This window comes from Kogia breviceps, chromosome 3, assembly GCF_026419965.1.
Source record: "Kogia breviceps isolate mKogBre1 chromosome 3, mKogBre1 haplotype 1, whole genome shotgun sequence".
NCBI lineage: Eukaryota > Metazoa > Chordata > Mammalia > Artiodactyla > Physeteridae > Kogia > Kogia breviceps.
In genome coordinates, this window is record NC_081312.1 from 43,774,539 (window position 1) to 43,846,627 (window position 72,089).

General features: G+C 39.9%; 1 protein-coding gene across 1 annotated transcript; it reads left to right on the top strand.

The window, feature by feature from the left end:
* The first annotated feature begins 24,776 nt into the window (after positions 1 to 24,776).
* Positions 24,777 to 55,230, top strand: CCDC198 (coiled-coil domain containing 198). Its single transcript, XM_059059504.2, has 6 exons — positions 24,777 to 24,999; positions 27,370 to 27,452; positions 45,851 to 45,937; positions 47,082 to 47,183; positions 47,961 to 48,120; positions 54,992 to 55,230. Exons 1-6 carry the CDS (start codon positions 24,777 to 24,779, stop codon positions 55,228 to 55,230), a joined length of 894 nt encoding a protein of 297 aa, XP_058915487.1.
* The last annotated feature ends 16,859 nt before the right edge of the window (positions 55,231 to 72,089 follow it).

The following is a 72,089-nucleotide window of genomic DNA, read 5'->3' on the forward strand; positions in this document are numbered from 1 at the left end:
TGGATAAGTGACCTGGAAGATAAAATAGTGGAAATAACTACAACAGAGCAGAATAAAGAAAAAAGAATGAAAAGAACTGAGGACAGTCTCAGAGACCTCTGGGACAACATTAAATGCACCAACATTCGAATTATAGGGGTCCCAGAAGAAGAAGAGAAAAAGAAAGGGACTGAGAAAATATTTGAAGAGATTATAGTAGAAAACTTCCCTAATATGGGAAAGGAAATAGTCAATGAAGTCCAGGAAGCACAGAGAGTCCCACACAGGATAAATCCAAGGAGAAACACTCCAAGACACATAATAATCAAACTGTCAAAAATTAAATACGAAGAAAACATATGAAAAGCAGCAAGGGAAAAACAACAAATAACACACAAGGGAATCCCCATAAGGTTAACAGCTGATCTTTAAGCAGAAACTCTGCAAGCCAGAAGGGAGTGGCAGGACATGTTTAAAGTGATGAAGGAGAAAAACCTACAACCAAGATTACTCTACCCAAAAAGGATCTCATTCAGATTTGATGGTGAAATTAGAACCTTTACAAACAAGCAAAAGCTGAAAGAGTTCAGCACCACCAAACCAGCTTCACAACAAATGCTAAACGAACTTCTCTAAGCAAGAAACACAAGAGAAGGAAAAGACCTACAAGAACAAACCCGTAACAATTAAGTAAATGATAATAGGAACATACATATCGATAATTACCTTAAATGTAAATGGATTAAATGTTCCCACCATAAGACACAGACTGGCTGAATGGATACAAAAACAAGACCCATACATATGCTGTCTACAAGAGACCCACTTCAGACCTAGGGACACATACAGACTGAAAGTGAGGGGATGGAAAAAGATATTCCATGCAAATGGAAATCAAAAGAAAGCTGGAGTAGCAATTCTCATATCAGACAAAATAGACTTTAAAATAAAAACTATTACAAGAGACAAAGAAGGACACTACATAATGATCAAGGGATCGATCCATGAAGAAGATATAACAATTATAAATATTTATGCACCCAACATAGGAGCACCTCAATACATAAGGCAGATACTAACAGCCATAAAAGGGGAAATCAACAGTAACACAATCATAGTAGGGGACTTTAACACCCCACTTTCACCAATGGACAGATCATCCAAAATGAAAATAAATAAGGAAACACAAGCTTTAAATGATACATTAAACAAGATGGACTTAATTTATATTTATAGGGCATTCCATCCCAAAACAACAGAATACACATTTTTCTCAAGTGCTCAAGGAACATTCTCCAGGATAGATCATATCTTGGGTCACAAATCAAGGCTTGGTAAATTTAAGAATATTAAAATCATATCAACTATCTTTTCCAACCACAACGCTGTGAGAATAGATATCAATTACAGGAAAAGGTCTGTAAATAATACAAACACATAGAGGCTAAATAATACACTACTTAATAACGAAGTGATCACTGAAGAAATCAAAGAGGAAATCAAAAAATACCTAGAAACAAATGACAATGGAGACATGACGACCCAAAACTTATGGGATGCAGCAAAAGCAGCTCTAAGAAGGAAGTTTATAGCAATACAATCGTACCCTAAGAAACAGGAAACATCTCAAATAAACAACCTAACCTTGCACCTAAAGCAATTAGAAAAAGAAGAAGAAAAAAACCACCAAATTTAGCAGAAGGAAAGAAATCACAAAGATCAGATCAGAAATAAATGAAAAAGAAATGAAGGAAATGATAGCAAAGATCAATAAAACTAAAAGCTAGTTCTTTGAGAAGATAAACAAAATTGATAAACCATTAGCCAGACTCATCAAGAACAAAAGGGAGAAGACTCAAATCAACAGAATTAGAAATGAAAAAGAAGTAACAATGGACACTGCAGAAATACAAAAGATTATGAGAGATTACTACAAGCAACTCTGTGCCAATAAAATGGACAACCTGGAAGAAATGGACAAATTCTTAGAAATGCACAAGCTGCTGAGACTGAACCAGGAAGAAATAGAAAATATGAACAGACCAATCACAAGCACTGAAATTGAAACTGTGATTAAAAATCTTCCAACAAACAAAAGCCCAGGACCAGATGGCTTCACAGGCAAATTCTATCGAACATTTAGAGAAGAGCTAACACCTATCCTTCTCAAACTCTTCCAAAAGATAACAGATGGGGAAACACTCCCAAACTCATTCTATGAGGCCACCATCACCCTGATACCAAAACGAGACAAAGACGTTACAAAGAAAGAAAACCACAGGCCAATATCACTGATGAACACAGGTGCAAAAATCCTCAACAAAATACTAGCAAACAGAATCCAAGAGCACATTAAAAAGATCATACACCATGATCAAGTGGGGTTTATCCCAGGAATGCAAGGATTCTTCAATATACTCAAATCAATCAACGTGATACACCATATCAACAAACTGAAGAAGAAAAACCATATGATCATCTCAATAGATGCAGAGAAAGCTTCTGACAAAATTCAACACCCATTTATGATAAAAACTCTGCAGAAAGTAGGCATAGAGGGAACTTTCCTCAACATAATAAAGGCCATATATGACAAACCCACAGCCAACATCATCCTCAATGGTGAAAAACTGAAACCATTTCCACTAAGATCAGGAACAAGACAAGGTTGCCCACTCTCACCACTCTTATTCAACATAGTTTTGGAAGTTCTAGCCACAGCAATCATAGAATAAAAAGAAATAAAAGGAATCGAAATCAGAAAAGAAGTAAAGCTGTCACTGTTTTCAGATGACATGATACTACACATAGACAATCCTAAGGATGCTACCAGAAAACTACTAGAGCTAAACATGAATTTGGTAAAGTAGCAGGATACAAAATTAATGCACAGAAATCTCTGGCATTCTTATACACTAATGAATAATATGAGAGTGAAATTAAGAAACCACTCCCATTTACCATTGCAACAAAAAGAATAAAATATCTAGGAATAAACCTACCCAAGGAGACAAAAGACCTGTTTGCAGAAAATTATAAGACACTGATGAAAGAAATTAAAGATGATATTAAACAAATGGAGAGATATACCATGTTCTTGGATTGGAAGAATCAACATTGTGAAAATGACTCTACTACCCAAAGCAATCTACAGATTCAATGCAATCCCTATCAAATTACCACTGGCATTTTTCACAGAAGTAGAACAAAAAATTTCACAATTTGTATGGAAACACAAAAGACCCCAAATAGCCAAAGCAATCTTGAGAACGAAAAATGGAGCTGGAGGAATCAGGCTCCCTGACTTCAGACTATACTACAAAGCTACAGTAATCAAGACAGTATGGTACTGGCACAAAAACAGAAATATAGATCAATGGAACAGGATAGAAAGCCCAAAGATAAACCCACACACATATGGTCACCTTATCTTTGATAAAGGAGGCAAGAATATACAGTGGAGAAAAGACAGTCTCTTCAATGAGTGGTGCTGGGAAAACTGGACAGCTACATGTAAAAGTATGAAATTAGAACACTCCCTAACACCATACACAAAAATAAACTCAAAATGGGTTAAAGACCTAAATGTAAGGCCAAACACTATCAAACTCTTAGAGGAAAACATAGGTTGAACACTCTGTGACATAAATCACAGCAAGACCCTTTTTGACCCACCTCCTAGAGAAATGGAAATAAAACCAAAAATAAACAAATGGGACCTAATGAAACTTAAAAGCTTTTGCACAGCAAAGGATAGATACCATAAACAAACCAAAAGACAACCCTCAGAATGGGAGAAAATAGTTGCAAATGAAGCAACTGACAAAGGATTAATCTCCAAAATTTATAAGCAACTCATGCAGCTCAATAACAGAAAAACAAACAACCCAATCCAAAAATGGGCAGAAGACCTAGTAGACATTTCTCCAAGGAAGATATACAGATTGCCAAGAAGCACATGAAAGAATGCTCAACATCATTAATCATTAGAGAAATGCAAATCAAAACTACCATGAGATATCATCTCACATCGGTCAGATTGGCCATCATCAAAAACTCTAGAAACAGGGCTTCCCTGGTGGCGCAGTGGTTGAGAGTCCGACTGCCGATGCAGGGCACACGGGTTCGTGCCTCGGTCCGGGAGGATTCCACATGCCGCGGAGTGGCTGGGCCTGTGAGCCATGGCCGCTGAGCCTGCGCGTCCGGAGCCTGTGCTCCGCAATGGGAGAGGCCACAACAGTGAGAGGCCCACGTACCGCAAAAAAAAAAAAAAAAAAATTCTAGAAACAATAAATGCTGGAGAGGGTGTGGAGAAAAGGGAACACTCTTGCACTGCTGGTGGGAATGTAAATTGATACAGCCACTATGGAAACAGTATGGAGGTTCCTTAAAAAACTGCAAATAGAACTACCATATGACCCCCCAATCCCACTACTAGGTATATACCCTGAGAAAACCATAATTCAAAAAGAGTCATGTACCAAAATGTTTATTACAGCTCTATTTACGATAGCCAGGACATGGAAGCAACCTAAGTGTGCATCAACAGGTGAATGGATAAAGAAGATGTGGCACACATATACAATGGAATATTACTCAGCCATAAAAAGAAATGAAACTGAGTTATTTGTAATGAGGTGGATAGACCTGGAGTCTGTCATACAGAGTGAAGTAAGTCAGAAGGAGAAAAACAAATACCGTATGCTAACACATATATATTGAATCTAAGAAAGAAAAAATGTCATGAAGAGACTAGGGGTAGGACGGGAATAAAACACAGACCTACTAGAGCATGGACTTGAGGATATTGGGAGGGGGAAGGGTAAGCTGTGATGAAGTGAGAGAGTGGCATGGACACATATACACTACCAAATGTAGGGTGGATAGCTAGTGGGAAGTAGCCGCATGGCACAGGGAGATCAGCTAGGTGGTTTGTGACCACCTAGAGGGGTGGGATAGGGAGGGTGGGAGGGAGGGAGACGCAAGAGGGAGGAGATATGGGAACATATGTATATGTATAACTGATTCACTCTTGTAAAGCAGAAACTAACACACCATTGTAAAGCAATTATACTCCAATAAAGATGTTAAAAAAAAAATTAATGGGCAAATAAAGATTGTAGGTGGGCAAAAGATAACAGATACTTCAACAATGAGGATAGATGGATGTAAAATATGCAAATGGACATCCAAGTTAAAATTACAAGGAGATACCACTACATACTCACTAGGATAGTCAAAATTTAAATGGCTGAAAATACCAAATGTTGGCAAGAATGTGGAACAGCTATAGCTGTCATCTATTTTTGGTGGGAATGTAAAATGGTACAACCACTTTGAAAAACAAGTTGGCAGTTTCTTAAAAAGTTAAATATACATTTAACATATGACTCAGCAATTTTACTTTTATGCATTTACCCAAGGGAAATGAAACTTGGGTGCACTCAAAGACTTGTACACAAATGTTCACAGCAACTCTAGGCATAATAGCCAACAACTGGAAACAAACCAAAACAATTGATCAAGAGGTGAAGGGATAAACAAATTGTGGTATATTCATACAATGGAATGCCACATAACATCAAAAAGGAATAAACTGCACATAAACAACATGGATGGATCTCAAAATCGTTACACTGAGTTATAGAAGATGGACACAAAAGAACATGTACTGTGTGATTCTATTTACGTGAAACTGTAGAAAGAACAAATCTAATCTACAGTGACAAAAGCAGATCAGCAGTTGCCTGAGGCTAAGGGTATAAGGAATGGAGAGAAGAATGACTGGGATGGGGCACAAGAGAACTCTTTGGGGAGATAGAAATATTCTACACACTGACTGAGGTGGTAGTTACACAGGTGTATAAATCTGTCTAAACTTGTTGAAATGTACACCTAAAGTTTATGGATTTTATTGTTTGTAAACTGTTCTTCAGTAAAGCTGATCAGAAAAAAAAAAGAAAAAAAAAAAGCAGCAGCACAAATTGTTGTGATCCCAGCATGCTCAAACACTTCTCTTCACAAATCATTTGTGGATTGCAATCACAGCTGTTCTGTGGTAGCCTGTGGAACTGGATTACAGCCAGCAAACATGCTCCCAGATGCTGGAACATCAGTCATGTTGGAGAGGTCATATTTCAGGTCTTTGGGGGATTTGATATAGTCCCTGACCTTAAACAGACCAGTACCACCTACAATGGAATACTGCATTCTACAGATAAAGAACTAGAGACTGATCTATTATCTTACTCTCTTATACAGTTTAACATCAATACTTTTTCTTCTGTTATCAGACAAAATACAAGGCTATAGGAAAGCTATGCAAGATAAAGATTACAAATGAGGAAGTGTACCCAGATTAAAGGTGGCTGATTACCTCCAAGACAAGTCATGCCAAAGAGACAATCTCCAAATTCCAGTAAAAACAGCTATAACTCAAGCTCCGTGGCTAACCGAGGTTCACCAACGCACACAAGAAAAAACTTAGCAGTTCTCGAGACAAATCTGTTCCAAGAACTCCCTACTTTCTCCTTGCTACACTCAGCAAACAAGCATAGTCCAGAGTCAACAATTTGTCTTTGACTAAATAGGCTTTATTCTTTAGTTATTACCATTTTATCCTCTCAAGGTTGAAGTGATGAAGCAAAAATCTCTGCTAAATAGACCATAAAGTTTGTCACTAGTCCAAGGATTAGACACATCAGCAACCTAGACAACATTACCTAGGTTTTTTTTTTTTAACTTACATGAGATTTGATCTGGGGCCAAGAAAATGTTATTAAATTGGCACAGCATTAGGCCATGGGAGGATGGCATTTGAGAAGAGGGTTGGCAGAGAGGTTGATTAAATGCTTAGTGTAGGCTTACTTCCCTAGAATCCAAATACCTGAAAATTCACATAACAGAATTTTTTGCTCTATTATTCAAAGATATCTGATGTTCATACTACAAAGGCAAAGGTATTTCGAGAGAGTAAAGTGGTGTCTGAATCAAAGGAAAGCTTAGATTTGGTATAATTTAACACTGAATATATTTACGGTGCTCTAATTCTTTGAAAAACTCATGGTTTATGATAGTAACTCTCCACAAACCAGAATATTCAATTGATTAATCTAGGAGCTCCTTACAAGCAGGAACTATATAACTCTTATTTCATCCCAATACCTAGCACAGTGCCAAGCACAAAATGTGCATTCAGTGAATTTTAATTGAAATAAAATGAAAACATGCAATATGGTTCAATCTTTTTAAAAAAGAAAAGAACTCCATATATATGTTCATATATTCATATAAACATAAAAGAAATATGGCAAGATGCATGCCAAACTTTTATGAAAAACTACCTCATGGATTTGGGGCAATAGGGAGAGAATTTAACATTTCCTTTAAAACATAGCACAGTAGTCAAGATCATAGGCTTAGTAGTCAGACTAGGTTCAAATCCCAACCCTACCACTTTTTGTGTGTGTCACTGGGCAAGTTCTTAACCTCTGTGTGCCTTATTCCCTCAACTGTGAGTGGAGATCATAAGGCTTCCAACCTCACAGGGCTGGGATGAAGATTATCTCAATCTTCAGATAATATAATACACTTCAGAGTGCTTCACACTTAGCAACTACTTGATTAACGTTAGCTATCATTAGTATTTTGTTTGATCTCTTACAGTGATCAAGGAGTACTTTGGAAATAAAGGGAAAATATTTCACAGCAAAAATAATTTTAAAGGAACCAAAGTACAATACAAGAAGAAGAAGGGGGCTTCCCTGGTGGCGCAGTGGTTGAGAATCCGCCTGCCAATGCAGGGGACACGGGTTCGTGCCCCGGTCCGGGAAGATCCCACATGCCGCACAGCGGCTAGGCCCGTGAGCCATGGCCACTGAGCCTGTGCATCCGGAGCCTGTTCTCTGCAATGGGAGAGGCCACAACAGTGAGAGGCCCGCATACCACAAAAAAAAAAAAAAGAAGAAGAAGAAGGAAGAAGAGAAGGAAGGAAGCAAAGGAGGCAAATGGGGAGGAGGAGAAAAACAGCCATTGGTTTCATCCTGAAGAAATTTAATTTTGCCTTGAGCCCTCCGACTTGCTCCAAGGATGGGCTGGTTGCTCCACGCTTCCCACACAGCTGTCGTCTTGGATTTTGCTTTCACCTTCATCTTTAGGATTTCTTTTGTCTATCACTTATGTCGAATCACATTTTCCTGGGTCCCAGGTTTTCACTTCTCTTCATACCTTCTTCTTATTTTGGTAAGTCATATTTACCATTACCCTCTTAAGAAGGGGTGCGTGGCAGTTAAGTTTTTTGAGATACAGCATGCCTGAAAAGGTCTTTATTATATACTCATGCTAAATTTTGTTTGCGTAATTAGGTGTAAAATTCTTCAGTGGAAATAATATTCCTTCAGAATTTTAAGACATTGCTCCATTGTCTTTTAGCTTCCCACAGTCCTATAGAGAAGTTTGATACCATTTTATTCATATTCTTTGTTTCAAACTTGAGTTTTCTCTCTGAAAGCTTTTAGGATCTTCTCTTTGTCCTATGTGCTCTGAAAGTTCACAGTGGCTGGAGTTGGTGCTTTCATCCCTTGTGTTAGGCACTTAGTGGACCTTTTGGTCTGGCAACTCATGCTCTTCAATTCTAGTAGATTTTCATAAATTCTTTGATCACTTCCTCCTTCCTCCTCTCTGTTTTTGCTACTCTTTCTTTGGAATGTTGTTTGTTTCTGTTGTTCTCCACTGTTGCCTATTTTCCATCTCCTTATCTTTTTCCTTTATATTTTGCAGAAATTTAAACCTTATTTTCCAAAATTTCTTTACTGTTTAAAAAAATAGCTTCTATAATACTTTGAATTTCTAAGAGCTCTTTTTTTTGTTCTCTGTATGTTCTTTTTTACATGGTATCTGTAGGCTTGCTTCACAGATGTAAAATATTCTCCTAGATCTTGAGAATATTAATAGAAGGTAGTTGTTTTTTCTCCGGTTTCCTTCTCCCTGTATCTTCTGTTTCCTCCAATTAATATTTTTGTTTTAGGTTCTTTCATATTAAAGGGTTTCCTCAAACATCTGGCAATCCTTCTATGTCTGTTCATATTTAAAAGTGGGGCACTAAAAAGTGGATTAGATGGGTCTGTTGATTGTTGGTTTTCCTGGAAGATGATATGGCCAGACTGTGTCACTGGGGACTCACTGGTGTTAGTATCTCTAGGTCTTTTCTCTTGAGCCGGCTAGAGTTTCCAGAAAAGTACCCTCCCTTTCCTGCCTCAAAGAAGCTTGAGCTCTGGGGGCTAGCTGGGAAAGAGAACCAATACTCTCAGAACTCAGCATATAAACTTTTAGTTGATACAGCACTAACCTACAACAGTTACTGGTGTTCCCAGGCCAGAAATCCATTGTTCCAAAGAATAAATCTCTAGCCTTCTTTGGGATGGGGATGATCAGGAAAGGCAACGAGGGTTCTAACTGCCTTAAAAAGACTTACAAATTTTCCTTCTCTTTAATCCTGCCTTCACCCACACTTTTTGATGTATCTTGTGCTTCCAACTTTTTGGGCCATTGAGTTGCTTGGAGATAAAAAAAAAAAAATGTTAGACGCTCTTAAGATCTCTTTTGCTCTTGGTTTATAGTTTAGCTTTTTCAGGGATGTGCTAAATAAGTTATCATTTATCATGTACAGTCCAACTTGTAGTTTTCTCCTTTTCCTGTCTTGCATGGGGTTTTACCTTTTAAAACATACCTTGGCTGCCATTTTAGTGGCATTTCAGAAAAGAGATAAATGCATGTACCCAATCCACTTTTCATTCAGAAGTCACCCACAAAATTATTTTCAAAGGAAAAACTTCAGCAGGATTCAGTGTTGGATTGTCTATAAGAGGTGAAGAAATAAAGAAATCAGATATAAGTCCAAGATTTCTAGTCTGGGTGATCAAGAAAATGTGATATCATTTACAGAGACAGAGAAAACTGGAAAGGGAACAGATGGGGTAAAATTGTAGCAGATGATTCTGTTGGGTTTAGACATATTGAAGTTGAAGTGATGGGAAGCATTCAAATGGAGATGTTATGTAGACAATTGGAAATGCACTCATGGAGCATGGGGAAGGGTGAAGGCTGGATATGTATGTTTGGGAATAAACTGTATTTAAGTCTGTTAAGGTAAGTAAGAGTAGGAAAATATTGAAGACGTAAGTGCTTAGAAAGAATAGCAGAACAAAGACCTAGCCTTGAAGAATATCAAACAACAGGGAAAAGAAAAAGAAAGGAAGTTTCTCACTGGTGAAAAAAACAGAGATATGGTTAGAAATAGAAAATAATCAGTATTGTGGGGTAATGTGAAACCCAATAACACTGTGCAAGCTTAGACAGCCACCAGGCCAGGAAGTAGCAGAGTCCAGGATAGAGTAAGAGGCCAAAAAGGGGGTCTTTAAGGTATTAATATCATAACTAAAGCCAAAGAATATGGACTGTAATGGGTCCTGTAGCACTAGTAGAATAGACTAAGGGAAAATGACAGATGAGATCAGAATCCCACAAGTCGGTCAGCGTAGAGGCCAAGAACTGATGAGTTCATCCAAGCCAGTGTGCTGGGGAGGAGAGAAGAGCAGTAACTGGTGAAGATTCCATCAGATAGGTGCTGAGTGTATCAGAGATACAGGTACAGTGTTCAGAGACTCAGGCATAGGGAAAATCAGTGCAAGTCGCTGAGACAGAGAAGGAAACACAAAAACAGGAGCTCAGACGATAAGTTACCATGGTCAGAGGTGGGGCAGCGGCAGAGTCAGCTTAGGTGAATCTTAAACTGCTGAAGTAGGATCTCTGAATAGCCTCCCTACTAGGAACATGCCTTGATCCTGGATTTGAGCTGAGCTGAGCTAAAAGGTGACAGCTAAAATAAAGACAACTAATCTATTAAAATTTAATATCCTATAACCCAGCAAATCCATCTTGGCATTTACCCTAGAAAAATACTCACACCTCTGTCCAAAGAAGCATATTCAAGGATGATCATTAAAACATGTTTGCAATAGCCAAGACACAGAAGCAACCTAAGTGTCCACTGACAGATGAATAGATAAAGAAGAGGTGGTCCCGTGCTGCAGGACAACTAAACCCACGTGCCACAACTACTGAGCTTGTGCACCTCAACGAGAGAGCCCCTGCACCACAACTACAGAGCCCATGCATCCTGGAGCCTGTGCGGCACAACTAGTGAGAGAAAACCACACGCCACAACTAGCAAGAAGCCCGCGCCACAATGAAGATCCCACGTGCTGCAACTAAGACCCAACACAGCCAAAAATAATAAAGAAAGAAAGAAGAGGTGGTACATATATACAATGGAATATTGCTCAGCCATAAAAAAGAATGAAGTAATGCCATTTGCAGCAACATGAGTGGACCTAGAGATTATCATACTAAGTGAAGTAAACCAACAAAGATAAATATCATATGATATCACTTATATGTGGAATCTAAAACAAAAAAAGATACAAATGAACTTATTTCCAAAACAGAAAGAGACTCACAGTCAGAGAAAACAAACCTATGGTTACCAAAGGGAAAAGGTGGGGGAGGGATAAATTGGGAGATTGGGATTGACATATGCACACTACTATATATAAAATAGATAACCAACAAGGACCTACTATATAGCACAAGGAACTACTCTACTCAATATTTTGTAATAACCTATAAGGGAAAAGAATCTGAAAAAGAAAAAACATATATATATATATATATATATCTGAATCACTGTGCCATATACCTGAAACATGACATTGTAAATCCATTATACTTCAATTTTTAAAATTAATTAATTACTTAAAGGGAAATGGAGCTAAATTAGAGGACAAAAAAAACCATTGTTTGCGATCAAAGAACACATCCATCAATAAAGGCATAATTAAATATGTGTATCCATACTGAAATAATAGACAGCAATCAAAAATAATGAGGTAGTTCCTAGTGACTGACATGGGACAACCTCAATACATAATGTTGAGTTGCAGGGGTAAAAATGTGGCACAATATTATGAAATATCTGAAACTGTTCATGTTTTTGAGAGACAGAAAGAGGTCTGACAAATGTAGAGGGTCCTTCAGGGATGACACCTGCCACTGTAGATCATTACATGTTGACATAGTCCATACTGCAGAGATGCTGAGTCAGGGAAGAAGTAAGGAAAGGTGAATGGGTTTGGGTAGAAGGAAGTCATCACCAACCTTCATGACAGCACTACAAGCTGAGCAGTAGAGGTGAGAAAAAGACTGAAGAGGGAGGGAGATGATGGGTGATTAATGGGAGTGGTCTCTACACCTTCTAACTTTAAGGACAGGAGAGAAATACTGAAGCTGGCACAGACAGAAAGGTGCAATGAAGAATTTTTAGACTAAGGGCACTCTGGGCATATTTGAAGTTGGAAGGGGAAAGCCCTTGGAAAGAGGGAAACTGCAGATGTTGTCGAGAGCACAGAACCAGAGGGCAGTGGGTTTGTCAAATGTTAGGGTCTGAAAGGAACCTCAGAGCCGCCTTGCCCCCTTATTTTGTAGTTGAGGAAACTGGGTCTAGGGAGGTGTTGTAGGTAAGACCATGGTTTGGAATCCAGACTATCTCTTAGTAGCTTAGAAACTGCTTTGAGCCTCCAATTCCTTATCTTTGAACTAGAAATAAAAGCTGCCTATTTCATAGAGTTGTAAAGCTTTATTTCCATCATCATCATCATTATTACTGTTATTATTACTTAACAAATAAAGATTTACCATGCCTGTCACTCTTCTAGTGCTTCACACGTATTAACCTTCTTAATAACACTGTGAAATAAGAAGCATTTTTATTCCCTTTTTACAACACCGAACTGAGGCATGAAGAGCCATGAAGTTACACAGCTAGAAAGTGATAGAACCAGGATTCAAAGCAGGCAGCTGGCTTCTCAGTCTAAGCTCTCAATTATTCAGCTCCTGCCTCTCAATCAGGTCATGTGACAAGAAGAAACGGCCGCTGTTCCCACAGAGGAAGCCAGGACCCAAATGACTCAGAATGAGAAATTCTCAAGCATAGGGTCCTCATGGCCCATAGGTCAAACCCTGTCTCAAGGGATATTCCAAGCTCTTTTGTTCTATTGGAATGGGCTGAGTCAAGTATTGCTTAATACATGGGGATCATGACCATTCGGTAGTCTTTCCAGGTGTGTGGAGATTTTTTACTCAGTTTGATAGTTGTAACACAATTGAGTTTATATCTTCCATTATGGTACCTCATCATGAGTGTTCAAACACATGACAGAGTAGCTCCAGACCATGCTGGCTTCCAGCAGGCCGGTCCACCAACTCAGTGGCAGCTGGAAATAACCTCCATTTAAAGTGGCATGGACATATATACACACTACCAAATGTAAAATAGATAGCTAGTGGGAAGCAGCCGAAGATCAACTCTGTGTTTTGTGTCCACCTAGTAGGGTGGGATAGGGAGGGTGGGAGGGAGACGCAAGAGGGAGGGGATATGGGGATATATGTATACGTATAGCTGATTCACTTTGTTATACAGCTGAAACTAACACAACATTGTAAAGCAATTATACTCCGATAAAGATGTTAAAAAAATAAAATAAAATAAAATAAAGGCTGCAAAGTGTACTGGAACACTCCTTCCCCTTCTAAGTGAGGAAGGCTCCCCCTTGACATAACGGGTGTCCTCGTCAGCAGACTTGGTGAAAGGGCCGGAGATGGGAGTAAAGGTTGCAGCTGAGACCTGGATGCAGCAATGGATGCGGCACGGACCACACACGGGAAGGGAGTGGTCCTTCAGCTTTCTGGGTGGGGGCATGCCCCAGTCCTTATGGTACATTCCCTCCAACACGCATCTTGGCTTTTAAAAAGCAGCTTCTGGGGGCTTCCCTGGTGGCGCAGTGGTTGAGAATCCGCCTGCCGATGCAGGGGACACGGGTTCGTGCCCTGGTCCGGGAGGATCCCACATGCCGCGGAGCAACTGAGCCCGTGAGCCATGGCCGCTGAGCCTGTGCGTCCGGAGCCTGTGCTCCGCAACGGGAGAGGCCACAACAGTGAGAGGCCCGCATACCGCAAAAAAAAAAAAAATAAAAAAATAAAAAGCAGCTTCTGCATCCAAGATTTTCTTCAAATGGAGGGGCTCAAAATGCTTCACTGGAGTCTTCACGATGCACATGACAATAGGTAGAATTATAGATCAATAGCTGCAAGACCTAAAATGGTCACTGCTGTCTTCTTTGTGCCTATAATAAAGCTCATTAGGAGCTTAATGAGAATTTGAGGATTTTTTTTTCTTTATGTTAATTTGAAGACCTAGCACTAATTAAAAACCCAGAATTCTTTCCCCAGAGCCTAGTGCAGAAGAGAGGGAAAGTCCGGTAATATATCCATTCTTCCAATAAACACTTACACGGGCCTGCTATATAGAAGGTTCTGGATTAAGTATGTAGACGGTGGAGGTGAGAGATGGTACAAAGATGAGGGTAGGGTAGAGTTGCTCCTCTTCATGGATTTATGATTTATTACACAATAGGAGACAGATAGAGCTAGGGTTCTAGACTAGTCACAGTGGTTGAATTCATATCCCAGTGAATCCACGCCGTGGGACTCTGGATGAGTGACTTGGTCTCTCCAGGCTTCCATTTCCTCACAGGTAAAACAGGGACAGTGATAGGACCATCGTTGTCAGGTTGTTGTAAGAAATAAAATAATGCATAAAAGAAGTTTTGTAGAAAACACAAATAGAGTTACAGATGTGGAAAATAAACTTATGGTTAGTGGGGGGTAAGGAGGGGAAGGATAAATTGGAAGATCAGGATTGACATATACACACTACTCTATATAAAAGAGATAACTAATAAGGACCTACTGTACAGCACTCAATACTCTGCAATGGCCTAAATGGGAAAAGAAGCTAAAAAAGAGTGGGTATATGTATATGTATAACTGATTCAGTTTGTTGTACACCTGAAACTAACACACCATTGTGAATCAACTATACCAATAAAAACTAAAAAACAAAAAAATTTTAAAAAGAAGTTTTGTAGAGTCTCTAGTATATAATTGAAGCTCATTATATGCTAGTTATTATTATTATAAATAACAAAAAGCAGATAAGAATCACGTTAATCATGATATCCATAAAGATGACATTCAGGGTTTTGAATAGGAATATACTTTGAAGGGTTTGGTCCCCTTATAAGAATAGAAGTTTCAGAAAACATTTGACAAGAACGAAAGCTAGAAGTCCTCCCAAAATAAGGATTACCCATCTCTTCAACGCTACCTAAAGTGCAGCCCATCTCTAGACTGCTACATGTGCTAACCCCACTGTGTCTTGCAGCTGGCCACTCTCTGTTCTGGATCTGACTTCTTGGGTTTGTTTTCTAGGGCCCTGTCCCTTCAAATGCAAAAGCAGTCCTCCTGGATCTTAGTCTTCTAAACACCAACTTCCCTGCTCCCCTGCCCACACGGCTGCCTATGCCAGTTTTCCACTGTTCACACTGCATCCTCATTTAGCCTTAAAATCTTTTTCTCTTCCTTAAAAACTTGCTTCTTTCATGCAAACTCTTTTCCTGCCCTCCAGGAACAAAATAAGATCAGAAATGTGACCAAAAGTCTCGACAACTACTCTTCTCTCTTAAAGATCTTTCCACGTGTCTTTTGCTGACCTAGCAAGATTTGGGGGTGAGGGAAAGTTTGTTAGGAGTCCCTTCCAGGTGGGGTAGCCCAGCACTCACATGCTCCAAACCCATGCGCTTGCCCTTTAGGGCAAACCACATTATTACTGATTGCATCTCACTTTTTCAGAGTGGAGGGGTCCGTGAACTTTTTCCCTGGATGCAGATGTCAAGCGATCGTGTGGGGGACGGGTGAGAGGCCCTGCCAGAGGGGACTGCCTCAGGGGCCCCAGGGGAGTAGCAGCAGCAACTCAGCCTTGGGCTCTCCCTGTAGAGTTCCAGACCCCAGGACACATCTGGATGTTGTAGGGCAGCTCACCAGGCCAGGCAGAGTGTTAATGAGAGCCAAGTGTGTGGGAATGTCATCGAATCACTTGGTGCTCGGGCTTCCCTGGTGGCGCAGTGGTTGAGAGTCCACCTGCCGATGCAGGGGACACGGGTTCGTGCCCCGGTCCGGGAGGATCCCACGTGCCGCGGAGCGGCTGGGCCAGTGAGCCATGGCCGCTGAGCCTGCGCGTCCGGAGCCTGTGCTCCACAACGGGAGGGGCCACAGCAGTGAGAGGCCCACGTACCACAACAACAACAACAAAAAGTCGCTTGGTGCTTTGGGGTTTATTCTGGTGCTCAATCAGATCTGATTGCATTAATAGGCCCATTTAACATAATTGGAAGTGGAAGCTGGCAGTTTCTTGGCTTGTTTGGGACCTGTGGTGGCTGGCATGAGAGACAAAGAGGGGCCCGGTATCACCTGGAATGAATCTGGGCAAGTGCAGGAAAGCGGGGGGGGGGGGGGGCGCTGCTCCTACTACTCGGCAGGCCCTGGAATGACGGCAAGAGGCACGCTGGTATCCTTGGCCCCAAGCCAGCCCCTCCTGTCCTGACCTCCTGGGGCTCAACCTCTGCAGCCCTCGAGGGTCTCATTGTTATCTACACCTGAAACCTGAAAAGATCAGGTCTAGAGAAGTGAAGAGGGGACAGCCTGCCTCTTCTCCATTTGTTTTCAAACAAAGGCCAAGGCTGTCTGAAGTCTGAGACTCCTCTGTCAGTTCAGGCTGGCACCTTGGAGCCATCAGATTTGGCATCACCATATCTAATTTGAAACTTTGGGGTTGAGATAGTTCTATTATACTATGGTTAAGAGCAAAGGCATTGAAAGTATCACCCACAGATGACTCACTGATTGTAAGGGGGGGAAGCATCTTTGCAATGGAGGGATCCACTGTCACATCCTGAACCCACTGATTAACCTTAGCTCCCAGCCTCCCCATGGATGCAGTATGCTGTGTACCAGACCAGCTAGAATCGGGGTCACTAAATGATGGAACCTGCATCTAACGAGCCTTTAGACCTAACTCCCGGTTTACAGAAAATCCGGGGACCGGAGGGACATGCTAAATGACCCCAGGAAGAAACAATCAGATCCAGGATATGCACATGCCACAGGACAACTAATTTTTTTCAGCAAGTTAGTGGCCTGTAAAAGGTGGGGGGATTCCTTTAGATGAAAAGATTTGACATTTTAGAACCAGGAAACATATAACAACCAGGAAACAAACAAAAACAACAACAACAAAGAAAAAAACAGAACAATACAAAGGGCTGTGGAGTCAGACCAGCAGGGCTTACTTACATCTGGTCTTTGCCACGTATAGGCATGTGGCCTCAGACAAGTTACTGAACTTCTCTGAGCCCTATTTCCTTACCTGCGAAAAGGGAATAATGCATTCTACTTCACAGGGCTGCTGTGAAGATTAACTGAGAAAATGCACGAAAGCCTTTAGCATGGTGCATGGGCATACCACATACTCCAAAGCAGCAGCTATTAGTATCATAGCAGAGATCCGCGTATGAACTGAACTGATCCTGTGGCCTATGCGCTGCCGCCTGATGCTACTAGGCCTCCCTACTTACCGCTTAGCAGCTGCTTTACTTAATGATGCCTGACCCACCCTACTGGAAGTATCACCTCCCAAACACAAAGCCCCCTCATATACTACCTGTTCCTGAGTTGAGGCTGGAAAAGGCGCCAGAGGGCTGCTTGTGCAGGAATATACAAGAGAGTGTGGAACAGACGGTGCCCCACCCCAGTTCCTGGGCCTTGACCATTTCAGGGCATGCTGCCAGAACTCATCACTTGGTCCCAGGGCTTGCTTTCTTTCTTTCTTTTCTTTTCCCCCCAGGGCTTTCTTCGACTGCTAGAACCCGCCCTGACCTGAGGCCAGCTGGAAGAGGCAGGGAAAGAACAACCGGCCCTGCCCTCCCCTCAGCAGTTCTCCATCAGAGACGGACAGGAGTGGAGGTATAGATATCCCACCTCCCTTGCCTCTCTGCTGGGATATCTCTGAAGTATGTGTTCAACACTGTTTCCCAGAAATCCACAGCAGGGCTAAGGTGTACTCAGCACAGTGGAACAAGCTAAATTATACAGCCCCTCTTATTAGCTTTTTTCTCTCCCTGAATTGCTCCCCACACATGACCTGTGAGTTTTAGGACCACTCCCAAATAAACCGCTTATGCTGGAAGCTTTGTCCGAAGGAACCCAAACTAAGACACCATATAAATGAGTTTGGATTTTACCCTAAGGGCAGCAGGAAGCTGTTGAAATACTCACTAAACTGCAAATATGCGTATGGTTCTAGAGACCCAAGCTCTGCCCCAGTCCTTGACTTTTCACTACCAGTGCTAGATGTTTTATCCAGTTAAACTAACAAGGGCTGTGTCTCATTCACGTGGGATACTCCCCATGTAGTCAGTGCCCATCACAGCGGACTGCCTCCATCTTCTCCTCCTCAACAACATCCTCCCCGTTCTGCTTCTCCACAGGGGCAACAGACATGGAAGCTGGAGATAACCCGGGGATCCTGTTACGCAGAGCTTATGCACTGTAGACACCATGGCTGCAAAGAGGCACATAGAAATTAACTGCTGCCTTCCGCTTGGAGATGTCTGAAGTTTAACAGTAAAGTCCTGGGGGCTTCCCTGGTGGCGCAGTGGTTGAGGGTCTGCCTGCCGATGCAGGGGACACGGGTTCGTGCCCCGGTCCGGGAGGATCCCACATGCCGCGGAGCGGCTAGGCCCGTGAGCCATGGCCGCTGAGCCTGCGCGTCCGGAGCCTATGCTCCGCAACGGGAGGGGCCACAGCAGTGAGAGACCCGCGTACCGCACACACAAAAAAAGAGTAAAGTCCTGCAGAAGACATCACGCCAGTTTGCAGCAAGAAACATCTAGAAAGGACGCCAGGTCTGAGGAAGTATCTGGCTGCCTTTGAATCCGGCGCCCGGGGACCTACCTTCCTCGGGATAACAGAGAGAGCCCTGGAAAGATCGTGGGAAACTGCACTGCTCTAATAAAGAGACTCCTAAGCCCGCTGTCCTGCTTCGACAGCAGCGCCCACAGGCATGCTGATGAGACCAGAATAAGCCATAAGCAATATGATCAGGCAGCTGGCCAGCATGCTGGCAAGGCTTGTATACAGCTTTTGGAACTACTTCAGAAAGAGTTTGGGTACAAGTGGATATTACGATGGAAAATCCTTGCAAAAATCTTTCCAGTGGAACCTAAGATCATCCCCCCAACACTTCTGGGTAATAATTTTTCCCTTCTCGTGAGAAGCAGATGTGGAATAAACAGATTGAGTTTATTGTTCCATTATTCTATTGTTGTAAAGCAAGACACTCCATGATCTGTATCTCGGCTACAAACTGGTAGCAAGGAAGTAAATTTAAGATTAGGAAATCCGGGGCTTCCCTGGTGGCGCAGTGGTTGAGAGTCTGCCTGCCGATGCAGAGGTCATGGCTTCGTGCCCGGGTCCTGGGGGAATCCCACATGCCGCGGAGCGGCTGGGCCCGTGAGCCATGGCCGCTGAGCCTACGCTCCGCAGGGGAGAGGCCACAACAGTGAGAGGCCCTCGTACCACAAAAAAAAAAAAAAAAAAGATTAGGAAATCCTTTGCCTCTATCCCTTTGTTTAACAATCATGCCGATTTGTTTTCTGTTTGTATTTTCAAAACAGAAAGAAAGAAAAGAAAAGAAAGGCTGAAACATGCCTTACAAGAGTCCTTAAAGAGATCAGAGTTAAGACTGGGTGGCATCATGGACATATAATTTCTGCCCCAAGGAAAGTAATAAAGGAGGTCAGGATGGTCACTGGACTGCATTGGCAGGGGCTCAGCCCCAGGTAACAGGAAGCCCTCTGTCCTCACTGCACTGCCCAGTGACCTAAGGCAGATCGGGGTTCCTGGGACACCTGGACAGGTAAAGAGTCTGTCCAGAGAAGTGAGGGTGCCTCTCAGGATTGCTGGGTATCACATTTATTAAAAGTAACAAAAGGGGGAATGAGGGAAAGGGAAATCTTTAGGGAAGGTCTCTTTATTTGGTGTCCCCTAAATTTCATCTCATTGCAGTTAAAAAAAAAAAATCAAGGTACAGAGTTTCCCAGGACAGGGAGACATCCCTGATTTGGGAATACCCCAGAGTAAATGCACCTTAAAACACCTGGCTGACAACTGAGATTTCTGAGCTGGGCCACTACTCTGGCCGGATAGCATTTAGTTTGATGACACCAGCTGAAGTGACACTTGGGACCACTTTGGCCCACCCTGAACTTTGGGACATCTGTTTGACCATGCTCCTCTCTACCCTGTTCTTATGCACCTTGAAAGATAGAAAGAATCCCACGTCTTCACCTCTGGGTCCACAATTTAAATTTCTCAAAAAAAGAGGAACTCTATAATTTGTTTTTAGTAGACATCTACAAAAGTAGGCTTTTTGCCTTAAGGGGAGAAAAAAAATGCATGTTAATCAATTTAGGCCTATATCCTGAGTGACTCTATCTGGTTTAGACCAGATAGAGACCATGTATTAAAGGTGAAATTTCAATGTAAATTCTTGAGACAAACATCTATGGATTAACAGTTAAAATGTAATCTTATTTCAAAGAAGGAAGAAGAGAAAAAAGATTTTCTAAAGATGTCTTAAAAAGGATTATTATAACCAAAAGCTGATATTCTCCCAGTGAGAGATAAAATATACAAAAATTCTTTGACCTAAGTTAAATCCACTAGCAATGCATTTTAAGAAACTCATACACTGGCTGTCTTCAGAGCAGCAGGTATGTGATGGTTTGGTTTTAGCATTTAATTCAGTGATGCACTTGCAGATTGCATTTAAAGTGTAGAGATATAAATTTGATTCAACTGATCTCATTTAACAGTTTATACAAGAAGCCTCAATTCACATTTTTTCCATTTGCTTTGCTTTAGCATTTCCAAACCAAATAGGTCTGGTTGGATTGTCACCCTCACACCAAATGTATGGATAAATATAGAGGGAAATAATCACTGGGAGGAAAACTAAGGTTTGGATCATACATCAGCTCTGCTTAGCTGGCATCCAAACACATAATTCACATGGCTGAAAAGCCTCTTGTGATTGCTTATTCATTACAGATCAATTGCAGGAAAGACTATAACTTTATTAAATGCATAATTTAGGAATCCTGTAAACATTTAGGATTTAAATCCCACTTACTGAATGGCCAATGCATAGTAATTAACCCATGTGTGAAATTAAATCCAATCCTAAGGAATATTTATGTACACATTGTTTTTAATCCTGTCGGAAACCTTTCCAAGAAAATACTACGCTGAAGGATCAAAAGGCAATTTAACCAACCTGACTCCAGATCACCACCGTCCTATTCCAGGGAATATCACCTTCGCATTCACCATCTGCTTAATATAAAACATCCAAATGGATATGCCCATAGCCCATTAAAAAAAGAAATTCATTTGTCCAACATTAGGTTGTATAAATTTTAAAATTTACTACAGATTACTATAAACAGCCACTGAGCATTTGTATGGTTTTCTATTTGTCTGTAGCTGCTTAGAGCCTATTGCTACTGCAGTCACCACTTGCTGCTTGATTCACATAGTACCTGGTGAGCTACCTGCGGGAAATCTACCTTTCTTCATGGCAGCCTCTTAATCTCCAAGAGCTGGGGGGACAAGAGAGTGTGAATGACCCTGGGAAGTCCATCAAAACTATGGCAAGAGCTATCAAATCACAATCCTATGAACAAGGTAGGTAATGTCTCCACACAAGAAAACAATGCTCTAGTCTTGCTGCCTCTGAGGAGATACTGTCATGTGAATCGGGCTGGAAAAGGTTGTAAGGAAAGTTAGAGGGCACCTAACCTGCTCTCTGTTGCCCAACTCAGCCCTCTGCATTCACATGCAAAACTTTCTCTTATTAGAGAATGGGAAAATCCACCTATCTCCTATGAATGTGCATTGAGTTTCTATAGAATTTAAATTCACTAAACAAGATTCCTTAACAGTTTTGCTCAAGTTAAGACTGAACCAAGAACAAAAGCAGAGATTTCTGGCTGCAGAAAGCAGCTTTGTATTATAGCATTTGCCTCTCCTTCCTGCCTTTGGATCTAAAGGCTGAAGAGGAGGTGAGGGGCAGGGTTAGTAAGTTCATGGGAACTGTGTGGTCAGGTTGCCTATGGAGCCACCCAAAGTTGGGGCTTCCATAACCTCACATGTGGAAATGGCACCCCTGGCTATGGGTCCCTGCTCCTCTCCATCTCCTCCAGCACCTCACCACCTTCTCTGTTCTCTGTGCCCTCTGTCTTAATAAAGTTCTCTCTGGGCATCATCTTCAGCTTTAGAAAAGATTAATCCCTTCTCTGCCTCATCTTAATAGATATATATACTTATATTCTCATTTCCTATTCAAGAATTCTGAGTATTACAAATAACATATTTAATCATCTTTACACACTATCTTGCATATTCATAATCAGTCTTGAACTGGGGAAGAATCATTATAAAGCATCACTGATAGTCTGAGGAGTGGGCAAGGTTTTGTGAATGAGAGCTTTTTAATGTTTTCCAACTCTTTTGTTAAGAAATTGTATCTTATATATAACTCCATAAGTGAAATTAACGTCTCCTTTTCCTCTTTTAATGAAATTGAAATTATTTTTCTCTATCACGCTTAAAAACCCCTTTTAGCACATGATGACTTTTTAAATAATAGATCTTAAGCATTGTTTGTTTTCCCAGCTAAATAGGCCCAATTAATTTACCCTTCCCTCACTGGTCTTTTCCATACTTAGGTATAAACTTTTTTAGACAGGAATATGTCTATTTTAATGGACTCTGACCAATGGGTGATAAGGACTATCCTATTACATGTAGCAGTACTTCCTCAGGAGGACAAGTGTATTGGCTAATGTTTACTTCAAGATTGCTGTATGTCAGGTACTATTCTAAGAGCTATAAGTGAAATTAATTGATTCATTCCTCATTAAGTATTTTTATTAACCCCATTTTACAGATGAGAAAATTCAGGCATGGAATGGTCAAGTAATCTGCACAAGTTTCAAAGCTTGGAAGTGGCTAGTGATAAATGGAAACAAATGTGGTATAAATCTTCATTTCTTTCATCATTTCCTCAACAACGAACCAACTTCCTCTACAGAAGTTCATATTCTCTACAGATACGTCTCTTGAAATTAAATAATAATAAGGCAAAAAATGAGAACTGAATTTTTCTCACTGGTCCAGATTCATGAAGTCCAGTTTCCAGTATAATTTCTAGTTCATTTGTCAGTTTGCAATACTTTCGCCTACCCTTAGAAATACTTAAACTAATTGTATCCAAAAATAAACCTGACTAGATATTGTTCAAGTATTTTAATCTTTATAATTAAACTAGTCTCTAGTTACCAGAGGTAGTTTTTTTTGCAGATACTTTTAATATATGATTATTTCTTACAAGTCTTTCTGCCACAGAGAAAATTGTGTGTAAAATGCAAAGGGAATATGTAGGAGAAAATTAAACTCAGGCTTCTTTTTAGAAGACCTCTATTGGCTTACAAGAATTTCCAAACCCATAATAGCATCTTAGAAAATGAATTTTACAAACGTGAAAAATAAATTTCTTTGAACTTCTCTCTATCCCTGTATGGATATGATGAAAACATAAGCAATCTGTGGTCATGAACAATTAGAACTTGAAAGTGAGTTCTGTTTCTAAGTATCAATATGAAGAATAAAATAAAAATCACCTATAATCCCAACATTCAAAAATCACTGCTCGGGCTTCCCTGGTGGCGCAGTGGTTGAGAATCCGCCTGCGGATGCAGGGGACACGGGTTCGTGCCCCAGTCCGGGAAGATCCCACATGCCGTGGAGCGGCGGGGCCATGAGCTATGGCCGCTGAGCCTGCGCGTCCGGAGCCTGTGCTCCGCAAAGGGAGAGGCCACAACAGTGAGAGGCCCGCGTACCACCAAAAAAAAAAAAAAAAAAAAATCACTGCTCAACATTTCAGCACATTGCTTTTCAGTCTTCTTTTTTTTTCAATTTTTTTAAACATAGTAAATAGGCTATCTTTGAATAGGCTATCTTTGAGTTTTACTTGAACTATTTATTCAAGAAGTTTGTCCCCTCATCCCCAGGAAAAAAGTGCTATTGTCTCCCTGCCCTCCTGTAATGTATTCATCTCCTTCAAAGGTAATTCAAATTATTGACAGAAAAATTATTTTAGCTACTCTGCTGTTTCCTATTTGGAAGATAAATTCTTCAATTAAGATTAAAGATTAACAAAGCCCCAGATGATTAGTTCCTGTCATTTCCAAAGGTGACTTAGCTCTTCTCTGTTGGTAATTCTTACAGATGATGTTTAAAGGTACTCACAATGAAGGGGTCCAATTTAAGACCAATGAAAGGGTCAAATTTAAGACCTCTGAACCCCTGCTCTCCATCTCAGTTAAAGGCCTTCCTGGTGTTAGAGATTTGTTTAATGATCAATAGTGGTTTCTCTTCCTACCACTGAGTCTTTCAGAAAGTAACATAACCAAGTCAATGTTTAACTGGATTCTTTGGGTCTGAAATGGCAAAGTAGGAGTTGAAGGGCAGTCTCCATGGAAACCAGCCTCCCAGGAAGTGGCCAAAGTGTTAGTGTGTAGTGAAATAAAGCTACACAGATGTTATGAAGGAAACGACTGCTTTAGAGCTGGGTTAACTTTGGAAATCCCTTGATTAAAACAAGCTGTATTAAAGGCCCCAAACCACTTACCTCATGGTTTTACACTGAGCGTCTTTAATGTGAAATGGGCCTGAGTCACTCTAAGGCTCACCCAAGGGTGACCAAGGTAGCACCTTTGCAAAACAAAGAGGAAGAGACTCCCTCAGCCGGCCCTGTGGATTTTGTATTCACTGAGAATCCAGAAGAAAAGAGTTCATATTCATTTGCAAGACTGCAGGAACGGAATAAAGCTTTGGAAGGGCAGTTGCCACCTCTAAGAGAGACCTGGTATGGAAGATATTCTGCAGGTAAATGTAAAACCCAGCATGAGATTTGTGGATTTGGGCCGAGGAGTTATTGATAGATTTACCTGACTGTCTATCTCTATAATCTCTGAAAGTTTCTAAATTACTGAAATATAAGAGAACATCCTTCAAAGGGAGACAATGTTTGTCAGTTGTAAGTATTCTGGGCACATTAGAATAGGTGTGTAAACTGTGTACTAAGGGCTTTTTACCATTCCACATGAGAAGAAAAATATCATTTTGTATCAGCTTGGTTTATAGTGCTTTGGATGTTTATACCTAGCTTTACCAGGCAATTAAAATTCTATAGATAAAAATGTGATAATTAGGACAATCATATGTTTCAGTTAGATTCTAAATTTAAATCATTCTCTTCAGTACTGTTTCTTGCATCAGGCTTTTGTTTTGAAAGCAGTACTTTAGGAGTGAATCCATTGTGATGTGAATTTGGAAACCACCCCAAACTGAATTGATTTATTGCAGTACAGATGAGTAGATGGCCACCCTCTCCCCAGCCCCTTAGTTTTGCGTATGACCATGAAGAATAAGAGAATTTTTCCTATTATGATTGGAAGCTCTGAGCCAGAAGTGGCTATAAATTCTCCTGGGATATTTTACAAGACATAGAATGTTTTATGACAACCATGATGATACGTAAACAGATGATACTTAAACTGACGTTCTAACTTGGGAAGAGATACATGCATATATATATATGTATATATTATATATATACATATATATACACACACACACATATATATGCATGTTGTTTTTTTTCTTCACATTCTGGATTATTAACACAAATAAGTTCCCATTATTGGCCATAAAGCCATATATTCCCTTTCAGCACCTAGTAGATCTTACCTAGAATGATTTTCATGGCTACTTTCTACAGAACTGACAAGCTTTGACTGGTTCTATATGGCCTTTTTTTTTTTTTTTTAATGTTTTCAACTTCCTAAGCATGCAAGTAGGAATATTCCTCTTAGTTTCATTGAATAATTCCTTTTTTACCCAAACCTTCCATCTAGAGTTTTAAGATTTTGGTAACTGACAGGTAAAAGCTGATTCTAACGTGTTAAGAGTCCCAACTGGGAAATGTTCTTATTTTTGAAATTGCAAAATCTCATTAAAAATAAATAACAACAGATGGTAAGCATTCTGAACACTATTTTCAAGGGGCCCATATTCTAACCCAAGCTCCACCAAATACCAAATAGTATGACTTTGGGCAAGTTACTTCATCAATTTTCTTCACCTATAAATCAAGGGTAAAAGTAACACAGCCTATGCCATTTCAGCAGTATCAAATTAAATAACGGGGTGATATTACTCAAATCATGGCATAAAAATAAGTAGTGACATTGCTGAAAAAAATTTTGCTGAAAATATTTACATTTTAAAATCCAACATGTTTTTTGGTCTTGCTCAATATACTGGCATCTCTCAAAAGAAAATAAGGACATAGAGAAGTTCTTAAGGTGATCATTCAAATATCTTAAGGATAGAAACACATAATTACCCATGGATTTTTCCATTTAAAATGCAAAGTGGCACTGTAGGATAGTCTACACAATAATCTAGAAATCAGAATGCTTCCAGATTCTTAAGAGGAAAGGACAAGAACGTCATTCATGGAGCATTGGTCATGGTCATAGTCCCAAGGGCCCAGGATAATCAAACTGAAAAATGAAATCCATATGGATCTCTTGAGCTTCTCTGTTTCCTAATGGGGCTTAACTCTGTAGCCCTGGGTTATTTTACCAGGAAAGAATACTGATATGTTGTATTATAGTAGCAACTTGCGGGAATTCATTTCCCTAGTTGGGGGGACTATTTAATTGGGAACATTCAATGCTAAACGTTGCATACTCCTAGTACCCACTCAAGCTCCATTTCTTTATCATCTCTCTGTCTAATACCTATCCATCTATTTATCTATTTTATCTGAAAAGAGAACTTATTTTCATTTCTTAAAGCTATATGTTTTCGGATTTCCTATTTATTTGGGGGAGATTTTATGAAATTAAAACAAATCAGTAAGTTTCTATTTTCCAAGCTAAATTCTATGTCTGAATAACGCTTGCACTCAATACGTTGTTAATTGTGCAGCTCTTCTTCTAAATATTAATCTGGGGAGGAAATTATGAAAGCAGAAATTAAGTCCTGTGTCTAGGCTAATATTTTATCATTTGCAGTTATGTAGGGCCCCTGCTTTATGTGTTTCATTTCCACATTCAACCTATCGGTTAGACATACAGAACTGAAGATACAAAATTGTGTTAACAAAGTCTAATAACTAATGACCAGTCTAATTTAATAGTAAATTGTTTTTAATGGTTTGTTTTTGTTTCTCTCCAACCCTTCGAGGACCGAGGGCCATGTATTTTGACATCCCACTGGAACAGGGAGAAACAAGTATTATTAAAAGGCATCCACCCCGAAGACTTCAAGTAAGATGCATTTAAAAGGCTTCATAAGGAATTTCTTGGATTTAATGGTAACATCCCTTTTTAACTATAATCGTAGAAGAGGGATATTGACAATGACTAAGCTAATGAGAATGACAGTGTTGTTAAAGAAAATGTTGTCAACGCAAAAGCCATACTTCTTTAGGATTTCCTTTTGTCATGATTTCACTTTTAAGACCACCACCAAAAGAAAGAAGTATAGTACTAAAGACATAAACATAATGGGGCACAGAGGACCTGAATCTTGCACTTATTAGTCGGATGACTGTAGGGAAATCACTGTAATAAATAACAACAGTAACAACCACTACTACTATTCAATTACCACCTATTACAAGTCTGATACACTCTAAGCAACAATGATCTACATCATTCATTTGATCCTCATACCCCTCTATGAGAAAGGAAGTATTATCTTTGTTTTATACATGTGCTTCAGAGATTAAGTAACTTGCCCAAGGACAACAGGGGCCACATACCAACCAGGCCTCCAAAGCCTATGCTCTTAACCATCGGCATAGATGATCTCAACAACCCTTCTATCCCTAACTTTTCATCGTTCTAAATGTTAACTAGTTGTCTAAATTGAGGACATTGGATTTCAAGGCAGCAAAGCAAGAGCTTTAAATACATTCACCTTAATAAATACTTAATGAATTCCCTGTAAAGAACTATAAATTTTAAGAACTCTCATCCTAGAAGGGGAAAGAGATCTGAGTGGGTCCTTAAAACTAAGCACCAGCTAAAAGGAAGGTTTGGGGCTCTCCTGTGAGCAGGATCTATCACTGACATTTGAAAAAGGATATTGGAACTAAACCCCACCTGCTACACAACTCACCCAGGTGTCTGGACTAATTCCAGGGGTATTTGAGCTCATTTGTTGGGGATTATTTCTTTTAACGTTGGTTTTTATTTACCTGTCTTCTCCAGAAGTTCACGATCATTATTTGAAGTGATTATATTTTTTGGTCACCCAGAAAAAGTATCTTTTCCCAAAATATTAGAAACCTCAAAATATTGCTTAGTTACTGGAAAATAAAGTGTAATTCTATCAAACTGATATCTAATTTTTAAATTTTTGAGCATATCTCTAGCTAAAGTGGCAATTTTTTAAACTTACCTTTTATTCCTAAATCAAAGGTATCCTTTCAAAGGGGCTCATTTAATATATATTCCTGTGAAGACTCCAAGCTGAATAACTCAAATGGAAGATATTACTATAACCAGTGAAAAATATTCGTGTACCAGCCTATAGTTCACAAAGTACTTTTTAATATCTATCAACCCTAAATAAGCTAAAGTTAGGCTTTGATTCTCTCAAGTCAATCAAACTCAAAAAGAGAAATTTGGTATTTCAGAGTCAAAGACTGCATTCCCCACATCCCAGCCAACCACCTTAAAAATGAAGAATCAAGATGAATTATTTGAGCATAAAAACAACATCTCATTCAGTGTTACATATTTAGTCACTAACACTTAATATGTATCCCTTGAAAGTTTATGAATAAAGGAATGAATGAACAGATGAATGAATGAGACCCATTATCCCTGGTGGGAAAAATAATCAAAGCGAGCTCCCTGCTATTTCAGACCTGTAGCATCACTGTATTAGAAGTCAAATGGACTAGCCAAAGCAACCAATGCGATAAATTATAAGGATATAGGAGTGTTTTAAGGAACTTAAAAGCTGGGAGGCATCTAGACTTCAGGGAAGAGCTATGTCTTGGAACCTGAAAGGCAGAAGAACTCTCTCTGTGCATTTGCTTTAATCTCTCCTTGCAGGTCGACTTTCTCTGGTCCTCAAGAGCACTTGGTGAAATACGGCCACCTTGAATTTGCATCTTATAATTCCAGCCAAACAGACTAGTCTGGCCCTCTTGGGTCTAATTCAAAATTCCTGGGAGAGAAGATGCTATTGGCTCAGTTTTGCTCATGATTCTAGCTCTGTTCCAATGAGCTGTGACCAGAGAATATGCTCATGCAGTAGAAATGTGGGCAGGGGAACCCCCCCCCCACTGGCCACCAAATGCCACTCCCCATAGATTCTAGAGGCAGCTCCCAGAGAAGAGGGAAATCACTGGGAACTTGGCAGACACTCCCAAAAATATAAACTATAATTATCTTCACAAATGAGGCTCAGCACATTTTCTACCACAAATGGGTTTTTGAGAGAATAATAAATTCTGGGTTCCCATGACATGCTAATTAATAGCCTAACCTCTGCCAAAGAAAATTCTAAAAGTATTTTTAATTATTAAACCAAATCTAATTGCATCCTAAATAATTTGAGTTTCATATTTGGCATACTCCACCTCCTGAACATCTCTACTCCTCAAGTAAACAGCAGGTCATGAACTAAGGTTCGCCAACTCAGAGAGGCTAAGATCTGAGAAGCTCTGTCAGGGAACTCTGAATCAAATGTACTTGCCCCATGTTGAAGAGTTAATCATCACCATCCCTTCTGGGTGATTCACCTTCTCATCCAACCATCTCAGATCCAGCCTAAGGTGGAGATGGTCCCTCACTCCCACTGCACCCCACGTATAGAGTTTCCTCAGGTGATCTCCTTGGATGACTCCCTCATCTCCAAAGATTTTCTGAAAGCTCACTTTCCCTATAAGGCTTATATGACAGCCTATTGACCACTGTAGCCCTTACTCTGGCACTCCTGATTGCCTTGACCCTTCACTGTCTTTTCTCTGGAGCGCCTATTTCCATCTAACACACCAAGAAATTTGCTTATGTGTTAAGTTCATTGTGTGTGTGTGTGTGTTTTTTTTTACTACATGCACCTCCCACACTCCATCCACCTCAGTGCTAGAATACAATCTTCACAGGGGCAGGGATTTTTGTCTGTCATCTTCACTAATATCCAAGTGTCTAGAACAGTAGCTGGCACATAAAGGGTGATCACTAAGTATGTGTTAATCAGTGTTGAAAGAATGAAGGGAGAGAAGAGAAAGATAAGCGTAAAGACGGCTGCTGAGGGATGAGGAGAGTGACTCTGACCTGAATGATTTCATTATACTCTGAGGTATTAGACAATTTGTCACAAACTTATTCTCTTTCCTTACCTATTCTAATCCTTTGCCCATTTTCTATGATCTCTTTCTTTATGATCTGTGACAGTGCTTTATGTATTTTAGATGTAGTCCTTTCTTAGTTATATGTGTTGCAAGTATTTTCAATCTATGGTTTGCTTTTCATTTTGTTGTGTGTATGTGTGTGTGTGTACACAAAGAGTTTAATGTTGTCAGATTTCTCAATCTTAATCTTTATGTTTTGTGTCTCATATTTTGTCAAGGAAATTTTTTAATTCCCCAAGTTCATAAAGATATCCTTATTTATTTCTAAAATTTGTGATCTTTAACTTTTCATATTTAGGCCCTAATCCATCTTAAATTCATTTGTATGCAGGTGTGAAATTAGAATTTAATTTTACGTTTTTCCCATTTGATTATTCTATTACCCCAGAACTTTTTATGGAATAATCCATTGTGACCACTGATTTGAAATGTTACTTCTGTCATATATCCAATATCCAGATCTTAATGAGTCTGTTTCTGAGCTCTCTCTTCTGTTGCACTGGCCTACTTGTGTATCCACAGGAATTCCATCCTGTCCTAATTAAGTACCTTTAAGCTAAGTCTTAATATCTAGTTTGGCAAGTCCCTTCACCTTATTCTTCTTCAGAGTTGTCTTTGCTATTTACAGTCCTTTGCTCTTCCATGTAAAGTTTGGATCTTCTTGTCAAGTTCCACAAAAAAACCTTGTCAGTATTCTGATTGGAATGCACTCATAGTTTAATTTGGGGAAAATTAACCAAGCTTACAACACTGAGTCATTTAAACCATGAACATGACGTAAATCTCCATTTAGCCACATTTTCTTTTAGATCTTTCAATAATGTTTCATAATTTCTCCACAGGGGCCTTGTGTGGTATATTTTTAGGTTTGTTTCTCGATACCTGTATCAGTCAGGGTTCAACCAGAGAAACAGAACCTATAGAAGGAGACATATATTGAGAGACGTTGCAAGGAATTGGTTACATGACGGTGGAGGTGGACTGGCAAAGCAAGTTTGAAATCATAGGACAGGCCGTCAGGAAGGGCAGACTGGAACTGTAGGGCATGAGGTGAAGCTGCTGTCCACAAGAAGAAATTCCTCTTCTTCTGGAAAACCTCAGCTTTGCTCTTAAGGCCTTTCAATTGATTGAATCATGCCCACCCAGATTATCTAAAGCAATCTTCCTTACTTAAAGTCAACTGATTATTGGCTTTAATCACATGTACAAAAGAATTTCACAGCAACACCTAGGTTAGTGTTTGAATAACTGGACACTGTAGCCTAGCCAAGTTGACACATACAACTGGCCATCAAAATATCTCATTTGGTTTTGTCATCCTACAATGAATGAGGTATTTTTCCCATTTAATTTTCTAAATGATTATTATTGGTGAATAAGAAAGCTAATAATTTTTGTGGGGACTTCCCTCGTGGTGCAGTGGTTAAGAATCACCTGCCAATGCAGGGGACACAGGTTCGATCCCTGGTCTGGGAAGATCCCACGTGCCACGGAGCAAGTAAGCCCGTGCGCCACAACTACTGAGCCTGTGCTCTAGAGCCTGCGAGCCATAACTACTGAACCCACGTGCCACAACTACTGAAGCCTGTGTGCCTACAGCCTGTGCTTCACAACAAGAGAAGCCACCTCAATGAGAAGCCTGCACACCTCAACAAAGAGTAGCCCCCACTCGCTGCAACTAGAGAAAGGCTGCGCACAGCAACGAAGACCCAACACAGCCAAAAAGAAAGAAAAAAAAAGAAAGCTAATAATTTTTGTGTATTAAATTTTGTGTTCCACAACTTGATTGAAATACCTTGGTAATTCTAATTGTCTATAGATTCTTCCTGACTTTCTATGTAGACAGTATCTTCTATAAACAGGAATAATTTCTTCTCTTTCTTCCCAATCGTTCCTTGTACTGGTTTTCTTGACTTTTGCATTGACTAAAACTTCCTTTGCAATTTTGAACACAAGCAGTAATAATGGACATCCTTGCCTTATCTGTGACATTAATGGGACTGGTTCTAAAGCGAAATACATTCGCAATAGGATTTTGATAGATGCTCATCAGAGTCCCGAAAGGAAACACATGGTACATTCGAATTAGGACAATTCAGGGAAGTTTTCTCTACAGGTAATTGTACTGAGGTTTGGATGAAGGGAACCAGTGGTGGTATTGCAATAACCACTAGTGGCAGTAAGAAGTAGCTATATCTAGGCCAAGGGACTTCTAGAACCGGAAGGGAAGAGTGAGGTGGAGGGAGCTGCTCTTAGGGGAACAGTGGGACACAGCCAACCCAACATGCCTTGCAGGGAGGGAGACAGAAGAAGAAATATCCTGACCTCATTCTCTTTCTTCTCTCAGATTTCCTATCAGGATTCTTTAGCAGTTGAACCCAATGGGAAGCCAGAAGGCAGGAGAAACTGCTTACTCGTTATAGGCAGAGAACAGGGTAGAGAAATGTGATAAGTGGATCTGGAGAAGCAAATGGAAGATACCTGTCACAATGCTGTTTACTAAATTATGGACATTTCTCTCATTTCTCTTATTCCTAGTAGGCTAAGAATTTTTCCCAGGACTGAGTGTTAAATTTTATTGATGTTTTCCCTCCATCTAGTAAATAATCTATTAAAATGATCTTATGGATATTCTTTTTAACCAGTTGACCTAATATATCACACTAATAGATTTTATGATGTGAACCATGCTTGCATTCCTGATATAAATCCTACTTGGTCATGAGACACATATATAAATACACTGCTGAATTTAATATGCTTAGGATTTTTGCACCCACTGATATTTTCATAAGTGGAGTTGTTCTATAATTTCCCTATTCTGTCTTTTTCCAGTTTTTTTTCTCAAGGTCATACTAGTTTTATAAGAGGAGTTGATTACCTTTCCCTCTTTTCTGTTCTCTAAAACATTTGATTTAACATAGTTCTTATCTGTTCCTTAAAAATCGAATAAAACAGGCCTGTGAAACCATCTTTGACCACCTGGAATTTTGGGGAAAGAGAAATTTTCCTGCTTACTTAATTAGTAAAAGAATGGTTCTTAGTTGATTTAGATACCTTATAGGTATCTTATTTCTTCCCGATCCAATTATGTTAACTTATATTTCCCAGAAAATTATCCATTTACCTAAGCTTTTAAGTTTATTAAGTATAAAGTCTTAGCTTCTTATTCAACTTTTTGATAATGCCTGCAAAATAAATCTTCTGGCTTACGTTTTGATGCAGCTCTTGGGGAAAGAGGTGAGAACAACTCAGCCCCTGAGTTTAAACTCAGACCCCTGTGAGCCTGGCTCTACTTTCCCTTCTTATTATGGAGCATTTTTGAGGTCTCCTTTAGCCTACAGAAATTACTCACAGCCATCAGGAGCCCTAAATGCCTTATGAATCAGCTTCCCCCAAGTTTTCTGTTCCATTTTCTGATCCAGAGAGATATTTTTCTTGTATTAAAGCCTGACCACATCTTTTTTGGTTTATGTTTTATTTTTCTTGCTGTTTATTTGAATCAAAGAATGTTATTGAAATGTGAACTCACTGCAATGCCTTGACTGGAAATTCTTCCTTGGCCTTATGGTTTCTTGCTCCAATCTGTCTTGGACACCTTTACCTTCTTCCCAGAAACTTAAAAGACACATTCTTAAGTCATGATACCAAACAAACTTTACAGTTCTTCGAATTGCTCCTACCCACCTTTCTCTTCCTGCTAGTAAACAGAAGCAACCATCTCAGATTAGCAGTTGTCACCAGGCTCTGTGCCTTATGCTTGATTTAATCTCCTTTCCTGAATCTCCTAGCTGACACTCCAACTGATTATCCTGACCATTTGTTTTGTTTGAGAAGCCAAATAGTCCAGAAATCTTTAGACAAATAATCATTTTTTATATCATGAAATAAAAACAGGCATCATTCTACCAATTCTCCAGTAATTCCTCCCATTGTATTCTCTCTGAAGATGATGAAGTGAGGCATCTTGCTTCCCAGTCAGGGAAAAGAAACATTGATATGAACCCAGAATTCTCAGGCAATTTCATTTGACTGGTTTGTTTGGAGATGCCAATTTTCCAACACTTTTTTCTGCAGTGCTTCTCAGGGCGAGTGCAAACGATTTAACCAGGGGATCCTATTTGCCATGTTAGCTACTGCCATCTACTGCCCTTTGTGAAGGAATCGCATTCTTTAGGTTCTTATCAAAGGCCAGAAAGAAAGTCATTGCCTGGAGAGGGTACTTAAAGATACTTACTACTTAACCATTATAAGAACTGAAAATGAGGCTGAAAATAGAATCATATATATTCATACTTTCAAAGAAAATTCTGGCTCTAGAACTTATGGACAGACTATTTTAAATAGCTGAAAATATTTAAATAGCAGGCTTCTTCAGACTCAATTTTTCAATAATGCTCCACAAACAAATCCGCCCTGGTCTATTTTGATGTAGCTCCTTTACTGAGTGGAGGGAGTCTGGAGGCCAGTGAACACCACCCTAGAAAATCATCAGAATCCTCTGGAGAGTTTTGAAAAATATATATTCCAAAGAAACAACTGATAAGCTCAACTTCATTAAAATTAAGAACTTCTGTTCTGTGATAGACAATGTCATGAGAATAAGAAGAGAAGAAGATATACAGATGGCAAGTAATCATATGAAAAGATATTCAACATCATATGTCATTAGGGAATTGTAATTAAAACAACAATGAAATACTACTACACACCTATTAGAATGGCCAAAGTCCAGAGCACTGACAACACCAAATGCTGACAAGGATGTGGAACATCAGAAACTCTCATACATTGCTGGTACGAATGTAAAGTAGTACAGGCACTTTAGAAGACAGTTTGGCAGTTTCTTGCAAAACTAAACATATTCTTACCAGACAATCTAGCAATCACTTTTCCTGGTTATCTACCCAAATGAACTGAAAACTAATATCCACACAAAAATCTACACACGAATGTTTATAGCAGCTTTATTCATAATGCCAAAACTTGGAAGCAACCAATATGTCCTTCAGTAGGTGAATGGATAAATAAACTGTGGCATATCCAGACAATGGAATATTACTCAGCAATAAAAAAGAATTGAGCTATCAAGCCATGAAAACACATGGAGGAAACACAAATGCATATTGCTAAGTGAAATAAACCAATCTGAAAAGACTACATAGTATATGATTCCAACTATATGGCATTCTGGAAAACGTAAAACGGTGTAGACAGTAAAAATATTAGTGGTTGCCAGGGGTTTGTGGGGAGAAAAAAATGAGTAGGCAGAGCACAGAGGGTTTGGGGGACAGTGAAACTGTCTATATGATGCTACAACGGTGGATATATGCCATTATACATTTGTCCAAACCCAGAGGATGTACAACATCAAGAGTAAGCCTTAATATAAACCATGGACTTTGAGCAATCATGATTTGTCAATGTAGGCTCAATGATTATAACAAATGTAGCGCTCTAGTGAGGGATGTTGATAGTAGGGAGGTTGTGTGTGTATGGAGATGGGGGTATGAGAATTCTGTACTTTCTGCTCAATTTTGCTGTGAACCTAAATCTCTAAAAAATAAATTGTATTAATCAAATATATACATGTAAATATATATAAATATTTATAATACATATAAATACACATGTGTGTATATATATTTTTTAACATCTTTATTGGAGTATAACTGCTTTACAATGGTGTGTTAGTTTCTGCTTTATAACAAAGTGAATCAGTTATACATATGCATATGTTCCCATATCTCTTCCTTCTTGCATCTCCCTCCCTCCCACCCTCCCTATCCCACCCCTCTAGGTGGTCACAGAGCACCAAGCTATTCTCCCTGTGCTATGCAGCTGCTTCCCACTAGCTATCTATTTTACGTTTTGTAGTGTATATATGTCCATGGCATTCTCTCACTTTGTCCCAGCTTACCCTTCCCCCTCCCTGTATCCTCAAGTCCATGCTCTAGTAGGTCTGCGTCTTTATTCCCATCTTGCCCCTAGGTTCTTCTGACGATTTCTTTTTTTTTTAGATTCCATATATATGTGTTAGCATAAGGTATTTGTTTTTCTCTTTCTGACTTACTTCACTCTGTATGACAGTCTCTAGGTCCATACACCTCACTACAAATAACTCAGTTTCGTTCCTTTTTATGGCAGAGTAATATTCCATTGTATATATGTGCCACATCTTCTTTATCCATTCATCTGTTGATGAACACTGAGGTTGCTTCCATGTCCTGGCTATTGTAAATAGAGCTGCAATGAATATTTTGGTACATGACTCTTTTTGAATTATGGTTTTCTCAGGGTATATGCCCAGTAGTGGGATTGCTGGGTCATATGGTAGTTCTATTTTTAGTTTTTTAAGGAACCTCCATACTGTTCTCCATAGTGGCTGTACCAATTTACATTCCCACCAACAGAGCAAGAGGGTTCCCATTTCTGCACACCCTCTCCAACATTTATTGTTTGTAGATTTTTTGATGCTGGCCATTCCAACTGGTGTGAGGTGATACCTCATTGTAGCTTTGATTTACATTTCCCTAATGATTAGTCATGTTGAGCATCCTTTCATGTGTTTGTTGGCAATCTGTATATTTTCTTTAGAAAAATGTCTGCTTAAGCCTTCTGCCCATTTTTGGATTGGGTTGTGTTTTTGATATAGAGCTTCATGAGCTGCTTGTATATTTTGGAGAATAATCCTTTGTCCATTGCTTTGTTTGAAAATATTTTCTCCCATTCTGAGGGTTGTCTTGTCATCTTGTTTATGGTTTCCTTTGCTTTGCAAAAGCTTTTAAGTTTCATTAGGTCCCATTTGTTTATTTCTGTTTTTATTTCTATTTCTCTAGGACATGGGTCAAAAAGGATCTTGCTGTGATTTATGTCACAGAGTGTTCTGCCTATGTTTTCCTCTGAGAGTTTGATAGTGTCTGGCCTTAGATTTAGGTCTTTAACCCATTTTGAGTTTATTTTTGTGTATGGTGTTAGGGAATATTCTAATTTCATTCTTTTACATGTAGCTGTCCAGTTTTCCCAGCACCACTTATTGAAGAGGCTGTCTTTTCCCCATTGTATATTCTTGCCTCCTTTATCAAAGATAAGGTGATCATATGTGCGTGGTTTATCTCTGGGCTTTCTATCCTGTTCCAGTGATCTATATTTCTGCTTTTGTGCCAGTACCATACTGTCTTGATTACTGTAGCTTTGTAGTATAGTCTGAAGTCAGGGAGCCTGATTCCTCCAGCTGTTTTTCTTTCTCAGGATTGCTTTGGCTATTCAGGGTCTTTTGTGTTTCCATACAAATTTTAAAAATTTTTGCTCTAGTTCTGTGAAAATGCCAGTGGTAGTTTGATAGGGATTGCATTGAATCTGTAGATTGCTTTGGGTAGTACAATCATTTTCACAATGTTGATTCTTCCAATCCAAGAACAGGGTATATCTCTCCATTTGTTTAATATCATCTTTAATTTCTTTCATCAGTGTCTTATAGTTTTCTGCATACAGGTCTTTTGTCTCCTTAGGTAGGTTTATTCCTAGATATTTTATTCTTTTTGTTGCAATGGTAAATGGGAGTGGTTTCTTAATTTCACTCTCAGTTTTTTCATCATTAGTGTATAAGAATGCCAGAGGTTTCTGTGCATTAATTTTGTATCCTGCTACTTTACCAAATTCATTGATTAGTTCTAGTAGTTTTCTGGTAACATCTTTAGGATTCTCTATGTATAGTATCATGTCATCTGCAAACAGTGACAGCTTTACTTCTTCTTTTCTGATTTGGATTCCTTTTATTTCTTTTTCTTCTCTGATTGCTGTGGTAAAACTCCCAAAACTGTGTTGAATAATAGTGGTGAGTAGGCAACCTTGTCTTGTTCCTGATCTTAGTGGAAATGGTTTCAGTTTTTCACCATTGAGGATGATGTTTGCTGTGGGTTTGTCATATAAGCCTTTATAATGTTGAGGTAAGTTCGCTCTATGCCTACTTTCAAGGGTTTTTTTTAATCATAAATGGGTGTTGAATTTTGTCAAAAGCTTTTTCTGCATCTATTGAGACGATCATAGGGTTTTTCTCCTTCAATTTGTTAATCTGGTGTATCACATTGATTGATTTCTGTATATTGAAGAATCCTTGCATTCCTGGGATAAAACCCACTTGATCATGGTGTATGAGCCTTTTAATGTGCTGTTGGATTCTGTTTCCTAGTATTTTGTTGAGGATTTTTGCTTCTATGTTCATCAGTGATATTGGCCTGTAGTTTTCTTTTTTGTGTGACATTTTTGTCTGGTTTTGGTATCAGGGTGATGGTGGCCTCATAGAATGAGTTTGGGAGTGTTCCTTCCTCTGCTGTATTTTGGAAGAGTTTGAGAAAGATAGGTGTTAGCTTTTCTCTAAATGTTTGACAGAATTTGCCTGTGAAGCTGTCTTGTCTTGGACTTTTGTTTGTTGGAAGATATTTTAATCACAGTTTCATTTTCAGTGCTTGTGATTGGTTTGTTTATATTTTCTATTTCTTCCTGGTTCAGTCTCGGAAGGTTGTACTTTTCTAAGAATTTGTCCATTTCTTCCAGGTTGTCCATCTTATTGGCATAGAGTTGCTTGTAGTCATCTCTCATAATCCTTTGTATTTCTGCAGTTTCAGTTGTTACTTCTTTCTCATTTCTAATTCTGTTGATTTGAATCTTCTCCCTTTTTCTTCTTGATGAGTCTGGCTAATGGTTTATCAATTTTGTTTATCTTCTCAAAGAACCAGCCTTTAGTTTTATTGATCTTTGCCATTGTCTCCTTCATTTCTTTTTCATTTATTTCTGATCTGATCCTTATGATTTCTTTCCTTCTGTTAATTTTGGGATTTTTTTTGTTTTTCCTTCTCCAATTGCTTTAAGTGTAAGGTTAGGTTGTTTATTTGATTATTCTTGTTTCTTGAGGTAGGACTGTATTGCTATAAACTTCCCTCTTAGAACTGCTTTTGCTGAATCTCATAGGTTTTGAGTTGTCATGTTTTCATTGTCATTTGTTTCTAGGTATTTTTTGATTTCCTCTTTGATTTCTTCAGTGATCTCTTGGTTATTTAGTAGCATATTTTTTAACCTCCATGTGTTTGTATTTTTTACAGTTTTTTTTAAATTAATTTATTTATTTCTGGCTGCGTTGGGTCTTCATTGCTGCATGCGGTCTTTTCTCTAGTTGCGGTGGGCAGGGACTACTGTTTGTTGCAGTGCATGGGCTTCTCATTGTGGTGGCTTATCTTGTTGTGGAGCACTGGTTCTAGGTGCATGGGCTTCAGTAGTTGTGGCTCACAGGCTCTAGAGCACAGGCTCAGTAGTTGTGATACACAGGCCTAGTTGTGCCACAGCATGTGGGATTTTCCCAGATCAGTGCTTGAACCCGTGTCCCCTTCATTGGCAGGCGGATTCTCAACCACTGTGCCACCAAGGAAGCCCGTTTTTCAGGGTTTTTTTCCTATAATTGATATCTATTCTCATAGTGTTGTGGTCGGAAAAGAGCCTTGATATCACATCAATTTTCTTAACTCTTCCACGGCTTGATTTGTGACCCAAGATATGATCTATCCTGGAGAATGTTCCATGAGCACTTGAGAAGAATGTGTATTCTGTTGTTTTTGGATGGAATGTCCTATAAATATCAATTAAGTCCATCTTGTTTAATGTATCATTTAAAACTTGTGTTTCCTTATTTATTTTCATTTTGGATGATCTGTCCATTGGTGAAAGTGCGGTGTTAAAATCCCTTATTATGATTGTGTTACTGTCAATTTCCTCTTTTATGGCTGTTAGCATTTGCCTTATGTATTGAGGTGCTTGTATATTGGGTACATAAATATTCACAATTGTTTTATCTTCTTCCTGGATTGATCCCTTGATCATTATGTAGTGTCCTTGTCTCTTGTAATAGTCTTTATTTTAAAGTCTATTTTGTCTGATATGAGAATTGCTACTCCACCTTTCTTTAGATTTCCATTTGCATAGAATATCTTATTCCACCCTTCACTTTCAGTCTGTATGTGTCTCTAGGTCTGAAGTGGGTCTCTTGTAGACAGCATATATATGGATCTTGTTTTTGTATCCATTCAGCCAGTCTGTGTCTTTTGGTTGGGGGATTTAATCATTTACATTCAAAGTTATTATCAATATGTATGTTCCTTTTACCATTTTCTTAATTGTTTTGGGTTTGTTTTTATGGGTCTTTTCTTTCTTCTCTTGTGCTTCCTGCCTAGAGAAGTTCCTTTAGGATTTCCTTTAGTAAAGCTGGTTTGGTGGTGCTGAATTCTCTTAATTTTGCTTGTCTGTAAAGGTTTTAATTTCTCCATTGAATCTGAATGAGATCCTTGCTGGGTAGAGTAATCTTGGTTGTAGGTTCTTCCCTTTCATCACTTTAAATATATCCTGCCACTCCCTTCAGGCTTGCAGAGTTTCTGCTGAAAGATCAGCTGTTAACCTTATGGGGGTTTCCTTGTATGTTATTTGTTGCTTTTCCCTTGCTGCTTTTAATATTTTTTCTTTGTATTTAATTTGTGAAAGTTTGATTAATATGTGTGTGGGCATGTTTCTCCTTGGATTTATCCTGTATGGGACTCTCTGTGCTTCCTGGACTTGATTGACCACTTCTTTTCCCATATTAGGTAAGTTTTCAGCTATAATCTCTTCAAATATTTTCTCAGTCCCTTTCTTTTTCTCTTCTTCTTCTGGGACCCCTATAATTCAAATGTTGGTGCATTAAATGTTGTCCCAGAGGTCTCTGTGACTGTCCTCAACTCTTTTCATTCTTTTTTCTTTATCCTGCTCTGCAGTAGTTATTTCCACTAGTTTATCTTCCAGCTCACTTACCCGCTCTTCTGCCTCAGTCATTCTGCTATTGATCCCTTCTAGAGAATTTTAAATTTCATTTATTGTGTTGTTCATCATTGTTTGCTCTTTAGTTCTTCTAGGTCCTGTTAAACGTTTCTTGTATTTTCTGGATTCTATTTCCAATATTTTGGATCATCTTTACTATCATTACTCTGAATTCTTTTTCAGGTAGACTGCCTATTTCCTCTTCATTTGTTTGGTCTGGTGGGTTTTTACCTTGCTCCTTCATCTGCTGCGTATTTCTCTGTCTTCTCATTTTGCTTAACTTACTGTGTTTGGGGTCTCCTTTTCGCAGGCTGTAGGTTCTTAATCCCGTTGTTTTCAGTGTCTGCCCCCAGTGGGTAAGGTTGGTTCAGTGGCTTGTGTAGGCTTTGTGGTGGACTGATGCCTGTATTCTGATGGATGAGGATGGATTTTGTCTTTCTGGTGGGCAGGACCACGTCTAGTGCTGTGTTTTGGGTTGTCTGTGAACTTATTATGATTTTAGGCAGCCTCTCTGCTAATGGGTGGGTTGTGTTCCTGTCTTGCTAGTTGTTTGGCATGGGGTGTCCAGCACTGTAACTTGCTGGTCATTGAGTGGAGCTGGGTCTTAGCATTGAGACTGAGATCTCTGGGAGAGCTCTTGCTGATTGATATTACATGGAGCTAGGAGGTCTCTGGTGGTCCAGTGTCCTGAACTCGGCTCTCCCACCTCAGAGGCTCAGTCCTGACAGCCAGCTGGAGCACCAAGACCCTCTCAGCCACACGGCTGCTAGTGTTGGAGGGTCTCCTGCAGAGGTGGGGGCTGGCTGTGTCTCACTGCAGTGAAAAGGACACTGGCAGCAGAAGTTCTGGGAACTACTCCTTGGCATGAGCCCTCCCGGAGTCCACCATTAGCCTCAAGAAAGAGCCTGTAGTTTCCAGTGCTGGATCACCTCAGGCCAAACAACCCTGTATTTTATTTATATATATATATATATATATATATATATATATATATATATATATATATATATATACACACACCCTCCTGCCAGGACATATCCCAGACCTATTGAATCTCAATCCCCAATGAATGGCCTAGGAATTTTTTTTTTAATTCCTGGAGATTCTGACGATAAACCAGGTTTAGAAACAAGTATGGAGAAACGAACATGGGATTTGGAAGTGAACAGACCTGAGTTTGAATCCCAGAATCAGCACTTTCTAACTCTGCCAACTTGCACAACTCATTAACCCCTGTGAAACAGAGAATCACCATAATTATACACAGGGTTCACGTGGGGATTGAATGACATATTGTGAGCGTGGCATGAGAGACGGCAGTGGCTGCAAAGGTATATGGGCCTAATCACCAGAAAGAACCAAATCTTGAACAAAGTCCAGGGGATGGCACAAACACTTCCTTGTTCTCTTCTCACCCCGAAATCCCCCTCAGTCATTGCTGAGTCTTCCTCCCAGAGGTTCCTGCAATCCCTTCCCCTTGGTCTCCCTCCCCCTTCCTTTTCTTCTCCATTCCTTCAGGGTTCTGACTTGATCAGCGGCTGCCCCCTGTGCCAGCAGGTGTCATTTACCCTGCATCTTTAGGTTCTGCAGAGTTAAGAGACAGGACAACAAACAAACCTCTTTCTAACTAGTATTAATTATCTCTCATTACCTCATTGCTAAGTTATTATGTTAAAAAAAATTCCCTCACTTCCTCACCTGAGGTGAGAATGGGACAGAGAACCACTTCCTTCCACAAATGCAAATGGCCTGGCACATCTAACACAGAGATGAGTTCTTCCCCCTTTGCCTCTCCTTCCCATCTCCGCATCCTTTGCCTTTCTTTCCTTCCTTGCCAGCGCAGCTTTGGGCTGCTCTACCAGAAAGGGCTGCTGGCTGTTCTCCCTAGAACAGCTCAGGCCCAGCCCAGGGACCAGGAAATTGTTCTACAGGGAAGGAGCTGGAGGCCCCAGTCATGCTCCCCCTTATGAGTGCTGGATGCTTGGCAGCCATTTTCCATGGTCTCTCCCTCTCTTTTCACACTGATCACCTTGAAGAGCAAACTGGCTTCCAGGCCAACCCCTTGATAAGGCAACCAATCAGACCACAACGGAAAATACTTTCAGAATATATTAGGATTTGCTTGTAGTGTTGGATTAAGGTGGGTGTGGTGCTGGCACTGGTTTCTGTGGCATGGTGTCCTCCTGGTTTTCCTCTCGCTTCTGAAGCAATCGTTCCTCCATCTCCTTGGCCAGCCCATCCCCATCCACCAGCTCTCAGTGCTGGAGCATCCTTGACTCTGCTCCTCTCACTCTGGACCTCATTCATCCTATGGTTTCAGTTATTCTCTACCCAGGGACGATTCCCAAGCATGCACGTTCAACACAGACCTCCCCTCTACATTCCACCCAAACGTGGCCCTCTTCCAGCATTCCCCAGCTCAGCAAATGACAGCACTATCCATCCCTTGTATCTGGGTGTCATTTGGACATGTCACTCTCCTTCTTCAATAACCATCACAAATCTTGCTTGGTCTGTTCTAAACATTTGTAGAGCTCATCAATTCCCCCCTCCCCGTGAACCCCCACCCCATCATCTTTGTCTTCCTAAGTGCTCACCCACATCCATAATTGCTCTTCTTCAGTACAGTTCCCATGCTGCAGCTCAAGTGATCATTTTTTTAAGCAAATGTAGTCATGTCCCTACTCAGCTTAACATGTGTTGATGGCTGCCTGCTCCTCTTAAGAAGACAACATCTTCATGATGCCCCATCAGGCCCTTCACGAGCTGGTCCCCGCCTACCTCTCCAGCCCCACGTGAGCCACCCTTCCTCTCACTCTCAACAGCAGCCAACTGACTTCTTGCAGTTCCTTCAAGACATCATGCCCTCTCCTGCCTTGGAGCTACTGCCCATGTGATTCCCTCTGCCTGGAACTCCTCAATCCCCGGAGAACTCCCAAACCTTCCAACTGCTGCTAAAAAATTACTTCCTCAGGAAACTCTTCGACTGCCTCCTGACCCCTCTGTCCCTTGAATTCGTTTTCTAGGGCTGTGGTAACAGAGTATAACAACTGTGTGGCTTAAAACAATAGAAATGTATTGTCTCACAGTTCTAGAAGCTACAAGTCCAAAATCAAGGTGTTGGCAGGGGTGGTTCCTTCCGGGGGCTACGTGGAAGAATCTGTCCCATGACTGTCTCTTAGCTTCTGGTGGTTGTTGACAATCTTTGGCATTCCTGGACATGTGAAAGCATCACCCCAAGTGCTGCCTTTATCTTCATGTGGTATTCTCCCTGTGTGCATGTCTGCATCCAAACTTCCCCTTTTTATAAAGATACCAGACATATTGGATTGAGGGTCCACCCTATTCCAGTATGACCTCATCTTAACTAATTATATCTGCAAGGACCCTATTTCCCAATAAGGTCACACCCTGAGGTACTGGGGGGAGGTGGTTTAGGGCTTCAACATATGAATTTGAGGGGAACATAATCCAATTCATAAAACCCCTCATTTCCAAGGTGGAGTCCTCCAGTTATATCTTGTCATAGTCTTACCCAGCAGACTTTTTCTTCAAAGCCCCGATCGCAGTTTGTAATTATTCATCAAATAATCACACAAGCAAAAGTGTACTTGTTTCCCCATAGATCGTAAGCCCCAAGAGGGACCATGCCCATTTTTGTTGAGCATTGCATCCCAATGCCTGGCCGGTAGCAGTCATTCAATAAGTAATCACTGAGTGAACAAATAAATTCAGGTCCCTGATTGCATGTCAATGTGAAGAGACCAGCCCTTGTCTCCCAAGCCTACTCAGTCACTTCCTAGTGCTCCATATTAAGTCATCTAAGACATGTAGAGCTGGCGGCAAATCACTAGCTCATCAACTGCTTTCCTAGTCTTAGTGACCGCTTGAAACTTCAGCATCACCTCCCCAATAAAGCCAAGGCCCTGCTGGAAAAATCCATGTCTAAGATTTGTTAGCACAGTGCACTTTCATTGTCAATGTGCCTCATAAGCACCAGTGATTATTACTGAGGAGGCTGAGGGAGCTTCTCTGGAGAGCTTAAAAATAGGTTACTTCCCTAAGGACCAGAATAGTTTAGCTGGGTGGTTAAGGGATAAATAAAGTAAAGGAGCTTCCTGGCGCCTCTTTCATCTCTAATAGTCTAAGACCCTTGTTGCTTGATAACTGTGGACATAGTCCCTCAATGCATACAGAAAATGATTCTTAATCCTTTAACTCTCTGACCAATATTTAGATCAATGAGTCACTGGCAACAGTGCAAGAGAACACTGAAGAACCCAGATAGGTCAAAAAGCCTTTCACACAGATACAGCTGTAATCCTGTAGAAACCGCCTTCCCTGTGTGCTCTCATGAATATGTGCAGAGTGTTAAGATAGTTTAATATTTGGCTTTTATGTTTCATCATCTCATGGCATGAGGAATGCTGAATACTCTAAATGTTGGACTTCCAGAAGCTTGAACCCATTGACCTGCCACAAGTAATTACTTCTGAAAGGCTCCTGAGCCAGCAAGAAGTTGGGAGGACTCACAAAGCCAAGGTGAGTAGCAGCAAAACCTGGAGGGGGTGGGGAACTGGGGGGCTGGCCATCCTTTTCCTGTACTCCCCACACAGAAGACCTCAAAGGCAAAGAGAGCTATTAAGTCATTCAGAGCTAGAACTTTCCAAATCTATCCATTCTCTTCTGGGCCTGCTTCCAACTGGCAATTACTCTTGTCTCTCAGATGAGATGAACTCTGAGCCCTTCTCTGCTGCCTGGTGAAAGCAGGCAGATGTAGATGAGAGAGAGGAATTTTATTTAGAAATTGGTGATTCTAGAATTGTTCAAATTTGTGAACACTTTCCTCCCCCGATTCATTTCAGAGTCATCTAGATGCTGCCATCCACAGATGACTGAGTTGATAAAAGATGGCCAGGTACTTCTTTCTAGATCCTCAAGGCCATGTTTGTGATGCTGACACTGCCCATAGAGATGGGCCCCTTCCTGAGGCTCATATAGCCACCACAGTCCACGTCCACATGGCAACAGAACGGGGAACACTGAACACATTTGGCTGCATGTCCCTTCCCCTTCCTGGCCACAGCAAGTGATGAATGAGGGTATATTCACCCCTGGCTGCCCTCATTAACTGTTCACATTGTCTCACTGGAGTTGATGATACACCAGGGAAGATCACCCAAGTCACAGATAATCAATTTTAAATCCTTCCAAAACTGCAGTGTAGCAGGGCTTACAGTGGAATATGGAAGTAAACCCTACAGAAATAGGTTGACCCCCCTCTAGTTTCATGCAATTACTCAATGACAGAAGAAGCAGGGAGAGAGAAGCAGGTCTCATCAAACCAGAACACATTTCTGGGAAGATAGTTAAAGCAGCTGTTGACATGGGAAGTGATATCTTGTCAAAATGAGATATGGAAACATATTTCCATTCAAGGTTTGCAAAACTGTCCAGGAACCTTAAAAATGATACGATACACATAGCAAATTGCCACTTCATTCACTGATAGCTTCACTAAGAACTGGTCAGGAAGCTGCAATGGTCCACCTCTGATGTCACAAGAGATCTCTATGGATTATGACTGATGATTAAGATCTCACTCTGTTCCAAAAAGGATTTCAAGTTGTGACTGCAGAGTCAGTAACTAATTACCCCACGCTAATGAGTGCATTATCTTTCATAGCAGGAACTGGAAAAGAAGACGCAAACTCTAATGTATCCTTCTGGGAAAAGACAATATTTACATAAGATGCAAATGCTGGAAATGAACCGTAAAAGACAAGAGGTAAATATGAGAAGAAGAGGGTCATATTTACCAAATGTGCTCTACATCACCACTGCCCTGGTACCTGAATATAGTTAAGCATTCATCTCGTCTTTACCTAGCATTTTAAATTTAGTCATTGGAGCCGAAGTTTCAACTGTGGGGGTTGGGAAGAAGCAGGAAGATCCCTTCTGCTAACAACTCTGTTGAATCTTTCCTCTGTTTTCCATCCTCTCAAGGATGTATCCATGTCTCAAGTCTCCCTTTTTTTAACTGTTGGTTCTATGACATTCTGGCTCCAGCAGGAAAATGAGGTTAATTTTTCTTGGTTTAGTAAAAAGGAAGAGGGTGGTGAGTTAGTCTGTATTTTGATACCTAGGCATCTCTCTATAATTTAAGCCATAGAATCATTTTATAAGCAAGATCTCTTGTAACAAACCCCTTTACAGTAATGTCTCCTGTAAATGTCATAACCCAAATTCCTCACGCTAGTGAATAAGCCTGAAGTCCCTGAATTCTGCAATTCCAAATATATCAGCTAGCCAATGGTGAAATGGTTTTACAAAGGTCCTCACTGTTTTGAGATTATAGGCATGCTCCCCTTTCTCCTAACAAACCTGCAGGTGAAGAAAGTTTCCATACCTTCTAACAGGAAAAAAAGAGAACCGTGTTCTATTTAGGGGACCACAGATGTCTACAGATAAGCACACAATTTGCAAAGTAGCTGATCTGTTGACCTACTCTGGTGAAAGTAGCATGAGGGGAGAATACTAACTGTTTATAGCTGATCAATTTCAGGCCCAAGTGGAACTGAAGACAAGTCTTCACAAGGAGGCAAGAACTCATAAGCAGAAACAGAGGGACCACAAAGTCAAGAAAATCCTTCAAAGCATCCCAAGAAATGATGACGGTGACTTTCTAACCTTGTTGCCTGATGAAACCTTGAACGGAAGTCCAGGTGAGGCACATAATTTTTTTAGTAAAATATTTCAAGCATTTTTAAAACTTCATCAGATAAACGTCTGATGTGGAGTGGGGAAGGACAGAGCTGCCCTCGTGTTCCTGTTGATATTTTACTTCCTGGAATATAATGGGCCTGCTGTCATGTAGTTTTGGATGGCCGGGAAGAAAAGACAGAAGCTTTAGCACTGTGGTGAGATGACTCTTTTTAGAAATATACTGTACTTTACATGCATGATTGCAATCCTTGCACCATCCCTATGAGGAGAAAAGGCAAAAGGGCCTCATCTTGTGGTTAAAGAGAGTGAAGCACGTGAAGATACATTAAACAGCAAACTGGTGTCCACCGGTTCGGTGCCACATGCAAACACTCTCTCCCCACCCACGGGTTCCCCCACAGCCCTCTTCAGCTCACTCAGAATGTCTAAAACTGAATCCAGCATCACTGCCCTCTCCAGGCTTGCTGATGCTGCCTCTGCTATCTCAGTGGGTGTGGCCTCCCTGTTCTCTGTCACTCTGCCGGAGACCTAGCACCTTTCCAGCCCTGCCGCTGCCTTTCCTAGCAGATGGTCAGTCACAAAGTCCTGCTGGCGTCACCCAGCGCTGAAAGCCTTTCCCCCTCTCCCATTCCCCACACCACCCTTAGGCCGGCATGTCACCCCAGGGCTATTGCTACAGCCTCCTGACGGAGATCCTCCCTCAGGTCCTTCCCTCCTTTCATCAATTCTCCACCTCAGTAGTCCTCAGTAGGGTCCCCAGACCAGCAGCATTAACTGAGAACTAATCAGGGCTCCAGCCAGAGTGACTGAATCAGAAACTGTGGGGATGGGGCCCAGCAATCTGAGTTTAACAACCCCTTACCCCTCATGGTTCCAAGGCCCCTAAAGTTGAAGAACCACGGCTGTACTTGGTAATCAAAGCGTTGTCCACAGACCAGCATCATCTGTATCACCTGGGAGTTGATTAGAAATACAGAATTTCAGGCCCCATCCCAGACCTACTGAATCAAGACCTGAATTTTATCAAAATCCCAAGATGAGGGCTTCCCTGGTGGCGCAGTGGTTGGGAGTCTGCCTGCCGATGCAGGGGACACGGGTTCGTGCCCCGATCCGGGAAGATCCCACGTGCCGCGGAGCGGCTGGGCCCGTGAGCCATGGCCGCTAAGCCTGTGCGTCCGGAGCCTGTGCTCTGCAACGGGAGAGGCCACAGCAGTGAGAGGCCCGCGTACCGCAAAAAAAAAACCAAAAAAACAAAACAAAACAAAATCCCAAGATGATTCTCAAGCACAATAAAGTTCTAGAAGCACTGCCCTAATACCAGAATAATCTTATGAAATGCAAATCTGACCATATCACTCTCCTGCTAAAAAAAAACAATCCTTCAGTGAGTCTCCTTGAGCCTGAGGACAAGGTATAACTCCTTGCCCTGATACTCTAAGCCTTCAGGATCTAGCCTCTGCCTACCTTCCTGGCTTCATCTCCTGCTATGATCACTCCCAGCCCACACACTGCAGTCAGGCCAGGTGGCTCAGGGGCCTCAGATGGCTCTGTGATTTCCAACGGAAATTTTGCTCATAAACTCTGGGTTGTGTTGCCCCATCGATTAGCGTCCCATTAAGTTTTCCCTGTCTGTATTCCCCCAGAGCCAACCCACCACTGCAAACGCATGGTATTGTTCACATACAGAGCTCACTGCGCTGTGCGCCAATCCCCCATTAGCAAGACTGACCACTTAGAGATCTACAAAAATGCTGGCCATGTCTCTGGAGGTCTTGAGCTTCTAAGATGCAAAGTTACCAGCTGAAAGAGACACTGCCCCTGCTCAGAGGAATGAGATGCTTAATCAATAAGTTAATTAAATAAGAAAAGGCTGAATAAATGAAAAATCTACTTGGGACATCTATTTAATCTATACTCCCACATCCCAGAATGAAATATGCTGTGTAGTCACATAGAAAAACAACTGTTACCATTTAAAACATATTGGCAAAACCACCAAAAAAGGTGCCTCAGTTAAAATTAGACACTTAGAGTCATTGCTTGAGATCAGGTTAAAAAAAAAAAACCCAACATTTGGAAGATGCTCCAGATCTGGAGAGGCCAGGGGAGACTGAGGCACATGGAGAAGGGGGTTCTCCTCTTCTCTCCTGAGACTTTTTAAAGCTGTTTCATTTAGTTCCAGCTAAGGTTTCTTGAGTGCTTACTCTAAGCCGGGCACCGTGGTCCATGCTTAACGTGAATTATCGAATTTAAGCTTCACACCTATAAGACAGGAGTTACTATTAGCCCCCATGTGACAGAGCCAGGATTCAAGCCGGGTCTTTCTGATGCCAAAGGGTGCACTCCCACCCATCCCCTCATATAGCCTCATCAGGACTCCAGCGACTCAGAGCTGTGTCCGGGACAACCTTGAGAAAGTCTGCAAATGTAGAGGTTATGACTCCTCCAACTTCTCTCTCAAGAGGTTTCCCTCTGCAAAGCCTTATAGACCTCCACTCTGTAGGCATATGCTCAAGCAGTGGTTCCTTTTTACATATTCCCAAGTAGCATCTTTGATTTCCTTCTTTGTCTTCTAAAAGCAGTTCACTTTGCTTTCTCCTAAAAATGAAACGTCGCTAAGATCATAGACTTCCATGAGCATTCTGCTAGTTGGGTTCTGGTAATTAAGGTTCCTCTGTACCTGGCTCCTCTTATTTAAGGCTCTATTTATCCATTTTTGTTCCCTCTTTTGGAAGGTAGGATGAGAGTTTCAGCTCTCCTCTGAGATAAAAATCAGGCTTTGTTTCTTGCTGCCTCTTTAAAATAAATCACACATGCTTTACATATATTTTATAGATATTTACATAGTAAATTATCTGTGTAACACATAATATATAACTTACACAAAGTGAACATTGCTCTTTTAGGTATACAATTCTATGAGTTTTAACACGTTAATATGGCTCCTACACTTTCCACAAGCCATGAGTCTAGTGAGTAGAAAAAGCACTGGACTTGGAATCAAAGTCCTTTATTTGAGCCCTGATGGTACATTCACTAATTGTAAGCTCCGTGGGAGCTAGGATCTTTTCACGTTCCTAGAACAGTGCCTGGTACATAGTAGCTGCTCAATAAATATTAGCTATATATTTGTTCAGATAGCTTTATTCTACAGAGAGATTATAGCTAACTTCCAGTTGTCTAACCTCTTTGAACCTCAGTTTCCACATCTACAAAATGGGAATAAAGCACTGTGTCTACCATGTAGAGTTTATATAAAATTCAAATGATGTGTGTAAAAGCACACATAAAATGTAAAGTATCATATGGATAGGGATAAAACTGAAGAAATATAGAACTGATGTCTTATAGTGAAAATAACTACCTGCTTCAGGGGAAGTGTCACTCCACATACATCATTTGAATGTCACCTTCACAACCCTGGTCTTATCTGGCCACTTGTACTATTATTTACTTAGTATTTTCCTTTAAGGTATCTTGCTTTGTTTTATTTTTATAATTTAGCCTTGTCTGTGAATTAAGTGTGACATTATGGGTTCGACAGAGTGGTAATACATTTTTCTAAAACACATATTATAAAATACATAACCATCAAACATTTTTAATGGTTGGTATGATCCTTGTACTACCTAAAATCACTCCCTATTTTTCCCACACTGGCCTCTGTTTCTTTCCTCTCTCCCCAAATTAATTTTGAAGTAGGATACACTTTCCTCTACTCTGCTCACCCAAAACCCATTTAGGTTTTAAAGGTTGTGTTTTTCTTTTTTTATTTTTTCTTTAAGTCTAGTGACCATAAAGAATCAAACAGAGATTTATCAAAATGTAACAAGTAATAAGACATCTAGCTCAGAAGTTCTCAGACTTTAATGCTTAGTATACAATACTTTGTATATAGTGCTTTGTGAGTGACTTAAGAGATTTTCACGGATAAAACTGAACATGTGACTTTTGCCTCACATACTAACTTTAGAGTTGAAATATCATAACACCAAGAGCGTAGTGAGAGTCAAGCTGTTGCTAATATTACATTAGATCCCACCATTAACAAAGGGTCTCTTCCTGTTCCAAAGCTCCTGCCTCTAGTCTGCAGAAAATCCCTGTTCTCAGCCTGAGTGATGCTTCTAATAGTTCTGGGCTCATGTATAGAGAAGAGATGATTGACACCCCCTGGCCCCAATGAATGAAGCCCTTCCCAGGTCCCAGTTACCAATACTTCCCGCCTGCCAAAATTCTCTGATGGCTCACTTGTTCATTCCTTTACTTATTTACTCTTTCAACAGATACTGAACTGAGTAGATGTGGTACTTAAACAATAGCACACACAATGAACAAAGGAAAGTCCAATGAGAATATAACTGAGAGAGCTAATCATCTGAGGAGTTGGACAGTTTCTGTGAGGAAGTGATATTTAAGTTGAGACAGGAAGTAGCTGCATGAAGGGAGCGGGTGAGCACGTGAGCGTAGGAACAGAGTCCTGGAACATCCAAAACTGTGATTGATAAGAGCATGTGCAAAAGCCCTTGAGTGGGAAGGAGCCTGACAGATTCCAGACACCAGATGGAGAAGAGACATTGAGATAGAGAATGATTGGAGATGGCTCTGGAGGTACAGTCAGGGCCCAGGGCACACAGGGTCTCATAAATCATGTCAAATAAAGACTTTGAACTCTATCTTAAGATCAATGGGAAGCCACTGAAAGGGCAAGTAAGTGAACTATTGGGTTTATATTTTAAATATTATTCTGTCTGAACTGTGGAGCATGGATGGGAGAGAAATGCAAGTGGATGTGGGGAGACAGGTGAAAAGTACATAGCAGTAGTGCAAGAGAGAGGTGGCGTCTGGACCAGCAGAGAAGGGTGACACCGAGGATGGAGAGAAGGAGCCAGATATAAGATACTTAGGGGAGAGAATTGGCAGAACCTGGTGATGAATTACACATGGGTACGTGGAGAGGGTGAGGTGGCCAGGAGGATTCTTGGGTTTCTCCTGAAGAACTAGGCAGATGATGGAACAAAGTTACGACCAAGCACTGGACTAGGGTAACTGGGAGAAGAGGCAGGTTTAAGACAGAAAAAGAAGGTGGAGCTGACAAATTGCCAGGAGACATCAAAGAGGAGGTGTCCAGTTGTATAAAAAATGTATCAGAGCTCAGGAGACAGATTAGGGCTGCAGGATAAATTAACTATAGTTTTCTGTCGGGGCTGTGTAAATAGACAATGCTAGTAAGTACAGTAACATTCAAGGGGAGAGCGGGGTAGCCCCTCAGTGAGGCAGAAAGGGAACTCGTGAGTCACAAGGCATGAATCCTCACACTGAAATGCTTGATACTCTTTTGTAACCAGATGAAACTTCAGATATCAAGGGCTTAAATAAAATATGCCTTAAGATTTGATAAACAACACTCATGAAAACAACATCCATAAAGTTACAGCTGATTCCACCAGACAGAGGGGAAAATCTGGACTTTGACCCAGGATGATTTTCCAAGCTTGAAAATGGGCGTTAAGATTCTGTTTTCTTAAAAGCCACCTTCCTTGCATAAAGCCGTGTTGTTCTGAAGCACATTCTAAAAGGGCACTGGGTACTACTTAAATAAAAAGCTAAAGTAAAGACATACATGCACAAAATCCCACACCAAAAAATAAATTAAGTCTCTTCCAGAAAAAAATAGAAGGTAAAATAAGTGCCTGACCCTTTGAGCTCCCTAGTTCTGTAGATCTGGCATCTGTGTCTCTGAAAAGCTCCATAGGTGATTCTGCTACAAAAGGCAGAGATTATGTGAAGGTTAAGAAAAGTGTCTAGTATGTGCCTAGCATGTAGTAGATGTTCAATAAGTAGCTCCAGGCAACATCACCTGTGCAATATTTTTGCCAAAACCACGTAACCTTAATTTAATAACAAGGAAACAATCAGGGAAGCACGAATTTAGGGCCATTCTACCAAACAATTGACCTGGATGCTTTGAAATGTCAGTGTTAGGAAAAAAAGAAGATAATGAAGGTGGAGGAGGAGGAGGAAGAGAGTCAATGAGAGAGTTGGGGAGGGGGAGAGAAAGAGACGAAGGAGAAGAAGAAGGGGGAGATGGGAGGGGGATAGGAGGGGAGATGGGAGGGGAAGGAGAAGAAGAGAGGGAGAGAGGGAGAGAAGGAAGGAAGGAAGGAGGGAGGGAGGGAGGGAGGGAGGGAAGGAAGGAAGGAAGGAAAGAAGGAAGGAAGGAAGGAAGGGGAAGAGAAGGAAGAAGAAAAAGATAGGAGAGACTAAGAGACAAGAAAATAAAATGCAACACATATTCCTAGATTGGACCCTGGGTCTAAAAAATAAAACACAAACAAAAAGCCGTTATGAAGGACATTACTGGGACAACCATGGGTATCTGAATACAGACCGTATATTAGGAAACAATGTTGTCTCAATGTCATATATCTTAAGTATAACAATTATATTGTGGTTACATAGGAGAATTGCCCTTGTTCTTAGGAGAACTGTGGTGATGTATTTTGGGAGGAAGTGACTCTGCAACTAATTCTCAAATGGTTCAGCTGAAGAAAAGTGTGTGTGTGTGTGTGTGTGTGTGTGTGTACATATATGTATAAAACAATACTGTGACAAAATGTTGTTGATGAGTTATGGTATACAAGTGTGTACTGTGCCATTCTTGTGACTTTCAGAAGATTAAAAAGTTTTTTAAGTAGCAAGGAAAGCATTTTAAATGCTTACAGAAACACCAGTTGAAATCCTTTACGTGTGTGTATTTTTTTTTTTTTAAAGAACACCAAGTAGATTATTTTGTGTTCCTAAAAACCTAAGGACTTAAACAAATACATCATTGTCAAGGGAAAATATAAATGAACTTCTAATTCTTTGTAGAAAATATACAGAATGCAGAATTTCTGGAACATCAAGCAAGTAATGACTATTGTCCCCAGAAAACTGGCAAATTGGAAACATGGCTCCGTGAACAAGAGGCTCGTGGACAGCTTCTCTGGGACAGTTCCAGCTCTGACTCAGATGAGTTGGGGAAAGACGAGAAGAAACCACGAGCGTTGGTGAGGACCAGGACAGAGAGAATTCCACTTTTTGATGAGTTTTTTGATCGAGAAAAATAATACTATACACTAACCTAGATACTGAGTGCATTGAAAGCTTACTTTCCGGGCTTCCCTGGTGGCGCAGTGGTTGAGAATCCTCCTGCCGATGCAGGAGACATGGGTTCGCGCCCTGGTCCGGGAAGATCCCACATGCCGCGGAGCAACTAAGCCCGTGAGCCATGGCCGCTAGGCCTGCGCGTCCGGAGCCTGTGCTCAGCAACGGGAGAGGCCACAACAGTGAGAGGCCCGCATACCGCAAAAAAAAAAAAAAAAGCTTACTTTCCTTTAAAAATTCTCCAAGGTAGTATATGAATTATTTTGAGGACACCAGTTCACTTTCTTTTCATTTTGAAATCCTAAGATCAAACATGTGAGATATATTGTTAATTATACTATATAACTAACTGCCTCAAAACTTAGGGGCTTAAAGAGGGAAGAGATATGGGAACATATGTATATGTATAACTGATTCACTTTGTTGTAAAGCAGAAACTAACACACCATTGTAAAGCAATTATACTCCAATAAAGATGTTTAAAAAAAAATACCCTTTGCTTTTCCCATTAAAAAAAAAAGAAAAGATGTGATTTCAAAGGAAAAAAAAAACCAACTTAGGGGCTTAAAAAACAGTCACTTATTGTCCAACTTTTCTGTAGGTTGCTGGGCTCAGCTGGGTGGTTCTTCTGCTGGTCTCTTTTGAAGTTTTTCATGCTGTTGAAGCCCGATGGCCGCTAGGACTAGAGTCCTCTGGAGGCTCGACCAGGACACTGAGACAGCTGGACCTTGCCCCCTCTCTGTATCATCCCAGAGCTTCCTCATGTGGATTCCCCAAGTGCTGTCTCCTGCAGGGTAGTGAATTTGCTTTTATGTCAGCCCAGGACTCCCCAAAGCAAACGTTCCCAGAGGAGGAGAAGCTGCCCATCCTCTTAAGTCTAATTCATGGAACGGGCTGCCAATCACTGCCCCCCAACACACACTCGATTGGTTACTACAAGTCATAGGCCAGGTCACAGGCAATGAAAAAGGGGCTACACAAGGCATCAGTTCCAAAGTGTGGTCTATGGGGGTCCATCTCTGAGACATGGCACCCCACTGTTTTAAAAGCAAATTATTTCTTATAAAACAAATAGAAGAGTAAATTTGATAGAAATAAAAATGACTTTTTAAAGAAAAGTCACAGTGATGCTACAGCAGACAGTAAGCTCACTTAAGTCACTTTCCTGTGAGTTAGAAACTTGTTATCTCATAACAGAGAGGCTATAGGAAAAAGGTAAAATAATGTCAAGTGTGGAAGGTCACTGTGAGTTGAAGCTCAAAATTAAATGAAGATCCCTTAGATTATGGTGTAGATCTTAGAACTCTTTAAAAGAAAACTTAGAAATGTTCAGTCCAAAAGTGATTATATTTACAAAATTTAGATTTTTTTTTTTACCCTTCAAGCAATCTACTTTATTCAGATTTTACCAGTTACATGTACTCGTTTGTGTGTGTATTTAGTTCTGTGTAGTTTTGTCACATGCGTAGATTCATGTGAGCAACACCACAGTCAGATACAGAGAAGTTCAATCACAAGAATCCCTTGTGCTATCTATAGGGGTCCCCAAAGTAGATTTTTAGGCAATTTTAAGAACTTCTTTTGTATAAAATTTGACTCCACTTTTAGCATAACCTAAAAATATTTTTAAGCCATCCAGAAGCTTCTAAGAATTTAGTGAACTTTAAAACAAAGTAAAACAAAAATACCTTTTTAAGCCTTCTCTAGGAAACTTCCAAAAAGAAAACAATAGAAACATCCCCTGAGTTTGACATTCAGTGCATTCAGATCAGTCACTAAGAAGATAAAAAGACTGCTGTGTCAAGGGATGAACATTCATGTTTCTTCCAAGGACAGAGACAATTAATTAGGTCATCCCTGGACATTTTTACTCCCAGTTCTTTGCAAGCAGTATTCTTACTTTTTCTTTGGTAGGTAAAAAGCATATTTCCTACAAAGGAATGCATAGATTGTTTGACCAGTCAGCCTATTTGGAAAAGTAAGATCCTTCTTTTTTTTTAATTGAAGTATAGTTGATTTACAATGTTGTGTTAGTTTCAGGTGTACAGCACAATGATTCAGTTACATATATGTGTGTGCATATATATATATATATATATTCTTTTTCTGATTTTTTTCCCTTATAGGTTATTATAAAATATTGAATATAGTTTCCTGCGCTAGACAGTAGGTCCTTGTTGGTTACCTTTTATATATATAGTAGTATGTATAGGTTAATCCCAGCCTTCCTAATCTGTCCCTTCCCCAGCCCTTTCCCCCTTGGTAACCATAACTTTGTTTTCTATGTCTGTGAGTCTCTGTTTTGTAAATAAGTATGTTGTATCTTTTCCAAAATAAACAAATGGGACCTAATTAAACTTAAAAGGTTTTGCACAGCAAAGGAGACAACCTACAGAATGGGAGAAAATATTTGCAGATGATGTGACAACTGAGAAGGGATTAATTCCCAAAATAAACAGATCATACAACTCAAAATCAAAAAAAAAAAACAACCCAATCAAAAAATGGGCAGAAGATCTAAATAGACATTTTGGTAAAAAAGACAAACAGATGGCCAACAGGCACATGAAAAAATGCTCAACATCACTAATTATTAGCGATTATGGCCATGCTGACCAGAGAATGGCAAATCAAAATCTACAAACAATAAATGCTGAAGAGGGTGCAGAGAAAAAGGAACCTTTCTACGCCGTTGGAGGGAATGTAAATTGGTGCAGTCACTATGGAGAACAGTATGGAGGTTCCTTAAAAACTAAAATAGAGTTGCCATATGATCCTGCAATTCCACTGCTGGGCATATATCCTGAGAAAATATATTTTTAAAAGACACATGCACCCCAATGTGCATTGCAGCACTATTTACAACAGCCAAGACATGGAAGCAACCTAAATGCCCATCAACAGATGAATGGATAAAGAAGTTGTGGTGTATATATACAATGGAATACTACTCAACCATAAAAAGGAATGAAATTTTGCTATTTGCAGCAACATGGATGGACCTAGGGATTATCATACTGATTGAGGTAAGTCAGACAGAGAAAGACAAATATTGATATCATATGATATCACTTATATATGGAATCCAACAAGAAAAGGAAAAGTAAGATCCTTGAGAGGAGAAATGAGTTCAACCTATTCTCAACATCCTCATATTATGGTTGACCTGGAAGGTTTAAAACAAAGTGGGGTGGGCAACTCCCAGCACTGAAGATAGCAGGGACTATGAAGGTGTTCATGGCTCTGGTCTGTGACTTGAACTTGGACGACACCTCCTTCTACATGTTCACTGGTCTCTGAGCTACATGAGGGCTTGGCCCCTGTCTCCTCCCTGTAGTATCCACACCCTACACCCACCCCCCTGCTTCCTAGCATGACATCTGGCACCAAGTATATTATTAAATGTTTGTGGAATTCATTAATTTATGTGTTAACTAGTCAATTAGAAGGGCACTTGTTTCTCTCCAGCTATGCAGTTGCTCACTGTCACTTTCATTTCCCAAGAGTCTTAGTTGTATAAGGTCAATTATACAGTTTAAAAAAAAAAAAAAAGATGGGGGGATTTTTTTTTCCCTAAATCTTGGAATTTATACATCTAAATGGATGGCACAAATTAGACATTGTCTTGGGATGCAGGAGCTAGACACGTACGTGTACCAATGAGGAGGCCATAGCTCAAAATATTTCTTGTAATTCAATCAGAGTGTGTCAGCTGCAAAAGAAAGTCAATCATAATGCCTTCTCTATTTTCCTACTCCATGTGGAACTCTCCTTCACCCAATTTTAAACTCAAGAATTTGAAATTATAATAATAATAATAACGGTGATAGTAATAACTGCTAATGTGCACTGACTGCTTATCGTGTGTCAAGCACTCTCCAAATGCTTTACGTACATAATCCACGCAACAATTTTGTGCATCACCCCTGTTTGACAGATGAGGAATCTGAGGCACAGAGAGGTCAACGAACTTGCCAGAGTCACCCAGCAGAACTGGGTGTTTTTGAGTAGACCGCTGCTTACCAGAAGGGGCCTGATGGGAGCCAGAAGCACGTGCCTCCTCTCCCAAATTTTACCTCAACTCACCAGTTGCATTCTGGAGCATTCCACACTTCTGTTACATGTTTTTTGTTTGGGGAGCGGAATACTATTACACTGGAAATGGTGAGAGCTTTCTTTTAGCAAGAAAGAATTGCCGTGGAGCCTGAGTGCTTAAATGTGGGCACAGGGCAGGATAAGAGCACCTGAGAAATATGTCAGGAGGGGAGTTTCCAGGGGTGGAGTGAGGGGTAGAGAAAGGCAGATGAGAGACTAAAGAGAAATTTAACTGTCTTCACAATTTGGCCTGGGAGCAGGATCACTGAGCAACCCCACCAGACACCCCATCCAGGATGGAACTCAGGTGCACACTGTATCCTGGGCCAGAGGGCGGTGGTTCTCAGAGCCACATGTTGGGATCAGCCAGCGAGTGATCAAACACCTAATAACAAGTAGGATCTGTGTTCCCGCCTTTTGATTTATTTGGGTCGGGGTAGAGTTCTGGCACTGGGTTGGTGTTTTCCTGCTTTTAGCTCCCAGGTGAATCCAACGTGCAGCTGGGGTTGAAAACCACAGCTTCAGGGCTACACACATTCTATTACAGCAGATATACCAACTTCTATCTTTAAAAGCAACAGCTTCTGAGGTAATTTTTAAAGGTAAGGACATGAGGCCTGGAGCTCCACACACAGTAAGATACCGTTCGTTTGGCTGGTAATTATCTGAGAACACCAATCCTTTACTTAATCTTGAATTTGTTCAGAGGCAACGCAGGGCCGTCAGTAAACACAGCTGCTGCTGCTGGTAAAAGCTATAAAATTAAGCCTCAAAGCAAAGTTGTCAATTTTCTCTAACTGAAAATCTCCTTAGCTTTGGGGGCGGGGTGGGGGGCGGAGGGAAGTGGGGGGAGGCTTGTCTATGGCCAAATAAATGCTTTCTCTTGTGAAAATAACATTTTCTTTCTTGCTCTGAATTTTTCATGAGAAAAAGAAGTCTTTTTCTTGGCATACTTTTGGAAATATGCTTTTCTCGATTATTTTTTTCCAGCAAAGGGCCATTCTTCTTCATCTATCTATTTTGATGATAATTCTGAGTTACTGTACTGGGAGTTAACTGAAGATGATTCTTGCAGGAGTCACCTATGAAATAGTTTTGTAAACAAGATAATCTTTTCTGCTCACACAGAGCCTTTAAAGACAGAAAACAAATACCAGTTCTTCATGCCACTTCCCTTCTTACCAGGATCGTCAGATCATAATTAAAGTCAAATATTTCCTGCCTCAAATGAAAAACAAAAGCCTATTTCCACATATTACTGCAAAACCTAATTTAGAATACTGTGGGGAAAGCTTGAGAGAAAATATGCTAAGGGGTAGATTAGGGAAGTTTACACAATGAAAAATCTGAATTACATCTCACTTTTAAAAGAATACTATTATACTATTTATGTGCAAAATAAACAAAAACATTTTAAAGCAAAGTGAAGAGTTAAGGTTTATTTTCAAATGTGTACTTCATAATAAGTCTGCAGTTCACTCTCATTCATTTACTTAATCAAGCATTCAGCCAATAGGTTTTAAGTGTCTACGAGATGCCAAGCACTGTTCCAGATTCTGAAAATACAGCCATACAAGACAAAGTCCCTGGACCCATGGGTCATATTCCAGCAGTGAGACCTGGAGCAGAGAGTCAAATACATGATAGAATTTCAGGTAATATTGAAGAAAAGAAAGCAGGTATGAGGACAGGCACAATGGAATGGACTGTTTCAGGCAGGATGCTCAGGGAGGGGTTTGTTAGGGAACCAGGTTTGTTTTGCCTAACACACAACAAGCAAAAACACTGCGATGACAAGGTTTACAGCAAAGAGAGGGTTTATTCTCAAGACAGACAAGACAGGAGAACAAGTTTCAAATCTGCCTCCCTGAAGGCAAGGGGCTTGGGTATTTATGAGATAAAGAATAAAGCAGCAGGGTGGTCTCAGGCACGGGGGGGCATGGGGAGTGTGGGGAAAGGTGACTGGAAAAAGGTGCAGTAATTGTCCTTCGCAGGTGTAACTAAGCTACAGGTCTTGGCACATTCAAATATGTAAGTGCTTAACACAATCTGAGGGTGGAGGAGGGTCTGTGGTCCCATCCAGTTTTAACTGGCTCGGCTTGAACTAGACACAGCTGACTGCAAATTCCTGGAAAACAACTTGGGCTATGTGCTGGTTGGAGAACAGGCAAATCCATTTGTAGTAACAATGAAAATGACCTTGATTAGTAAAAGCAAGGTGAAATGGATTTGACCCATGGTTTTAGAACCTCTGAGGAAGAGACTTGAATGAAGTGAGGATGGAAGCCATGAGAACAGCTATGAGAGCAAGTACAAAGGCCCTGAGGTGAGATGAACTTGTAATATTCAAGGACCAACAAGAAGGTTGGAAAAGTGAAATGAGCAAAGGGGACACTGACATTGACCCAACTGAGCCAGTCAGAGAGGACCTCAGTCTCTGCTGGTGGCAAGAACATCAGTGGCTACATTCAGGATTAATGGATAGTAGCATTCTGCTCTGTGAGCCAGAGATGCAGGAACACAGACCTGCAGTAAACAGAGTCAGAGACAAGGGATGCACTGAGACCCCAAAGCACATCTATCCCTCATTTCCAGCCCTCCTAAGCCCTGCTGCCTCCTTGCCCTTTCTTCTAAGACTGTATCTTTACAGTAAATTCACCTTTGGCTTGGACCAGCTCCACCTGATTTCTATTTCTTGAAGCCAAAGAACCTCAACCAACAGGTACCTTACACAGCAACCACCTCCTTGCCTTATGATGTAATGCTGGAGGCTGAGGAGTGCTGGAATTGCCTAGTGTGGCCAGTTCCAGTTCCCAAGATGAATTATGAGGACCTCTTCCCAAATCCATATTCAGTGATACCACATCAACCATGGTGGGAGTAGTTATACCACAAAAATTAGCAAATGTTGCCAATCAGGGCTTTTTTATTTTTTCAGAGAGCTGGATGTTAAACATTTACCAGCACACCTGTCTAGAGGTAAAGAACAATAGGCTCGGGCTTCCCTGGTGGCGCAGTGGTTGAGAGTCCGCCTGCCGATTCAGGGGACACGGGTTCGTGCCCCGGTCCGGGAAGATCCCACATGTTGCGGAGCAGCTGGGCCCGTGAGCCATGGCCGCTGAGCCTGCACGTCCGGAGCCTGTGCTCCGCAACAGGAGAGGCCACAACAGTGAGAGGCCCACGTACCACAAAAAAAAAAAAAAAAAAAAAAAAAGAACAATAGGCTCTAGACTCAGAATTCACAGCCCGGCTCTGCAACAGCCTTATGGCCACACAGAGGTTAAATAACTGAAAGAAATTCTGAATCAGGTATCAATAGTTAATAAAAGCTGTGTATTTTTTAATGAGTCTTCTGTGTGTATAGAATTCCTGATCCTGATTCCATGATAGTCATTATCATTCTCGGTTCTGAAAAGGGAAAACTGATGCTAATAAAGTGTATGAAATGTCAATGCCCACACATTTAATTGGAAAAACTGCAATATCATTTCAAGTTTGCCTGTCTTCAAAACCTCCTCACTGTAAAATGGAAATTATGATAGTGTCTACCTCACAGTGACAGAAATAAGACCATACATGTAAAGTACTTAAAACAGCAGCCAACACACATACAGACTGAAAGTGAGGAAATGGAAAAAGATATTCCACGCAAATGAAAATCAAAAGAAAGCTGGAGTAGCAATACTCATATTAGATAAAATAGACTTTAAAAAAAAGAATGTTACAAGAGACAAGGAAGGACACTACATAATGATCAAGGGATCAATCCAACAAGAAGATATAACAATTATAAATATATATGCACCCAACATAGGAGCATCTCAATACATAAGGCAAATGCTAACAGCTATAAAAGAAGAAATCAATAGTAACACAATAATAGTGGGGGACTTTAATACCTCACTTATACCAATGGACAGATCAACCAGATGGAAGAGTAATAAGGAAACACAAGCTTTAAATGACACAACAGACCAGATAGATTTAATTGATATTTATAAGACATTCCATCCAAAAACAGCAGATTACACTTTCTTCTCAAGTGCACAAGGAACATTCTCCAGGACAGATCACATCCTGGGTCACAAATCAACCCTTGGTAAATTTAACAAAACTGAAATTATACCAAGCATATTTTCCAACCACAATGCTATGATATTAGAAATCAATTACAGGGGGAAAAAAAACGTGAAAAACAGAAAAACGTGGAGGATAAACAATACGTTACTAACTAACCAAGAGATCACTGAAGAAATCAAAGAGGAAATCAAAAAATACCCAGAGGCAAATGGCAATGAAAACATGATGATCCGAAACCTATGGGATGCAGCAAAAGCAGTTCTAAGAGGGAACTTTATAACAATACAATCCTACCTCAAGAAACAAGAAAAATCTCAAAAAAACAATCTAACCTTACACCTAAAGGAACTAGAGAAAGAAGAATAAACAAAATCCAAAGTTAGTAGAAGGAAAGAAATCATAAAGATCAGAGCAGAAATAAATGAAATAGAAACAAAGAAAACAATAGTAAAGATCAATAAAACTAAAAGCTGGTTCTTTGAGAAGATAAGCAAAATTGATAAACCATTAGCCAGACTCATCAAGAAAAAGAGGGAGAGGACTCAAATCAACAAAATTACGAATGAAAAAGGAGAAGTTACAATGGACACCTCAGAAATACAAACCATCATAAGAGACTACTACAAGCAACTCTATGCCAATAAAATGGACAACCTGGAAGAAATGGACAAATTCTTAGAAATGCACAACCTGCCTAGACTGAACCAGGAAGAAAGAGAAAATATGAACAGACCAAGCACAAGTAATGAAATTGAAACTGTGATTAAAAATCTTCCAACCAACAAAAGTCCAGGACCAGATGGCTTCACAGGTGGATTCTATCAAACATTTAGAGAAGAGCTAACACCCATCCTTCTCAAACTCTTCCAAAGAACTGCAGAGGAAGGAACACTCCCAAACTCATTCTATGAGGCCACCATCACCCTGATACAGAAACCAGACAAAGACACTACAAAAAAAGAAAGTTACAGGCCAATATCAGATGAATATAGATGCAAAAATCCTCAACAAAATACTAGCAACCAGAATCCAACAATACATTAAAAGGATCATACACTGTGATCGAGTGGGATTTATCCCAGGGATGCAAAGATTCTTCAATATATGCAAATCAATCAATGTGATACACCATATTAACAAACTGAAGGATAAAAACCATATGATCATCTTAATAGATGCAATAAAAGTTTTTGACAAAATTCAACACCCATTTATGGTAAAAAACTCTCCAGAAAGTGGGCATAGAGGGAACCTACCTCAACATCATAAAGGCCATATACAACAAACCTGCAACAAACATCATTCTCAATGGTGAAAAACTGCAAGCATTTCCTCTAAGATCAGGAATAAGACAGGGTTGTCCACTCTTGCCACTATTATTCAACGTAGTTTTGGAGTTTTACCATGGAAATCAAAGAAAAAGAAATAAAAGGAATACAAATGGGAAAAGAAGTAAAACTGTCACTGTTTGCAGATAACATGGTACCATACATAGATAATCCTAAAGATGCCACCAGGAAACTACTAGAGCTAATCAATGAACTTGGTAAAGTTGCAGGATACAAAATCAATGCACACAAATCTCTTGCATTCCTATACACTAACAACAAAAGATCAGAAAGAGAAATTAAAAAAACAATTCCATTCACCATTGCAACAAAAAGAATAAAATACCTAGGAATAAACCTGCATAAGGAGGTAAAAGACCTGTACTCAGCAAACTATAAGACACTGATGAAAGAAATTAAAGATGACACAAAAACATGGAGAAATATACCATGTACATGGATTAGGAAGAATCAATATTGTGAAAATGACTATACTACCCAAAGCAATCTACAGGTTCAATGCAATCCCTATCAAATTACCAATGGCATTTTTTACAGAACTAGAACAAAAAAATCTTAAAATTTGTATGGAGACACAAAAGACCCCAAATAGACAAAGCTATCTGGAGGGGAAAAAAAAAGAGCTGGAGGAAGCAGACTCCCTAACTTCAGTCTATACTACAAAGCTACAGGAATCAAGACAATATGGTACTGGCACAAAAACAGAAGTATAGATTAATGGAACAGGATAGAAAGCCCAGAGAACAACCCATGAACCTATGGTCAACTAATTTATGACAAAGGAGGCAAAGATATACAATGGAGAAAAGAGAGCCTCTTCAATAAGTGGTGCTGGGAAAACTGGACAGCTACATGTAAAAGAATGAAATTAGAACACTCCCTAACACCATACACAAAAATAAGCTTAAAATGGATTTCAGACCTAAATGTAAGACCAGACACTATAAAACTCTTAGAGGAAAACATAGGAAGCACACTCTTTGACATAAATCACAGCAAGATCTTTTTTGATCCACCTCCTAGAGTAATGGAAATAAAACCAAAAATTTAAAAATGGGGCCTAATGAAACTTCAAAGCTTTTGAACAGCAAAGGAAACCATAAACAAGACAAAAAGGCAACCCTCAGAATGGGAGAAAATATTTGCAAATGAATCAACGGACAAAGGATTAATCTCCCAAATATATAAACAGCTCATGCAGCTCAATATTAATGAAACAAACAACCTAATCCAAAAATGGGCAGAAGATCTAAATAGACATTTCTCCAAAGAAGACATACAGATGGCCAAGAAGTACATGAAAAGCTGCTCAACATCACTAATAATTAGAGAAATGCAAATCAAAACTACAATGAGGTATCACCTCACACCAATTAGAATGGTAATCATCAGAAAATCTACAAACAACAAATGATGGAGAGGGTGTGGAGAAAAGGGAACCCTCTTACACTGTTGGTGGGAATGTAAATTGATACAGCCACTATGGAGAACAGTATGGAGGTTCCTTTAAAAACTAAAAATAGAATTACCATATGACCCAGCAATCCCACTACTGGGCATATACCCAGAGAAAACCATAATTCAAAAAGACACATGCACCCCAATGTTCATTGCAGCACTATTTACAATAGCCAGGTCATGGAAGCAACCTAAATGCCCATCAACAGATGAATGGATAAAGAAGATGTGGTACATACAATGGAATATTACTCAGCCATAAGAAGGAACAAAGCTGGGTAATTTGAAAAAACATGGATGGACCCAGAGACTGCCATACAGAGTGAAGTAAGTCAGAAAGAGAAAAACAAATATCATATGTTAATGCATATATTTGGAATCTAGAAAAATGGTACAGATGAACTGGTTTGCAAGGCAGAAATAGAGACACAGAAGTAGAGAACAAACATATGGACACCAAGGGGGGAAAGTGGGGTGGTGGGGGGAGTGGTGGGGAGATGAATGGGAGATTGGGATTGACATGTGTACACTAATATGTATAAAATAGATAATTAATTTTAAAAAAAACAGTGCCCCTAGTCCCCCTAAACAGGAAACCTACTCAACCCACTGAACCAACCTTAGCCACTGGGGACACCAACCAAAAACAATGGGAACTACGAACCTGCAGCCTGCAAAAAGGAGACCCCAAACACAGTAAGATAAGCAAAATGAAAATACAGAAAAACACACAACAGATGAAGGAGCAAGATAAAAACACACCAGACCTAACAAATGAAGAGGAAATAGGCAGTCTACCTGAAAAAGTATTCAGAATAATGATAGTAAAGATGATTCAAAATCTTGGAACTAGACAAATTGCAAGAAACAGTTAACAAGGACCTAGAAGAAATAAAGAGGAAGCAAGCAATGATGAGCAACACAATAAGTGAAATGAAAAATACTCTAGATGGGATCAATAGCAGAATAACTGAGGCAGAAGGACGGATAAGTGACCTGGAAGATAAAATAGTGGAAATAAGTACTGCAGAGCAGAATAAAGAAAAAAGAATGAAAACAACTGAGGACAGTCTCAGAGACCTCTGGGACAACATTAAACACACCAACATTCAAATTATAGGGGTCCCAGAAGAAGAAGAGAAAAAGAAAGGGACTGAGAAAATATTTGAAGAGATTACAGTTGAAAACTTCCCTAATATAGGAAAGGAAATAGTCAATGAAGTCCAGGAAGCAAAGAGAGTCCCATACAGGATAAACCCAAGGATAAACACGCCAAGACACATAATAATCAAACTGTCAAAAATTAAATACAAAGAAAACATATTAAAAGCAGCAAGGGAAAAACAACAAATAACACACAAGGGAATCCCCATAAGGTTAACATCTGATCTTTCAGCAGAAACTCTACAAGTCAGAAGGGAGTGGCAGGACATATTTAAAGTGATGAAGGAAAAAAACCTACAACCAAGATTACTCTACCCAGTTAGGATCTCTTTCAGATTTGATGGAGAAATTAAAACCTTTACAGACAAGCAAAAGCTGAGAGTTCAGCACCACCAAACCACCTTTACAACAAATGCTAAAAGAACTTCTCTAGGCAAGAAACACAAGAGAAGGAAAAGACCTACAAGAACAAACCTGCAACAATTAAGTAAATGGTAATAGGAACATACATATTGATAATTACCTTAAATGTAAATGGATTAAATGTTCCCACTAAAAGACACAGACTGGCTGAATGGATACAAAAACAAGACCCATACATATGCTGTCTACAAGAGACCCACTTCAGACCTAGGGACACATACAGACTGAAAGTGAGGGGATGGAAAAAGATATTCCATTCAAATGGAAATCAGAAAAAAGCTGGAGTAGCAATTCTCATATCAAACAAAATAGACTTTAAAATAAAAACCAGTACAAGAGACAAAGAAGGACACTACATAATGATCAAGGGATCGATCCATGAAGAAGATATAACAATTGTAAATATTTATGCACCCAACAAAGGAGCACCTCAATACATAAGGCAAATACTAACAGCCATAAAAGGGGAAATCGACAGTAACACAATCATAGCAGGGGACTGTAACACCTAACTTTCACCAATGGACAGATCATCCACAATGAAAATAAAAAAGGAAACACAAGCTTTAAATGATACATTAAACAAGATGGACTTAATTGATATTTATAGGACATTCCATCCAAAAACAACAGAATACACATTTATCTCAAGTGCTCAAGGAACATTCTCCAGGATAGATCATATATTGGGTCACAAATCTAGCCTTGGTAAATTGAAGAAAACTGAAATTGTATCAAGTATCTTTTCCGACCACAATGCTATGAGACTAGATATCAATTACAGGAAAAGATCTGTAAAAAATACAAACACATGGAGGCTAAACAATACACTACTTAATAACGAAGTGATCACTGAAGAAATCAAAGAGGAAATCAAAAAATACTTAGAAACAAATGACAATGGAGACACGACCACACAAAACCTATGGGATACAGCAAAAGCAGTTCTAAGAGAGAAGTTTATAGCAATACAATCCAACTTCAAGAAACAAGAAACAACTCAAATAAGCAACCTAACCTTGTACCTAAAGCAATTAGAGAAAGAAGAACAAAAAAACCCCAAATTTAGCAGAAGGAAAGAAATCATAAAGATCAGATCAGAAATAAATGAAAAAGAAATGAAGTGATAGCAAACATCAAAAAAACTAAAAGTTGGTTCTTTGAGAAGATAAATAAAATTGATAAACCATTAACCAGACTCATCAAGAAAAAAAGGGAGAAGACTCAAATCAATAGAATTAGAAATGAAAAAGGAGCTGTAACAACTGACACTGCAGAAATACAAAAGATTATTAGAGATTACTACAAGCAACTGTATGCCAATAAACTGGACAACCTGGAAGAAATGGACAAATTCTTAGAAATGCACAAGCTGCCGATACAGAACCAGGAAGAAATAGAAAATATGAACAGACCAATCACAAGGAATGAAATTGAAACTGTGATTAAAAATCTTCCAACAAACAAAAGCCCAGGACCAGATGGCTTCACAGGCAAATTCTATCAAACATTTAGAGAAGAGCTAACATCTATCCTTCTCAAACTCTTCCAAAAGACAGCAGAAGCAGGAACACTCCCAAACTCATTCTATGAGGCCACCATCACCCTGATACCAAAACCAGACAAAGACGTCACAAAGAAAGAAAACTACAGGCCAATATCACTGATGAACATAGATGCAAAAATCCTCAACAAAATACAAGCAAACAGAATCCAACAGCACATTAAAAGGATCATACACCATGATCAAGTGGGGTTTATTCCAGGAATGCAAGGATTCTTCAATATATGCAAATCAATCAACGTGATACACCATATCAACAAACTGAAGGAGAAAAACCATATGATCATCTCAATAGATAGCAGAGAAAGCTTTTGACAAAATTCAACACCCATTTATGATAAAAACCCTGCAGAAAGTAGGCATAGAGGGAACTTTCCTCAACATAATAAAGGCCATATATGACAAATCCACAGTCGGCATTGTTCTCAATGGTGAAAAACTGAAACCATTTCCACTAAGATCAGGAACAAGACAAGGTTGACCACCCTCACCACTCTTATTCAACATAGTTTTGGAAGTTCTAGCCACAACAATCAGAGAAAAAAAAGAAATAAAAGGAATCCAAATCAGAAAAGAAGAAGTAAAGCTGTCACTGTTTGCAGATGACATGATACTATACATAGACAATCCTAAGGATGCTACCAGAAAACTACTAGAGCTAATCAATGAATTTGGTAAAGTAGCAGGATACAAAATTAATGCACAGAAATCTCTGGCATTCTTATACACTAATGATGAAAAATCTGAGAGTGAAATTAAGAAAACACTCCCATTTACCATTGCAACAAAAAGAATAAAATATCTAGGAATAAACCTACCTAAGAAGACAAAGGACTTGTATCCAGAAAATTATAAGACACTGATGAAAGAAATTAAAGATGATACAAATAGGTGGAGAAATATACCATGTTTTTGGATTGGAAGAATCAACATTGTGAAAATGACTGTACTACCCAAAGCAATCTACAGATTCAATGCAATTCCTATCAAACTACCACTGGCATTTTTTTTACAGAACTAGAACAAAAAATTTCACAATTTGTATGGAAACACAAAAGACCCCGAATAGCCAAAGCAATCTTGAGAACGAAAAATGGAGCTGGAGGAATCAGACTCCCTGACTTCAGACTCTACTACAAGGCTACAGTAATCAAGACAGTATGGTACTGGCACAAAAACAGAAATATAGATCAATGGAACAGGATAGAAAGCCCAGAGATAAACCCACACACATATGGTCACCTTATCTTTGATAAAAGAGGGAAGGATATACAGTGGAGAAAAGACAGCCTCTTCAATAAGTGGTGCTGGGAAAACTGGACAGCTACCTGTAAAAGTATGAAATTAGAACACTCCCTAACACCACACACAAAAATAAACTCAAAATAGGTTAAAGACCTAAATGTAAGGCCAGACACTATCAAACTCTTCGAGGAAAACATAGGCAGAACACTCTATGACATAAATCACATCAAGATCTTTTTTGACCCATCTCCTAGAGAAATGGAAATAAAAACAAAAATAAACAAATGGGATCTAATGAAACTTAGAAGCTTTTGCACAGCAAAGGATACCATAAACAAGACCAAAAGACAGCCCTCAGAATGGGAGAAAATAGTTGCAAATGAAGCAACTGACAAAGGATTAGTATCCAAAATTTATAAGCAACTCATGCAGCTCAATAACAAAAAAACAAACAACCCAATCCAAAAATGGGCAGAAGAACTAAATAGACATTTCTCCAAAGAAGATAAACAGATTGCCAACAAACACATGAAAGAATGCTCAACATCATTAATCATTAGAGAAATGCAAATCAAAACTACAATGAGATATCATCTCACACCGATCAGAATGGCCATCATCAAAAAATCTAGAAACAATAAATGCTGGAGAGGGTGTGGAGAAAAGGGAACCCTCTTGCACTGCTGGTGGGAATGTAAATTGATACAGCCACTATGGAAACAGTATGGAGGTTCCTTAAAAAACTACAAAAAGAATTACCATACGACCCCGCAATCCCACTACTGGGCGTATACCCTGAGAAAACCATAATTCAAAAAGAGTCATGTACCAAAATGTTCATTGCAGCTGTATTTACGATAGCCAGGTAATGGAAGCAACCTAAGTGTCCATCAACAGATGAATGGATAAAGAAGATGTGGCACATATATACAATGGAATATTACTCAGCCATAAAAAGAAATGAAACTGAGTTATTTATAATGAGGTGGATGGACCTGGAGTCTGTCATACAGAGTGAAGTAAGCCAGAAGGAGAAAAACAAATACCGTATGCTAACACATATATATGGACTCTAAGGGAAAAAATGTCATGAAGAGATTAGTGGTAGGACGGGAATAAAACACAGACCTACTCGAGCATGGACTTGAGGATATGGGGAGGGTGAAGGGTAAGCTGTGCCGAAGTGAGAGAGTGGCATGGACATATATACACTACCAAATGTAAATTAGATAGCTAGTGGGAAGCTTCCGCATAGCACAGGGAGATCACCTCTGTGCTTTGTGACCACCTAGAGAGGTGGGATAGGGAGGGTGGGAGGGAGGGAGATGCAAGAGGGAAGAGATATGGGAACATATGTATATGTATAACTGATTCACTTTGTTGTAAAGCAGAAACTAACACACCATTGTAAAACAGTTATACTCCAATAAAGATGTTAAAAAAA

Bases quoted from the DNA above. Each gene is read 5' to 3' on its own strand.
- CCDC198 (XM_059059504.2), top strand. From the start codon at position 24,777: ATGGGCCTGAGTCACTCTAAGGCTCACCCAAGGGTGACCAAGGTAGCA. The intron at 27,453-45,850 runs GTAAGATGCATT...TTGGACTTCCAG, and splicing joins ATCCACCCCGAAGACTTCAA to AAGCTTGAACCCATTGACCT. The intron at 47,184-47,960 runs GTAAATATGAGA...GATCAATTTCAG, and splicing joins TGAACCGTAAAAGACAAGAG to GCCCAAGTGGAACTGAAGAC.